At 44.0% G+C, this 71,617-nt stretch overlaps 3 protein-coding genes across 3 annotated transcripts in view; 2 read left to right on the top strand and 1 right to left on the bottom strand.

Moving 5' to 3' along the window:
- RSPH1 (radial spoke head component 1) overlaps positions 1-7,274 on the top strand; it is a gene marked incomplete at its 5' end in the record, with an annotated part of 7,406 nt that extends 132 nt beyond the window's left edge. Inside the window, 8 exons of the mRNA XM_084262028.1 lie at positions 479-592; positions 715-820; positions 2,093-2,183; positions 2,417-2,552; positions 2,852-2,923; positions 4,649-4,847; positions 5,181-5,321; positions 7,159-7,274. Of these exons, the coding sequence (XP_084118154.1) occupies positions 479-592; positions 715-820; positions 2,093-2,183; positions 2,417-2,552; positions 2,852-2,923; positions 4,649-4,847; positions 5,181-5,321; positions 7,159-7,208 (909 nt within the window). The 3' untranslated portion in view covers positions 7,209-7,274. The remainder of the gene's footprint in view (positions 1-478; positions 593-714; positions 821-2,092; positions 2,184-2,416; positions 2,553-2,851; positions 2,924-4,648; positions 4,848-5,180; positions 5,322-7,158) is intronic.
- An 11,800-nt stretch (positions 7,275-19,074) lies between these two features.
- UBASH3A (ubiquitin associated and SH3 domain containing A) lies at positions 19,075-39,556 on the bottom strand (the record flags this gene model as incomplete). The annotated part of the gene is made up of 14 exons (XM_084277598.1): positions 19,075-19,212; positions 20,093-20,199; positions 20,399-20,505; positions 24,267-24,411; positions 25,477-25,569; positions 26,371-26,493; positions 27,874-27,982; positions 29,917-30,031; positions 30,882-31,090; positions 31,904-32,073; positions 32,786-32,984; positions 34,929-35,115; positions 36,440-36,493; positions 39,444-39,556. 14 exons carry the CDS (start codon positions 39,554-39,556, stop codon positions 19,075-19,077), a joined length of 1,869 nt encoding a protein of 622 aa, XP_084133724.1.
- A 2,826-nt stretch (positions 39,557-42,382) lies between these two features.
- TMPRSS3 (transmembrane serine protease 3) lies at positions 42,383-61,640 on the top strand (the record flags this gene model as incomplete). The annotated part of the gene is made up of 13 exons (XM_084279374.1): positions 42,383-42,400; positions 43,783-43,927; positions 45,872-45,982; positions 46,872-46,988; positions 48,750-48,873; positions 49,916-50,041; positions 50,769-50,812; positions 51,569-51,734; positions 53,039-53,208; positions 54,829-54,924; positions 56,935-57,077; positions 58,549-58,701; positions 61,620-61,640. The coding sequence occupies 13 exons, from the start codon at positions 42,383-42,385 to the stop codon at positions 61,638-61,640; spliced, it is 1,434 nt and encodes a 477-aa protein (XP_084135500.1).
- Between the last annotated feature and the right edge of the window lie 9,977 nt (positions 61,641-71,617).

Here is a 71,617-nt window from a genome sequence, read left to right as displayed (position 1 = left end):
CGAGGGCGCTGGGGGTGGGAGCGTGGGGGGCCCGGGGGGAGCGCGGTGGGAAGCGGCTCACGGCCACGGGCGCCTCGGGCGGGGGGAGCGCCAGCGGCGAAGGGGTGAGCGAACGGCACCGTCTGCCGGCCGTGCCGGCTTGGGAGAGCTGCCGAGGCGCTTCGCCAGCGGGCGCGGGAGTTTCGGGGTACCGTTCCAGTTGAGACCTGCCCACCTTTCTCCACTGGGTGAAAACAAGCCGGGAAGTATGCCAGCAGTGTGCCAGGGAGGGAGGAACGCCCCTGGGTGCCAGGGTCTGCTGGAAGTACCCGCATGAGCGGCACATCTCTGTGTGGGCCAGGTGCTCCCGCAGCCTCCCGTTCAGGCGGAGTCGGGGCAGCTTTGGGTGAACACCGGTTTTCCTCTGTCTAATGAGGTTAGACTCAGTCAGGTCTAGCCCTCTGCCCTCTTACACAACTCACTTTTCCCGTTTCACCAGGAGTATGATGGCGAACGCAATTCGGAAGGTGAGCGACATGGACGAGGGAAAGCACAGCTACCCAATGGCGATACGTACGATGGAGAATATGAACGTGGTTTCAGAAGTGGGCGGGTAAGATGGAGGCAGAAGACAGCACTTAGGGCTTACATTTCAGCAGCTCTCTTAGTTGGGGCAGGGTATCAAACCAAGACTAAGAACTGACGAGTATTTTATCTATACTACGTATGTTTCAGGGAACTTACAGATTTAGAAATGGTGCTTGCTACATTGGAGAATATCTTCAAAACAAAAAGCATGGCCGGGGTATTTTCTTTTATCCGGATGGATCGAAATATGAAGGTAAAACACTGAGCGCAGTTGCGAGGGTTTCTGTAGCTGGAAGGGTGCATTCTCCCCTCACCCCTGGAATGCAAGGAGACAGTGAATAGGAGGATGTATTCCTTTTGGAAGATAAATTTGCTATGAAATTCACAGAATCACAACTGTAGGGGTTGGAAGGGACCTTGAGAGATCATCAGGTCCAACCCCCCTGCCAAAGCAGGTTCCCTAGGACAGGTCGCACAGGTAGGTGTCCAGACGGGTCTTGAATATCTCCAGAGAAGGAGACTCCACACCCCCCTGGGCAGCCTGTCCCAGGGCTCTGTCACCCTCACTGTGAAAAAGTTCTTCCGCATGTTGGTGCGGAACTTCCTGTGCCCCAACTTGCAGCCATTGCCCCTTGTCCTGTCTCCACAGACCATTGAAAAGAGGCTGGCCATTTCCCTTTGTCTCCCACAAATGTCTTCCTTTTGTTTCTTTTTTACTACAGGCTCTGAGAAGTGTGGGTTTTATTAATAAGGACTAATGCTGATTGTTGTGAGAAGTGTTGTATTCAGTAGCAGTTTACTCTTGCAATGTCGTCCTTGCAAGTGGGCTGTTCCAAGTCCTGAGAAATACTGACTTTTACAAATCAGTGCGATATTGGTAGAAGAAAGTATAGCTATTTCTGAATGATGATTTGAACCGCAGATGTATTTCATATAAAGTATTTTAGGACTTTATTATGTCCACCCTTAAAAAACAGGCTACTAATTAGAGCACTTATTCAGGGACTGGGGTACCTCTGTGATGTTGGGTTTTTTTAAGTTTCTTTTAAATTTGAATAGAAGAGTAATTAAGACACAAAATCTGGCAACCATTTGAGTATATTTGTCTTTTGACTGACAGGACAATTTTAGCAAATGAGTCAAACTAAAGTAGTCCCTCTTTTTCTTTGTAGATATCACATTACAGTAATGGAACTAATACATTAGCAAACTTAATGACAGGAGCAGCATATTACAGGGCTTCTTGTGTTCACAGTGATAATGGAGAATCATAATGGAAACAGGCTGTGATGGACAAAATGAAAGAGAAGTCAGGCAGCTGCGTAAATGTGTCTGGAGAGGGACAGGCAGAAGAAAAAAGAGCAAGGGATTAGAGCAAGGAGTGCCATAAGGAACCACAATGGTGTCATAGCTTTCTTTTCCTTCTCTAATAACTCATGTCTGATAACTTTACAAACTGACTGCTGTGCCACACTCTGAAATAAAATCATGTCTTGCTGTTGTTTGTATCGTATTCTCATTGAAGGAGATTGGGTGGACGACCAGAGACATGGCTATGGAGAGTATACATACGCAAATGGAGACACCTATGCTGGAGAGTGGCTTAACAATAACAGGTTTGTTTCATTTGTACAGTGATGCTTCAAGTCACCCAGTGGCATTAAACCAGAAATGTTATTTTCTAAGCGTGGCTGCAACAAATCCAGTGCTATTGGATGACCGTGGCAATTTAGTCCAACTTGAGTGATTTTAGCTACTTAAATAATACAGTTTTAACACCTTAAGTATAACAACATCCTAAAACCTTAATATTCAGTAATATAAAGCAAAATTGTTATTTTCTCCATAGGCACGGGCAAGGTACATATGTCTATAAAGACACAGGATCTAAGTATGTTGGTGGTTGGGTAAATGGAAACCAAGAAGGAGAAGCTGAACTTATCCACGTAAACCATAGATTTCAGGGCAAGTTTTTGAATGGAAATGTAAGTGTGCTGGAAAACTCTCTATTCATCTGAACAGTTAGCACAGAATTGCCTTAATATGATCTGTTTCCACTTAAAATAAGAAGCTAGGGTCCTGATCTTTTGTAGTTTTTCTTGTATAACTTGGAAAACTGAGTTAATCTGCAGGACAGTATGCAAAGTTTCTCTGCAACTTAGCTTTCAAACCAGATTGTTATTGACTATTGTATGATTTTTTTTTTAGTAAAGAATATTTTATATTTAAATATTTAGAGTATATTAACTTTATAGTTCTCCTGACATTTTGTATTTTTGTGCAGCCTGTGGGTCGTGGCAAATATGTTTTTGATATTGGATGTGAACAGCATGGTGAATACATGCAATCAGAACAGGTAATGGAAATGGTGTAAATTATACTGAATATCAGAGACCTCAGTCAGTCAAATCTGTTGTTGAGTAATCTATAAAATGCCTTATGGACACTGAGTTAAAGTGGCTCTAACCAGTCACAAAACACAAACACTCATGCATTCTTAAGCAGAAAATGAGGTTTCAATTTGCTTTTTTCTTTAGCTTCTCTACTGCGTGAACTTTGACAAGTACAAGGTGTGATTTTTACACTACTTTGCATAAAGCTTAGAAAAATCAGGACCTTCCCAAAACTTTTGAAGTTTCCAACCAGAGAAGAATATACATGGATTTGTCTGTACATTTAGCCTACATTCAATTTTGCTCTGAGCACCACAAAACAATGAAAAAATGTCTCTTCTTAAATTTCTGACTTTCTTGATGTTATGCCTACTAATGGTAATTTTCAGTGGATTTGTGTAGTGGAAATCCATCCCATTGTTGTCCTGGTCCTGTTAAGAACTTAATTACCCACAGCTCCTAATAATTGTAGGGAACAGCTGTCATCAGGGCCTGGTTTTCCTTCTTCATGCAAATGTGTTTAAACAGTGATGATTAATATGGTGCAAAATAGCTATAGAAATAAGAAATATATCTTAATATTATTGTTTTTATTTCAAGAAAATATACCATATTTTAGTTTAGAGTTTGCTACCGCACGCTACTTCCTGTTACATATTCTTTGAAATGTCTCCAATGCAGCAGTTGTTTCTTAAGACAAGGACAAAAGAGTAAATAAAAAATGACTACTGCTAAAGATTTCCAAAATATGGACACTGTTTTGTTTGGGGTTTTTTTTTTTTGCTAGAAGTAAGAGATCCTCAAATTAAATATCAGATTCATGTGAGTAACTAAAGAGATGTGTATCTAGTATCCTCGGTTCAGTTGGGAATTGTTGGATGTGCTGATTTGGGAATATTAGGCCATTGATAAAAGAGTTTAAACTTGAATTTAAGAACCCAAGATTAAGCATGCAGCTTCTGAAAATTGTTGCTCTCAGGAACAATAATTTCTTCTCCTGTGAATGCTATAGTGAGTGTGTAAAGGAAGGGACAGTGCTGTCACTAAAGTATGATTAATTTTTTCCTTTGTGCTTAGTTGAAGTAAATGCAAAATAAGGCCCATTGAAAAAAAAAATCAGCTTGCAACAAAGTTAACGACTCCATTACTAAGACTCTTTCATATTTGGATAAAATAAAGCATGCTTTTTAAAAATAAAATTAACCTCAAATTTCAAAACCATAAGCTTTATTACAGTACTTTACTGCTTCCTAGGTCCATTCCAAGGTCTTCCCTAAGCAAAGAATGAAGCAGAAAGCTTTTTTGCCATTCTGGTGGACAGTGTTGCATCCACCAGACAGAGCATCAAGTCTTATTTGCCACAGTTACACTGTAAACAAGCACAGAAGGGGACACATAGTCTATAGACTACTCAGAGCCATTACATTCAAGGGAGAGAAGACAAAATTATACTTTAAAGAAAGCAAGCTGGCGAGCACTGATCATTAGTAATAATCTATTGACTCCATCACAGTTTGAAGTATAGTTGTCTTTGAAGGTTTACAGCTGCTGAAATTCCTCCACCTGTAAATACTTTAAAAAGCCATGTCATTGGCAAGTAAAGAGGTTTTAGTACACAAAGCCATCATCTTGATTTCTCCCTTAATACCTGTAAGATAGGATGTGACATTTCTTAAGTTGTCCTCTAGGATGGGGAAGAGGAGGAACTTGTTGCACTGAAATGGAAAGTGTCAGAAATTACCAAATTAACACGCTGGACGCCCCATGGGGAAAACCCACCTTCTCCCAGAAAAACCTCCACAGTGGTAGCAGCAGAAGCAGTGGAAGCAGCAGAAGAAAGAGCAGAGGCAGAAGTAATTGAAGTGGAGAAAATACCATCAATTACAGGTTTGTTCTGCTGGAAAGCTGGGAACTCCATGCTTTGACTCTCCCCTGAAACTGTTTTTCAAGTTTAATATCAGGTGGTGTGAGAGGTTTTTGGATTTGAGTTTAGTTTTCTTTTTCTGTAATTTACAACATACTGAATACTAGGAGATTCCAAGTCTGTTCATAAAATATCCTATCTATATACACATGTATATCTATATATAGGTGTGTGTGTTTAATCTCACATAGTATAACAAGATACAACTGTCCCGGGAAGCCTGTGAATCATTGAACACAATGGTGCAAATTTCTAAAATTAATTTTCTTTGCTATTTCTAATTTCTCATATTTCAGTCACTGATGAGTCTGCTGAGGGTAGGGATGATGACCCTTCTCTTCCTGAAGTATCCAGTGAAGTTTTTAGCACAGAAAGGGATGCAGGAGAGGAGGAAGGAAGCAGAGAGGGAGAAGAAAGCAAAGATCAGGAAGATCAAGGTGAGGAATAGCGTATGCATGCTTATTCTTCAATTACTAATCAGGGCGTTAAATGCTGAACATCTGCCATCTAAAGTTCATGCAGCTGCTGAGAGATCTATTATCAAGGTGAAGAGACCATGAGAATCTCTACCTTTCATAAGGGGGCCAGTTTTCTGTAGATGTAAACTAGTTTTGGTTAGTCAAGCTCATATACTGTAGCAGTCCAAATTAGAAATGACACTTCTGTGCACCCTTATCTATGCACGTACAGTTGACAGCACTTGCAGAGCTGAGCTTGTGAGTGATTGCATTTGCAGACTTTTATATGTTCAAAAATAAGAGAGATTTCAGACTTGGATAAAATCAGAGGGTTTTGAGGACTCCACTTTTCTCTCATGAGTGGAACTATGTATTCTTATTCTCTCAACTGAGGTTAAAAAGCCAGAAAAACAAATCCAAAGAAACAGTTTTTAGGTATTGTTATGCACTATGGTTTGAACAGTCTCTGATTGATTTGTTTATCCTACACACTAAAGGGATTTTGAATTCAGATACTCAGATTTTCTTCCAGGCAGTTCTTCCAGAAGCCTGTTTGAAATACAGAATTGCTAGGAAGCAAGCAAAGGATGCATCTATGTTTACTGATCTTTAGCCTGTAGGGCTCCACCCAATTGTGTTGTTTTTTTACTTATTAAGTTTACATACCTACAAGTCTACATATCTCATGTATGAAAACATTTGACAAATTTATGCATTTGTAATCAGTCCATTTTACAATAAATCAAAGCACTATCCATAGGGGTCAGACTATTAAACCACGTGAAAATACCTGCAGGTATGCGCTGGTTTAAGCCAGCTCTTGGAATTTTCATAGTTTATTTCCTCTCATTTTTCACCCATCACCTCTGAAGATGCTCTACTGCTTCAGGGCAGGCTATCCAGCTATCTAATCTGGTGTGTAGGACTGACATTTTACAGGATCCCTGCGCTTGGATCAGATCCAGCAGAAATCTCAGCAGTTTCTTGCATAGCTCTGCTTTGGATTTGGCAAAAGTTCACTGAGCCTGGCTTGTCTCATGGTCTCTTGGACTCAAATAACCATTTTGACTGAACTTGATTCTAATAAATTTTCTGGCCTGCCACAAGGAAGTAGTTCTGGTGTCCCCATTAGTTTGGGTGCTTTGGCTGGGGTTTGGTTTGTGTTTTTTTAATAAACAAATGGATTCAAGTGTCTGTTGGAGACAGCATAGATACAGATACCGATACACAAAGGCATAGGAATGCAATAGATATTCTCAAAGTCCCTTACAGCTCTTTATATCTAGAAGCAAAAAGTTGATTATTTTATACATTTTCAGCATAGATTTACATCCATAATTAATTAGACAACATATTGTTCCCCTTGTCTTTATGTTTAGCAAGAATAAGTTACAGTAAGATGAAACAATTTGAAGAAAATGTACATACTGTGAACAGCAGATGTAACAAAATGTGGTTTGTGGCAGCCTTATACTTTCTGCCCCATTACTATCGTTGTTTTTTTTTTTCTACATGGGAATTCCATCCTTCTTTCTCCATGTTTCTTATGATACTGTCTAAATAGGAGACATTCTTTGGCTATCCCAGAGTTACATATGGGCTGGCTGGCAGTCAGTATGTGTGTACTGAGTTTGTCTGGCAGCTGACAAACAATATATAACAGTTAAGTTAAAGTATTGGCAAGGAAAGGCAGTGGGGAAGGAGGACTGAGGTAGGCAGCATAGTCATAGAATTATGTTTTAGGTTACTAGGATTACTTTCCAGTATTGTATAATAAAATGCATCTCTGTGTCCTGTCTTTCCTTCCTCTCCACAGGAACTGCTAGTTTAGAGGATAAGGAAGATGAATCAAAAGAAGTAGAGTAATTGGATACAACAAAGAGCAACAAGAAAGGAAACTTTAGAGTAAACAATTTATTATGGTAAACTTGCAATATTTTTATTTGTAAAAGGGTGAGTTAAGATATTTTGAATAAACATTCCTCTCATTATCCTGTCTGGAATATAGATCTCTAGAACTTTTATGAAATCACAACAATATTCTTTATTCCACGGAGCAGGTAGGCAGCTGTTAAATTCAGCACTGGATTATTTTGGATTAGTGAAGCAGTGTCCTCACAAGTCTGCAAATGGTAGTCCTTCTCTTCCTTGAACCCTGCCTCTGGGCACAGAGACTTGGGGGTCTTGCTTGTGAAGACAAAAGCAGCATTGGGCTTCTTAGCCTCTGTATCCCCTATCACTAGACAGCCAGTTACAGGCCACTTTTTCCTTGTTTATTTTTTTTTTTATTGTTCATGTTGCTGTTGAAGCTCTTCTTGTTGCATTAAATCTCCCTCCCCTTGGCAGTTTTAACTTGAACTGGATTTTGCTTTCCTCACACTCTGGTGTGCGACAACCCCATGCAGCGCTACAGGCTTGGGGGAGACTGGCTGGGGAGCTGTCAGGCAGAGAAGCACCTGGGGGTGTTGGTTGACAGCCAACTGAATATGAGCCAGCAGTGTGCCCAGGTAGCCAAGAAGGCCAATGGCATCCTGGCTTGTATCAAAAATAGTGAGGCTGCACCTTGAGTACTGTGTCCAGTTCTGGGCTCCTCACTATAAGAAGGACATTGAGGTCCTCGAGCAAGTCCAGAGAAGGGCAACCAGGGTGGTGAAGGGGCTGGAGGACAAATCCTGTGAGGAGAGGCTGAGGGAGCTGGGGATGTTTAGCTTGGAGAAGAGGAGGCTGAGGGGAGACCTTATCACCACCTACAACTACCTGAAGAGAGGTTGTAGAGAGGTGGGCAATGGTCTCTTCAGCCAGGTGACAGGAGATAGGACAAGGGGAAATGGCACAAAGCTGTGCCAGGGCACGGTCAGATCAGATGTCAGGAAAAAAGTTTTTACCAAAAGAGTTGTCAGGGCCTGGAACAGGCTGCCCAGGGAGGAGGTTGAGTCACCATCCCTGGATGTGTTTAAAAAAAGGGTAGATGAGGTATTTAGGGATATGGTTTAGCATAGGACAGGAATGGTTGGACTTGATGATCTTAAAGGTCTTTTCCAACCTTGTGATTCTGTGGTGTTTTTAAATTCTCCTTTTATAGCCTGCTTTTGCTTCCACTTCCTATATACTACTTCTTTTTTTGTGTGTGTTGCAGCTCAGTCCCAAGTTTCTTGCTTAGTTATCAGCTTTCCTTAACCTGTTTAAAGGAGACTGTCAACTGATTAGGGTGAGGAAATGGATCTGTAACAAATTCCAAACACTATGCCACACGTAATACCCTCACTGATCCACAAGCTCTCAACCAGCATGTTGTGAAATATACACAAGATCTCCATGCATCCAAGCTGGCTCTTAAGATAGAGGAAAACTCTCCATTTTCTCTTTCTGTCTGTACTAATGAGCCTTTCATTCATTGAAGAGCTCCAGTTGTGCAAGTGGCTTCATAATGTCTCAGTTTTTCCAAGGATGTCACAGTTCCACATCTGCACAGAGAGCAGTTCCTAGTTCCTCCTTTTTGTTTCCCAGGCTGGATCCATTTATGTGTGTTTACTTAAGGTAGGATCCTTTTTGGCTTGTATTATCTTTCCTGAGAGGTATCTTGCTCCCATCACCCTGCCTCATTTACTTAGCACCATTGAACTCCGTTCCTTAGTCTAAGCAGTTGTCTCCATCCTCCAAGGTATTAAGTCTTTTCTCACCAGATTTGCAAACCTGTTAGCAAAGATACTCTTACCTCACTTTATTAGATCTCCTTGTTCCATGGCAATGAAAGCCAAAGCACTAACTATGGCAAAATCCATGTGACCAGTTGTTACATTTCAGGACTGTGCCTCCTCCTACCTGACCTCTTCCCATGGAGGATCAAGGGAACCTGTGGGTTTCCATGTCCTCTGCCACCCAGCATCCTGCAGTTACTCTTGTTTTGCTCCAGGTGTCCCGCAGCAGCTTCACGGATGGTCATACTAATGAGTGATAACAGGCACGGGGCCAGATGAGCCTTGGCCATCTCTCTACAACACCCCATAATCTGGGCATCTACCAAACAGCAAACCTCCCATAACAGCATGTTTATTCCCTACATAAGGAGATCTCCCAACTGCTACCGCTTTCTGGGGGTGCAAAAGATGAGCACATCAGGCTCTGAACCTAACCCTCGCAGCCTCTCTTCCCCTTCCATGGTTCTCATTGCTCAATACCAACTCTCTGCATTCAAGTTTGAGTAGGGAAGAGGAAGGTTTCTTCTGCTGGAAGGTCATGAACTTCAGAAACTTCCTCCAGGAGACATGCTCTATCCAGCACAGACCCTAGACAACTCTCTACCTCAGGGTCTCACCTCTGTGGAGACTCTGCTGATATTTCATCTACCCTCCTTAATAATGAACAGTCTTACACACCTCCTTCTGCAAGCCCTTGGAGACAAAACACCTGAACCACTACACACCTCCCCCAGGAGAGGAGCCTGTCAACTACATCCCTCTGAGACACCCACTTTCCCAAGCCCTGTCTACTTTGTCACCACTGACGTGCCAAGGGTACTTTACTCACTGGTGCTGGAGATCAGGCCCATCAACACTGGTGTTTTACAGTCAGTCCCACACTGTTTAGAGGGGAGAGTTCTGCCTCCAGTATCCCCACCAATTACCCAGAGCTCTGCTTGCTGTGTTCCCAGCTATGCAGCAGACAAAAAAACCCAGTCCAGCACCCCTAATCAGACAGCAGTTTGCTACTGAATGTGCAGCTTCTTTTAAATCAAGATCCTGTCAATCAGGGAGCAGACAACAGGATATAGCAGCACACAGCAGCTGCAGAAACCCCTTAGAAGTGACTGGAGTCAAATGGCACTATATAAATAGTATGTTAAAAGTACAGAGCAAGGCAGAGCTGCACACAGTATTGTGCAAGTGCTAAATGCTGCAGGCAAATCTTTCCTCCTCTTCTGCACGTGAGTAAAGCTTCTCCAAAACATACTTGGTTTTTTAAAATCCTGAAAATATGTAAGCAATACCTTAATCATTAACATATGTCTGAGGTTAATTGACTCTCTCATGCTGTGGGACTACTGGTATGAATGTTCAGGGCCTTGAAAGCTGAGGTAGAGAGTTGCCACAGAATCACAAGGTTGGAAAAGACCTTTAGGATCATTGAGTCCAACTGTTCCTGTTCTATGTTAAACCATATCCCTAAGTAATTCGTCTACCCTTTTTTTTAAATATACCCAGGGAAGGTGACTCAATCCCCTCCCTGGGCAGCCTGTTCCAGGCCCTGACAACTCTTCCAGCAAAACTTTTTTTCCTAACATCTAATCTGAACCTGCCCTGGTGCAGCTTTGTGCCATTGCCAGCCAGCAGCAGTTTACTTTGGAAGTAAAATAACCAGTTTTGGCCCAGCTGGACTAAGAGGTGCTGTACTGATATTGCTGAAACAGGACTTATGTTTTCTTATTCTTCACCTCAGAATAGGAAATCTATATGAAAATTTTAGTTTAGGGGAAAGAGGGAAAACATTTTAGCAAGTTCCTTTTCTCTGCAACTCACAATTTCAGCAAAGATATGTCCAGAAGTTTGAAAGTTAGTGATAAAAGTGGATAAACACGAAGTGGAGATAAGGAAATGAGTCATATGAAATAAATAGAGTTTATTACTTCTTCCTTGCAATTCTCTTATCAGTGAGAAAACTGCCATGCAATCATTCCCCTCCTATCTTACATGTGACGTTTGCAATTTCTTATCACACTGATGCGACTTCAGTGAGCATTTTTAGAGGTGACTCTTTTTGCTCTCTTCAACAAAGGGCTGTATTTCCATTATTACTGTAGCTAGATCAAAGCAAACTTGGCTTGCTAACGTTGATTTTTTTTTATTACCCCTCCCCCCCCAAACTCCATTAGTTTACTTGTTTATTTTAATATCTTCTACTGTAAATTTGAGAGATACCCACACAACACATTTCCCAACTCACTTCCATTTCAAGGTAATCTTCAAGTCAGGCTGAATTCATTCTTGGATAATGTAGATCACCTTTTGCCCCTGCACCACTGTTCTGTTTATCAGTACGTGAGTGACCTCCAGTGGTACACCTGGGAAAGAAAAAGCAGCATCCTGTCTGGAATGCAATCAGTGAAAACTACAAAACATCTGTACATCTCTAATGTGTTACAAAGTGTTCCCAAGAATATGGCTTGCCCCTTTTGGAGACCACCAGTGCTTTTATTGGGGGAGATATTTTATTTCACTGTATTTTCCAGAAACACCTTAAGGATAATTTGGACACTAGTTAATGTTAGTTCCTTCATTCCTGCATTGGAGAGGGAAGAACCCCTGCCAAAACCTGTTGCATGAAGGTGTGCGAAGGCCTCTCTCATCCTTCTGCCCCTTAACTCTTCAGTAATGAAGAAAGACCATTTTAAATAGCACTAGAGCAGCCATTTTCCAGACCTCTTCCTAAATAAGAATTTTAAAAAAATGTGCTGAATTAAAGGATATGATGTTGAACCTAGGGTTTTAAAGCTTTCCCTCCAGCTTTTCATCCTTAGATTATCACTCTGGTGTCCAAGTTATTTACTCCAAAGGTTGTAAAGCATTCCCTTAAAATTTTAGACCATGTTCAACTATGCATCTAATACTGGTTTAGGTATCCATCTTTTTGCCATTAAATCATAGAATGATTTGGGTTGAAAGGGACCTTTAAAGAGCATCTAGTTCTAACCACACTGCCATGGTTAGGGACATCTTTCACTAGATTGGGTTGCTCAAACTCCTGTCCAACCTGACCTTGTATATCAATGACATGTAAAACATTATGAGTAGGAGGCTAAGAGTCAGTAATTTTCTCGCACATATAAAGCTATGGATGAAAAGAAATGGTACCAAGAGTATCTATGCTCCACAAGTCTCAGATAAAATCAGGAAACCCTGACTTGTGACATGCAGAGCTGTTTCATCCCCTGAGATGAGAGTTTTTTCCACACTTGACATTGCAGCTAAATGAGGCACTTGAGTTCTCACACCAAGAAGGTCTTGGAGTGCATTGATTTCCACCTGAAAATGCAAAATGTAGGAAACATCCCTTACTATGATATCACTGTGCAAGCTGTAGGAAACACCCCTTCTGTCAAATTTTATGAGTCCTCACTTCCTGCATGTTTGAGGGGCTGCAGGAGGGAAATCTTGCAGTACTGGGGCCTTGTGTCTCCTAGAAAGACATGCAGGGAAACATGAGCGAACATCATTCTTCTTTTCTAGGAGGGTTGTGCTGGAAGAGTTCCAGTTGGATGCCTTTTCATCCCCCCGCCCCTGGACAATAAATTTGTTATAAAGTAGGGGGGATTGTTTTAAACTTTTCAATTGTGTTCAGCCTGTGGACTTTTACCAAATGAGAAATAATGTCACAAATCAAATGTTGAGGGAAGAAAACAGGTTAATGAGACATGAAACTGTTTATATAATTGATTCAACGACTGGCTTACACAAGTACCTGTTGTGGTGTAACCCCAGCAGGCAGATAAGCCAAACACAATAGGATGGGGGAAAGAATTGGGAGAGATCATCTTTCTTCCTTCTGCTTTTGTTGCTGAGCACAACATCATATGGGATGGTCACTTGGGGTCAACTGTCCCAGCTGTGTGCCCTCCCAACTTCTCACAGACCCCCAAGCCTCCTCAGTGGGGCAGTGTGAGAAGCAGAAAAGGCCTAGCTGCTGTGTGATCAGTGTTCAGAGATAGATAAAGCATCCCTGCATTATCAACAGTGTCTTGGTCACAAATGCAAAACACAGCCCCATACAAGACACCATGATGAAAATTAACTCCATCCCAGCCAAAACCAGTACCGTACCCCAACAGGTCACCTCTCTTGAAAGGATTTTTTTTGTTATCTGCCTGTAGGCCCGGCAAAGAGGTTACCTGCAATCTGCTCCTCAGATGGCAGACATAAGAAGACATGACTAGACTCTGAAGGTGCACAGCACCTGCATCCCTGTGCTATTGCTCACGTTCACTCAGCACTGCGCAGGGCTTCACAGGCTCAGGGTCCCAGAGTTGTAGCCACGTTGGCACAATGCTGTGGCTCAGCTAATAGATGCCATTAGTAATTAAGGTAGGAAACCATCAGCGTTGCTCTGTGCCAAGAGCATCTCTCCAGGCGTGACATGGACACGAACATCTCTGCACGAAGCACTGCCCCATGTGTGGGCAAGTGAAGCGAGAAACTACAGCACAGACACAGGTGTCTGAGGGTTTCAGTGCTGCAGAAGAGTGCAGAGGACAGCAGAGTCTGAAGGGTTTTTGTGTGTGCGTAAATTGGGAAACAAAAGCCTAAGAGAGATTTCCATGTACGTCCCTTATTCTTCTGCCCGGAATACACAGCTTGGCTTCATTCCCAGAGGCGAGCAATTGTTTGGGATTCATCTGCCAGCCCACACAGCCACAGGGGTTTTCACTGGCAGAGACCCCTCCACAGATGACTCCTTAGAATTTTTTTTAGATAGCACAGTTACTCTCGTGTGCTGGAGCAGTTTCTCAGCCATCCTCAAGTACAGTGATGTACCAGGGGATTTTATGCTGAATGCCACAGCGTGTAGTAAATTAACAACTTCCTGACACAAGTTCTGTAGGACTACAAAACTCCATTTCATAGATGCACCAGGTTTACTTTTTTTTTTTTTTTTTTTTTGTAAAGACTGATGCTTGGACAAGAGTCTTTTGAATAAATTGGTACTAGATAGTAGGTTATATTGCGCATCAGGATATTCTACTCTGGGAATTCAGCTTTCTAGCCTACAGGTAGCAAGAGAAAACTGTCAGAATGCCTGGGAAATGGTACCTTAGTATCAGACAAATTTAGGGACAAATGAGCTCTAAAACACAGACTTAAAGGCACTGTATTTTAAATGTGTTCTGTCCAAGTTGGATTAATGAAGATTCATAAATAGATTTACAACAGAAATTCCTGATGTGAATTAGCATATATGTAGTGGTAGCATCTGTGTATTTGCTTCTCATTCCCCGCCTCCGGCAGTATCCGAACATCAAAATGCTACAGATTTAGACACTGGTTTTCAAAACACTTAATTAAACAAATTAAGGAGGTGCCTTAGGGTGGATCAGCTTAAATGCTTTTCACAATATGGTTTGTTTTTATTCTTTGCAGCTGTGGAGGTAGGAGATGCTGCTGCATGGGTATCCTCATTGAGAACCCAGGAAGCTCAGGGAGGTCTCATGTGGAGGTTTTGCACGTTTTTTCTCCAAGTTTTTCTTCTATCAATGTGTTAGAATCAAGAGCCCTTAAGAGCTCTACAGTCCTTTTGTGATCTCCAAAGAAAAAAGGACTGCAAAATTGAATGATTCACTAACCCCTTCCTATTCCCCATAGTACAACCTTCCATTTGTTCAAAGCTTTTGTGCTGTTCTCAAGTTCAAAGACTCATGAACATTTTAATTTTTAATCACCCATTAAAAAAAGCACTAAAAGATGAAAGCCAGACCCATACATTCTTCTGAACCCACAACAAGCAGCTGCATACAGTTTGTGGGTTTTTTCCAAAAAATGTCCTTGCGTTTCAGAGCATTTTGATAACAAAAGTCTCAGCAGACCGTAAAAAAATCTACTCAACTGCTTTACCCCTGCCTGATGATTTAAAACTGTGCAAAGTGAACAGAAATTACTGTTCTGAGACAGCAGAACTGCACATTCGCATTGCACAAGTGTCAATGCTGGCACAAGGAAACAGTTTTGGAAGAATTAGGGACAAAACATTCATAGCATTTTATTTATCTTTCCAGAACTGGACTCAAGTGTCTCTCCAAGCAGTTCTGCCTAAAAGTGGTCCCAAACATTAGTCTAAATTTCTATGCTACTATCCTTTGAAAGTGCGTGGAACCAGCTTTCCTGTACGAAGAAGTGCTGCTCCTCCTCCTCATCCCTCAATCACACCAGACCTTATTTAGTCATGTAAATCTGAGATCGTGTTCTCCCACAAGGTGTCACCATAGATTAACTTCACTGTAGGTCTTTATCAACAGACTTTGTATTTTCAGGTTTTAAGATATAACACCCCTCCAACACTACCCCTCCCCTACCCCCCCCCCCCCCCCCCCCCGTTCAGATTATCTGGGTAGTACTAAAAGCTTCTATTAAAGTAACATAAGTTTGTAAGGAAATAGGTCCAATTAAAGAAAATTGCAATGGAATAAAGCAACATCTGGGTTTTGAAGTTCCTTAAGAAATCAAGGAACTGGAAAAGAATTTTGTTTTATTCCCTAGAAAAATAACTTCAAAGCCTGCAAGATAATTATCTTAATTTCATCCGTGTTTAGTGATTAGTTTCACATTAAGAATGCAGTACTTTAGGCATTCTGTCTCTTTCCAAATCACTAGATTTTACAACTAAGAACACCTATACAGTAAAGATATAATTTCATGTCCTTCAGAGGTGAACCTGTGCTCACATGTGGTCTCAGGAAGGCCTGCAGTGGGGTCCTTGTGAGTAGAAAAGCTTGTCCTTGACCTTTTGTTATTAAGACTGAGATACAGCTTGAGTGACTTGCTATTTCTGGTTCAATTGATTTGGGTGGTAGAAATAGGAAGTCTTTATAAGTATTTATTTGCTATGTTGTGCAGAGTGGCAGCAGCATAGGAAAGCTGTTCAAAGAGAGGAGATGCTGCTGCTCTTACAGGTTACTTTCCACAACAGACTCACCATTACAATACTTGCGATGCTGTTGGGTGAAAGGAGAGATGTTATTTGGTATTTTATGTTGGTGTTTTAAAAGAAGCCCCAGGTTTTTAACCAAAATTGGTATTTGCAGTGCAATCCAGGATTACTATGTAAGAGCATTATGGAAAAAAACCTCTCGTGTTATTTCTAAAAAGATAGAAGAATGTTTCTCATGCAAACACTTGAAATTTTATGTCACCAATTCTTTTAAAATGACCGGTCTTTTAAGTGGCCTTGAAGACTCCTTTTCATCAAGGAAGTTTCCTTCTTCTCTTTCTTGTCACTTAGAGCGAGCTCCATAACCTGCAGACAGGTATGCCGTAGCACGGGTCTCACCTGCCTCTCCTCATCTGCCTCTGGCTCCTTCCCCAGGTGGGCAGTGTGGCTTCGTGTCACAAGGTGTCATTTGAGCAGCAGGCACTTTACTTTCCTGCGTGAACCTGGAACACCACTGTTGCTCTCACCCACCCTTATTCTCATCTGGGCTCTTGTTTCACTTCAACCTACCTCTGTGCCTGGACCACTGAGACCAAGACCTCCCCTTAAGCAGTGTAGTTGCATAGACATGTGGCCCACTGGAGAAGGAAGGCACTGCCCGTGATTTGCCTGCATTTCTTTTCCCAGAGAGAGGAGGGATCAGTCCCAAGGCTGGAGTGATTCAAAAGGCTGAAATCTGGGACACAACCTGCAAAAGCTGTCTCAAAAGGCAGCTGGTCAGAGGTGAGGGACAGTGGTGGCACAGGCCAGGACAAATACAGCCACCACCATGTGTTAAAACGGAGCTGTGTCCCTCTCCAGACACTGTATCCCTAGCAAAACCCCGACCCAGAAACACACACCACGCACAACCCTGGTACCTCACGCCCCCACGCTCTGGTCAGAGCTGGGACCATTTCTCACATGTGGGTTTCAGTCTGAGTCTATGGGTTTCAGATGACACCTGTCCTACGGCTTGAAACGGCTTGACGAAATCAGAGCAAATCGCACCAAAAGCAACAGCTTTCATGGAGAGGAAAGCCCCATGGGAGCACTGCGAGGTGGGAGCTGACTCCTCCATGGGCATTGAGCTTGAACCTGCAGGGAGTGACCAGAGATGTGCCATGCCCAGGGACAGGTCCTTGCACAGTGCCACCCACACTGACCCACAGTTTCCATTTCCCCCTCCTTTCCCACTTGGACAGTTTCCTTGGTGAGGAAACAGGGATCCCAAAGGGCCTGTTTTTCACTGGGCCAGCCTGCAGGAGCAGGTGATGTGGTGGGAGACAGTTACTGGTTGCTGTTAGCTTGGCTGAGCGCACAGCAGAGATTTCTTCCCTCCCTCATCACTTTGCTCTCCCCCAGTGTGCTGGTTTTCTCGCACAGCCCTTTCTCAGCAAGACTTCTGACTCACAGCCCTCCCTGAAGACCACAGAGGAGCCTTACCACTGATGTCAGGGCTCAGTGCACAATCATACCTCACCACATCTGCCCCTCCCAGAAGAGAGCAAGTGCAAGGCAAGGTGAGTTGTGAAGTAACCAAGCCAGGTCTTCTCAGAGCTGCAGTCGCATCCTGCTCCCCCGGAGCAAGAAGAGGCGGTGACGGCATTTGGGTTTTTCACCTTTTTCCGGTGCTGCACCCGTAGCCATCGATCTCATGCGCTTGATCTGCAACTACAAATTCTGTCCCCATTCCCTTCCACACACCATTTGATGGCTGAAGAGCTCCTGGTCCTGGGACATTTGATTGCCACTTCAAAATTACAGCGGTGCTGAAAAAGCAAGAGCTCAAGCAACTTCGCCAGAGCTGGAAAGTCAAAATTAATCATTTCAGGTGCAAGACTGAAATGTGAAATTTCCACACCCACGGACTAAGATGCTTGTCAGACACCTCTCGCCCTCAAAGCCTGAATGTTGAATGGGCTCCACCACATGCTCTGATGGCTAGCAGCATGCATGCAGAGGTATGTCAAGAAGGAGCAGGGAGATGAAGAGTGAAAAATGTACACATTTTCAGTCGTGCTAAGAGAGAAAGAGAAACCTCAATTTTTTTCCTTTCATTGAAAGAAACATGTGTGCTTCCACAGAGGTAGTTATCGGAGAGGATAACTATAAAGGGAAGTTAGAAAGGAAAACAGGCTGTGGGAAGGCATGTTCCTGTTCGTGTATAAAAGTTAGGGCTGCATTACCGTAATTAAACAAATTACCAACAGAAGAGCCACGGAGACCTTTTGGGTGACCCATCCAGTAGGCATGTCACCATTTATACAATTTGGCATGGAACAAAGCATAGCTGTTGTCCTGTGAGTGCCATCTCAGGCAATGTTCAGCAGTTAGAGTTGCTCATGTCACGGTTTTGTCACCAGAACAGCAACGCAGGGTGTTTTTCTGTCCCAGCAACAATAAAGCAATCAGTTCAGTTTTCATCAAAGAGGAATCAATTAGTCCCATTTGCAATAATGATCACTTGGGAATTGCTGGATGGGGAGCTGTTGTGACAGAAAATGGACCACCTTTGTAGAAAAGGTAAATAGTCAATGTGGTATATATTTGGTCTTGCAGAACTGACGGAGTGAACAGGAAACTCAGCGGCTTTAGTTAGAGCTGGTCTCCTCTTCGGGTAGGAGATGGCTTTTCCTCAGTTCTTAGTTTCTCTGTTTGTCTGAAAATACCCAAGTGCATGGAAAAAAGCACAGTTCTTCCTGGATGCATTTTGGCCTTGGAGAGTGCAACATTGTCTATTTTAGTGCCTTTGGCAGTGGAATTTATAATCAGGTAGTTTTGTATCTATTGAATGTTGGTACTCTCAGAAAAGGTTTAAAGGTACATTCCTCGCCCCCAGAAGGGTTATTTCTCACTTGCACACCAATTCCTAGGTTCCTTTCTTGCCAGCCACTGAAATAAAACCAAAATTCAGGCACCAAACTTGGAAGTGTTTTTCTGTGCTTTGCCAACTCAGAGTGAGTATTTTCCGCCCTCTGTAAGTCTCCTGGATGAATCGCTGGACTGTGCTGAACTGTCGTTGGCTCGTGGTCACAACTGCTAAGTCAGAGCCGACCACCTAATCTTCCATGATACCATTTCTCCAGTTAAATGCTGCATTTGCTCCATGAGTTAACGTCTTCACTGGTGGGTTGACCATCTTCCACTTATTCTCCTCTTTCAGCTCTTCACAGTAACACATGCCCAGCGAAGGGATCTAGGAAAGACGTTACCACCAGGGTCATTGCTTTGACATGAAAAGAGGGGGCTTTGCTACAGCAGAGGGAAGACCCTGAGACTGTTGTGGGAGGAGAGAATGAGATATTTTGGCACTTCTGAAATGAACTGAGAACAGACTGGAGGCCTCTGGGGTGAAAGCTTGAAAGCTGAACTTGTGCCATCACCCCACATTCATACTTGTATTTGATGATCAAAATATATTCACTACTTCTTATGCATTGAGAGAGGTAGTAAAAATGTATCTAAAGACTGAATTTGCTGGTTGGTCATACCAAGGTATATGGTAAGGAAAACTGGGGTGAAGAATTCTGCCACTGGTGATAATGCAAAAATAAACAAAAGACCTTGGTGACCAAGTCTCAAGCGCAGGCCCCACTTGTGAAGTCAGCAAGAAAACCCTTCTCCATTCTGTAGCTGAGCACCGAAGTTGTGAACTTACAGTGACTTGAAAAACACACAACTTCTTAAATAGTAATTTGCTGTAGTGGCAGAGTATGCTGACACCACCATAGGAAGGAGAGAGAAGGCTCCTAGCCCTGTTTTTAAAGGAAGAAGGCAAGCTCCAGATGGAGAGGTTTCCAAACATGCCTCTTGTCTGCAGGTGTTACCTGACATGGACTTTCCAGGAGAGCTAGATGAAAATCTTCTCCAAAGACTTAGCTGCTAGTCACATACCATTCATCAGCAGAAAAACCTTCTCTTGGCTTCCAGTGATTTGCTAAAACTACATGGGATTCCCTTTGTAATGAGAAAGCTGATGTCATTGGTATTGGCATGCAGTTACATGCCTGTCTCACCATCCAAGTATAATGAAACATAAATAAAGCTTCTTGCTGAGAAAAAAAAAATCTTCTTACCTTTCGTACCACCTGGGCAAAGTCACTGCTGTCTCTGGCAGGGAGCCCTATCAGAGGTCGGGTGAGAGAAGCCAAGGAAGATCCATGTCCTACAATAAGGATGACACCTGATGCACCAGAAAAAGCAAAGAATCGTAGTAAGGGAGCTGCAGAGCTGTCAGGATGCCCAGGATAAGGACTAAGAGTCTACCTTAATCTCTGTGAAATAGCAACAACTCACATTAAATGTGTTTCTGTTGGTGAATCTCTGCCAGTTCCTGTTACTGGAAGCTTCTGACAGAATATACAAAGATTGGAAACCTTTACCTTTGCTGGGGCAGGCAGTGATGATCTGTTTTACAACCGCAGAGCTTCTGCTAACAAATTCTTCATAACTTTCTGATGGCACCAGAGAAGAGAGTGGGAAGTTACCCCTGACAATAAAATCACAAATATATGTTAAACTAGACGAATACTGAGACACTCTTAGCACTATTGAATGACTACACCACATAAAAGGAACTTGGTGGAAAGGATATAAGAAGTTTATCTTCTGACTTGGCTGACATACTGCTACCTCATCTTGCATGGAGCATCAGCTTCCTCCACAGTAATTTCCATTAAATCTGATGGCTAAATCTCATAGCTCATAAAGCGCCAGATGCAGGGAAGACCATGCTTTAATAAAACTTCTAGTTTACAGTGGAGATTATTTGAAATAGGATTCACGCCTAAGAAAAGCTTAAGCTTTGAGCGGCTCTGTGGCCAGGGCCACTGCCCAGCTGTGAACTGCAGATCTACAGAGCCACCCAGCTCCAGCAATCTTGACCACGTTCAAACCAAGGCAAGACACTGATCATGTGTATGTTTTCAAGAGCTGGCACCTCAGGGTTAGTCTCCTTAATAAACAACGCAAATCAAAATCAACAACAAATGAGGCATGTCTGCATTAGCTGGGCAAATGGATAGTAAAGACTTTAAAGACTCCTAGAGCTAAAAAGAAAGTGCTTACAGGGACATTTATCATAATGCACCACTCCTAAGTATGTCAGCACTTCTGCTACTGAGACCAGGCATTCTTCCCTTTTACATACCAGGGCTTTTCAGGCACTGGATAAATGTTTTCCCGAAAAAACACCAGAGGCAGAACTTCCACCTGCTGTGAATCAAGGCAGCCTCACGGGACCGGTAGGGCTTGGGTTGATGGACACCACTCATCCTGAACAGACCCATTCCAAGTCTCTCCACCAGCTCTGTCCAGCCCCAGAGGAGAGCTGGGTGCTGGTGGCAGTGAGGAAGAGCCTGTGGGGCCCTGATGCACAGTGGCCAGTGGTGCTGAGGGTGGGCATCTGAGAACGCCAAATTCCGGATGATGGGAGAGAGGCCCTGACAGCATTCCCAGAGCTGTGGGACAGGCAAAATGGGCATCAGGACCACAGTCTTCTCCTGCCTCTCAATAGGCAATAGTCTTTGATATCTACCCACTTAGCTGATGCTTGAATCAGGGCTCCTGGGCAGCAGAATGAAACCTCCCCAGACTCACTTTCTAATTTTTCTGTCATCCTCTTGCCCTGTCTTCTCTGAGAATGGGAATCATTCCCTGCTGCAGCTGGCAAATAGTTAGCCACGTGTTGTGATACAATAGAGGGTGTTCTTTTCTTTTTTTTTTTTTCTACAAACAACTGCCCACCTGGCCCTGATTTGTTTGTCTCCTTATTCAGTGAAAAGGTGGGAGTGAGATTAGATTGATATATTGTGGTAAGGTATGGTATCACAGTGTACTTTCACAGGTGAGCACTGGGTACACTGTGTCAGCAGAAGTAGGTTGTAAAAACATGTGAAATGCTGATGCTGGATTGTTAATCACAGCTAACATTAATCCTGGCTAGGTGGGACCAGTCTAGGTTGGGGTATTCAAAACCAGTCTGCTTTTCGGCAGAGCCCCAATTGGTTTTTTGAGCGTGCTGTCCTGTTGGCACCTCCGTCCCTTCAGTATTAACCCTGTTGCTGACAAGCCATTCTGCAGCAGAACAGAGCCTCCCCAGCACTGGCCAAGGTGCTTTCCTGGCTAAACAACAACAGGAGTGCTCAGCCCAGGCTAAGGGCTCCGTGGGAATGCTGTGTCCCACTGTGAGTGCTACAGGGTAAGTGATGTGAGGACCGACAAGCAAAACCCCAGTGAGGAGCAATGAACAGGGATCCAGAAAGCCCAGCCTATGAGGGAGGATGGGACTAGTTCAGCTCAGAGAAAAGGCTGAAGAAGGTTGCAACAGCAGTCTGCAAAAGGCTGTTGTGAAGAGGAAAAGAAGAGTCTGTCCTCCATGCAGAGGAAGAAGAGGAAAGACATAAGAGGCTTACATTGTGACTGGCAGTCTTTGACAGCAGGAACAGCAAGATTTATCCTGCTTTGGGACAGGGAGCGCCTACCAACCCTCTGCTTCTTTGGGGGTGTGAGAGGAGAGAGAAGCAGAGTTAATGTCACCCAACCTTAGTTGCCTACAACTCAAATGTCTGGCTAGGCCAATGGAGACCAGTAAGCCCCCTCAGAGGGCAATTCATGGTATCTTATGTGTCTGACACAGGCTACCTAAGATAGAAAATCACTGTCTTGGGAGCCCCTTTCTTTCCAGCAACAAGAAGGCTCTTTGCTAACCATCATGGCCTAGACACCCAGCTCCTTGCTGTCTGCAACTAGGTGCCGAGAACCTCAAGGTGATTTCATCTCAGCACACAAAGCATAGGCAGCAAATATTTCAGCACTGCACATGGCACCTCTTAGGTACCTCTTACATCTTACCATGGGAAACAGGAGAATTTGGGTGAGGTCCACTGCTGACAGGGAACAATCAGGGACTTAACCTAATTGTCATTTGCAGTGGGTGAATGCAGTAAAACCAGCCCCTGGGACCTGAGGATTTTGAATCGCCCGTGTGAGAGGAAGAAACTGTCATTTCGTGCACAAGTTTATAGCTGGTCCACCCTATTTTGGCCTGGAGTGAGGCACGAGGGGTTCTGAACCCTGTGATTTGTGTTGTTTCAGAGCTTCCCCCCAAACTTCCCGCCTCTCTGCATTTGCACACTTTCTTTTGAGGCAAGTCATTTTGTATGGAAAAAAATAGCAAAGCCAGTCTGTTGGTGGTAAAAACACACCAGAAAGCGCTATGAGCCAAGAAAATGGATCCAAGAAAGTGGGGGATTTTATTTCTTTATGGAATTTCAAATGAAGATGGTTGCTTGGCTGTAACAAATACATTAAGACATGAGAAGTTTCCTTTCCCCTTTTCTTGTGCATGTGGGAAACCCCAGAGACACGTTTATTAGCTGAGTAATTTCCTGGATCAGGCTGTGCACTGGCAACACAGAGCAGCCTGGTTTGTGAGCAAGATGAGGAGCTAGATAGAATTGGAGGCTTATCATTTCCTGCCCTGCTGTGGTTTGCAAGCACTCAGAGAAAGGCATCACACACATATACACACACCCCCACCTCCCCAAGTTGTAAAAGCCCTAAAAAGTCCTTGCTGAGCACAGTATTAATCTTTGAGCAACTCAAACTAAAACAAGCCTCCTCCCCAACTAAATTTGGCACAAACATCAATTACAGCGAAACGCTGTAATCCTGCCTGCCCCCAAAACCAGAAGGGCAGCTGGCTGGTGTTGGGTTCACCGCTCTGTCCCCAGGCCCTGCATGGCTCTGCCGTGGGCTACGCGAGGGTGGCCCCTCACTTTCCCTTCCTCTTGTAGCTGTTGCTTGAGTGACACAAACCTGTGGAGTTTCAGGCGTGGAACTTTGCTTTGTCACCAAGACTCGGGGGTACCTGACGCCAATGCCTATGCTACAGCTACGCTTGTGCATGTCCAACTGTGGGCCTGAGCCGCAGCTGGGAAGGTGATTGGTGCTGCAGGGCTGGCCCCACACTCAAGCGTGCGTGTGCAGGTGCACCCAAGTGCTACGTACACACACATCCTCACATGTGCATGTGTGTCTGTGTCAGAGCAGCACAGTTGGGCCTTGTCACAAGGCAGCTGTCAGTATATCGTATTTTGGGCACAAATCATGCAGGGTTGAATTTTGATCAGAAGCACACAGGTTTTGCAATGTTCTGTAAGGGTTTATGACATATAAAAAGATGAGAAGATACCTGAGGGAGTAAAAAAAACCAAACCCAACTCTAACAGCTAGATATGGAGCAATTACCTGTAACTTGTGTCTATTTTGTAAGAGGCCTCTGACAGTTCTGTCACAGTCATGAAGTTAGGAATCGTTCTGCTTGCTTCCCACTTGGTCCACTCAAACAGCCCTGGTTCCACCCTGATTTTGACTCTGTGATCTAATTTAAGCCCTGTAAGAACAAGAAATATTTCTCAAGAGAAAGGTACACTTGAAGTGTTTACATTCAGGCTACACATGCTTCCTCGTTTACAGTAACACTTTAAGTAATGAAAATGAATTATTTATTGTCAAAAAAATAGCTCGTGTTGATTAAATAAAGCTACCATTATGCTCTTGTCTGACTAATGTTAAGGCATTACCAATTACTACTACTTTTTTTTTTTTTTAATCATCATCATTATTATTCCTGGAAGTCTCTTGTAATGAGCTTCAAGGTGCAGGAGAGAACAGTATTTCTCAGTAATGTTGCAACCTCAATAAACTTTAGAGAGGAAATGTTTCTAACATTTTATACAGCATTTTGCTTAGTGGTCCTCAGTGGGCCAATAAATTGTCCGACAGTGTTAGAAATGGAATTCTTTGGTCAAAAGACACATTATTTTGTTGGTTATTCTCAAAAGAGGTTACTAAGGGGCATAAGTTCCCAGAAGAAATGCACTCCCATTGTAATTCTGATGTAAAGATGATAATGAACCATGAATATCTGACAGACCTGTCAGAGAGGACCAGAGAGGAAAAAAGGAGAGAGGGAGAGGGAGGGGGAGAAAGAGAAGGAACGAGATTCTGCAATAGGGAGGAATTAAAATAGTTTGGCTCGCAAATGCTTTCAGGAGGAAGCTATCTTCCTTCATTCACATACACATCCTTCAGAGCACGGGAGACATTTGCTTTTTGGCTCAGCATGTTATCTGGAACAGGAGGTAGTGGTGATTTGGTGATTAGGTCCTAGTGTTAAATCCACCTGATATGAGTTGCCCGTGTTTCATGTAACATCAGGTTCTAGTTTAACTGGTGAGGGCCAGAGTTAACAGGGTCATGCTCTGCAGGCTGTACACATGGCACTGGGGTTATTACTGCCTGTATTACCGGAGAGACAAAACCACCTTGTCTTCCCTGCTTAAATAAACAACAATATAACCACAAAGTCATACATCATCTCAACAGAGACTTCAGAGAAGTTTGAGGAAGACATTGTTACTGTGGCAAAAGCACCTGGCCGGTTTTGCTGCCTTACCCTGCAGTATGTGTTGGGCTGTCTGTACGCAGCGGAGTGCGGGTGATGAGTACACATAGCTGACTGTCACCTCCTGGTCCAGCAGAGCTTCCCCTGGGCGGGAACAACAAAACGAGTTACTCTTTCATAAAGTCACGACAGATGAGAAACTACTACAAAACTCTTTCTGCAAAAGAAACATCTCCGAGCTTTTCAATTTCATTGGCATGGGACACATTGGCAGCCCCTTTCTATTAATCTTTTCACACTGTCAGCTGGCTGAGCTCACTGGAAAGCCCATTCTGGTTCCAACAGGAAATTTAAAATGAGCGTTGGAAAGATAATTACAGAAGATTCACTCAAAATCTGCAAAGAGCTTTTAGGTATTTGTCTGTCTCTGTGTACCAGACTCCCTGGAGAGAAGTGTGTGCCCCAGACTTGCACTGTCACCATCAGGCGTGCTTGCTCAGGGGCAGAAACTGCTTCCTCCGGTGACTGAACTGAGTCAAACCAACCCACACCCCCCAGCTGTAGGTACCTGTGGTGTGAGCAGACCGCGCTGTGCTGACCATGAAGCCACTTCCCCCTGCCAGACCCTTCACCCCTCACTGCCCGTTCAGTGACTGCTGCCCAAGTCCCTTGCAGACATGCAGCAGGGCACAGGTAGTGTTGCAGCTTCTTTCTTTTGAATTTCTTTGCCAGAAACCAGCAGAATGGGTCCGCAAGATGAGCGGTTGGCCCCCCTCTCCATTTTGCTCTTCAACAAGATCTTGCAGCGGTGGCTCGTAGAGAAGTGTTACCACAATGAGCGCTGCTAGGAAGTTTTTCTACTACAAAGCCGCTGTGAGCTTTTGCAGATGATGAAAGGCTGCTTTGCAGAGCCTTACATCTGCAGTAGGATGCTGTATGTCTTACCTATAAGCCTCGACTGGAAAACACCACAGCAAGATAAAGGAGGATCGTACTCAAAATGCTTCGTGCTGTCTTTCCGCTTCGGCAGGGTGGGAGGGAAGTTCAGATCAGCTCTGTAGTATTTTCCTGAAACGAGGTGGGGTGTTTTGCTGCGTGGTAGGAGGTGGGCAGCAAGCAGCTAACACACAACTGCTGTTCACTGTAATGGCTTTGCTCCTTCTGAGTGGTTGGGTGGCTGTTTCTGAAAACCCGGCTCAGAGTGACATCTTGACCCGCAAATGAAAGAGGTCAGGGCCATTCTCTAGTCATGAGGGCAAGTGAGGAAGCAGGGCGTCTGCCCAAAAGCTAGTCTCTCTTCCCTCCACCTCAGACATCCATGCTGTCAGTCCCCTGGGGACCGACCCTGGTCTATGCTCTCCCCAGACTTTGCCTGGATACTTCTAGAATTAAGAGGAGCTGCCATCAGCCAAAACCCCACCAGTGAGACAGCTAGGATCTAAGCAGTCTGGGGCATCACTAGGCTCTGCCTGAACTCAAATACTCTGTGTTTGTGCTACAGAGATAGTCAATGTCTCGCTGGTGAAAAAAACCCCAGTGACTACTATTACCTTAAGGAGATCACATTTTAAGGTCACAACAGTGGCTTGGGAAATCACCTATTCTAACAAAACAGCACCTCTTTTGCAAGCTCTGAGGGAGCAAATGGGGGGGAAGGGAAGAGAGAACAGGAAATTGTGAGAATTCAGCTTGGGCTCAAATGAAACAAAAATTCATTCCATATTGATATTCTTTGGCCATTGTCAAAATGACAAACCCCAACATTTCCACTGAAAATGAAACCAATAAATAGATTATGCAGTCAGAAAGTACCACCCTCATAATCTAGTGTGAATTTCACACACATAGTATAGGACATCTCCAACATAGCAAAGGAGAGTTTTCAGCATAAAACTCTCCCTTCTGAACTCCCACCTTCTTCCTGCTGGCATGTATTTCCCTGCTCTGGACCATGGGTTTTTTCACCCCAAATATACTTTAATTAAGAGGAAGGAACAAGAAATTCAGCTTTTAATTTGTGTCAGTACTGACATCTCATTCCCACCATGTTTTGCTCTTACTCTTCTTCCCCAGGTTTGACTAGTGACGTGCTGCACCTCTAATCAACAGGACCATGATTCGGACTCAAGAGTGGAAAGGTGGAGGGGTCTGACAACCACTACCTTGTGTAACAAGCAGTAGGTACATCTGTCAACAAGACACACATCCATCATGATCACAAGAGCTTTTCTTGTTCTGCACAATTTATCCAACATAAACATGAAGGACATTATGAAATGCTTTTTGACATGCAAGTCAAAGCAGTGATGCACTTGGCTTGCAACGTTACTTCACTCTTCCATGTCAGTGTTTATATCTGCACATAGGAGACTGAACCTCTTGTACCCATTACTGGGGTTAATTGGTTTTGCTTCTGATTTGCTAAGATCCTCCCAATATCTTACTCACCGTCTGAAGTCAAGCACTGTTGAAGCCAAGGTTTACCAAAGACCTGATCAACTCCTTCCCCGTGGCGCATCACCAGCACGCCTCTTCGCAGGGCGGCGTTCTGAGGCGGCTGTGTGAAAAAGGGGTTTTCATGATGACATTGCATACAGCCTGCATTAAAAGTCTGCCCTCCTGGGTACTGCTCGATGGAGGAAGGAACAGCAGACCTGTCCTGGGAAGTCTATAGGAAGCGCAGAGCAGAAAAGGGCGCTGCTGTAATTGATGCCTATCTTTAGCACAATGATAAAGCTGTCTGGCTCTCCGTTGAAGGCAAATGAAAGAAAAACCCTGACCTTCATGAGCTACAGATTTGGTTTTAACTCTATGTTTATACCATTGAGAGATAGTGCTGATAACAGAACTTTTATTTCCAGTGTGGGGAGGAATTATAATTTTTATGTGTTTCATATGGTTGGTATAAACCAAAGAAGGAAGCTACCTAAGATTTAAATAGTCGTGCTCTTTCCTACACTAGGGCTAACACCGAGCTTATCCTTCTTTCCCTAGTTAAAGCACTACTTTCACACTTTTCATAACTGTGTGGCTGGGTCAACAGTGAATCCAGATCGCCTCTGGGACCACTTTTTACTCGGACTGCATGAAATTACAGGTAAGTTCTAAGTAGTTTGAAGTTAGTATACAATGCACATGAAATACAGAGGAGAAGATAAGGCTTTAGAACTTTTTCAGCAGTAACCCATCGCCGTGTTACAGCTGCAGCACTGAGGTTAGTGATGTGTATCTTCAGCGGCAGAGAAGGGACTTCGTAAGAAGTGGTATGAGATTTATACTCATGTATTCTGCTAAACACTATTGCATATCTGCCATGAAACACTAATCAACCGCCACAAGACCGGAGTTTAAAGTTTTGTGGTCTTGCTCTTGTGCTTAGGAGGAACCCAGGGGATGGGGAAACTCTTAGAGTAGATCTAAGTAGAGTAGCACATCTGCAAAACATGTTCCTCGGGCCAAGCAGCGGCTTAACCCCAGATCTGAGTTAGATAAGAGAGCCCAAGAACAATCACGAGCCAGTGGAAGGATGTGTCACTCCTACAGAAGTTTCTGTCTTACAATCATACACACAGTGTCCTGGGAGGCTCTAGGATGGAAGCTCCTCCAAGGTGCTCTCAGGTTTCTCTAATGTTAACAGAAGTGAACCCAGGGTTATCCCCCAGCACAGCGAGAAGAGAGGCCATGGGGCCAGCAAGCCCAAAGGGGTTCCTGCTGTATGTTGGTGTGTCGTAAAGGACTGTCTTGGCATCCCTGATGGTCAGGGCAATGCAGGAGAGAATGTGCCATAGATAAAAACCCAGTCCTTATTCATTTTGCTCTTCCTACCAGAAGACCAGTGGAAAATCTGGATAAAATTTTATATGGATTGATTTTGAAAGTGGGACAAAAATATAATCCCATAAGTGTTGCTAACCCTTCCAACTAGCTGTTTCCTTGCTGCAGCTCTATGCAGTGATTTGTATCAGCTATGTATCCAGAAATACAAAAGATGAAATATTTAAGATCTGGAGTCATGTAAACCTCCAAGGTGACATCCATAAAACCTGGACGTAAAAATAACAACGAACAATGAGCCTAATTCTGCTTTAGTTATTCTGCTAAGAATCCATATGAAAGTCAGGGGAAGCTGTGGCTGGGTTTCACTTGTCAGACTTGTCTCCGTACCTCTGCCCAGCTTGCTCGGTAAGGCTGTGCACAGAGAAACCTGAGCAGAGAACTCCTATGCTGTGCTATTATGACAGGAATGAAGAGAGGTTTATGAAAGAAGGCAAGAGTATCCTACCATATATGTAACAAAATAGCTATGAGATATTATACCATACCACACAGTATGAGGGTATGAGTGTGTGTACATATATGTTCATTATAAAATAATGTGAAAATGTGAGGGAGAAATAGGAAGATACTATTAAATTTACAAAATGCTTTCAATTAACAGTGTGTCTGCACAAGTACATGGCAAAGATAAGAAACTGAAAAAAACTCAATTACCTGAAGAGAAAGCACATTGGTTACACTCCTCGACACACTAGTGTTACGGACTTCTCCATTCAGCTCATTTTCAGTTTGGGTGAAGGATCTCAAAGCTGTTGCAAAATTATATTCTCTGTAGAAAAAGAAGCAACACACACACACGAACATATGGGTGCACACACAAATGGAATGGATTGTTAAGTCACGATTCTGCCTACAGGCTCCTGTAAGTCAGGATTTATGTTCCATTCAGTATTTTTTGCACACTTGCCATCCACTTCATCGCTTTGTTCATGATCTAGAATCTTCCCAGTAAAAATGAGGCTAAAATAATATGAAGTGATGGCATATGTTTGGTGTAACCCTCCTAAAGTGACTACCTGATTGCCTCCTCTCTGTCTCTGAGGACTCAGAAAAGAAGTACACCTACACCTCCCTGATTAGAAAAATCAGCTCTAATCTACAAGTAGCACCAGCCACGCTGTCAGCTGCAGAGCAGAGCGGAGGAAGCCAGACAGATGCCAGCTGATACAAGGTAAATCAACAAGATGAGGATGAGCTCAAGGTGGTGGAGTAACCTTTGCGTGGTTTTCTTTCAAGTTATCTTGGTAAGCTCTTGAAATGAGAAGAAAAGAAGAAGGGAGAAAGCAGCGAGTGAGCCAGGCGTAAGGCTCAGCCTGCCTGGCACAATGTGGTCTTTCAAAATTCATTAGGATGTTCGGGTTGTTCAAGACAAAGCAGGGGTCAACCCTCGAGCAGCTGAACTAATGAACTCTAGGCGTCTGTGGGAGTGTCGTATGTCTTTTCTTCCAGAAGTATCAGCATCCCACTCAGACTCCCAGGACTCCCTCTCCCCCTTTTGCCCACGTCACCTCCAGCTCCCACCTGACTGCCCACAGCTCACAGCGAGGAGGAACGCCATCATGGCTCCCCAGCAGAAAAAGCAGCTGACATCAAGCAACGCCCATGAACCCCCAACTTACCTGTGCTTAACCCACGTGTCTGACTCATTGGCCCTCTCAGTGTAGTTTTCAGGAAGAAAACCCCTGCAGCCGGTCCGATGTGAGGTCCCAATCACCCAGCCTTCGCTCGCATCAGACTGCTGCGTTGGGTCAACGTAGACAAAGTCCCCGGCATTGATCATAAGTTCATCAATGTTCTGGGGCTTGTACTGGAAGAGGGCCTTCAGTGTCTAGGGGAAACGTGCAGAGGGTCAGGCCGCTGCCCGGAGCCTGCTGCTGCATGTGTCACAGCGGCGCAGGGGAAGGTGGTTCAACTCTGCTGGACACAGTGACCAGTACTATTTTCCACTTTGCAATGTGCTCTGCTTCAGCAGAGAAAAAGGAAGACAGCACCGTATTTCTATGTTTAAAAATAGGTGCTTGGTTTTCATAAAAATACTTCTTTCCTGTAACCAGTACAGACTTACTTGAAAGCAGACATAGCGTATCAGCGATTTTTGTGTTAGCTTGCAGATCTCCTCTGTGTGCCAAAAATCCAACACGAGACCTGTGACAAGGTGATTTCCTGATCTGACTAAAAAATGTTTAAAAATCATTCCATAATTTAAATTTGGAAATGAAAATTGGGAAAATGTCAACTGGTTTTGACCAGGAGTCTGTTAAGCAGCAAATCATCAGTGTGACCTGTGTCCTGTTGCTGATACATAACCCATGTCATTTTCGTCATGGCTAGAACAATCAAGACAACTAATTTTGCTAAATGGAACTTTACTGTGAAGCTGTGAGCTGACAAATCCTAGCAAATCTGCAAAAGTCATCATTTCTGGCCTCTCTTATTTTCTCATGGCATGGTAAGGTTAGTTTTTTTCTGCCAGAGTTTGGAATTAGACCTTGCTGACACACAGGTCAAGCAGGCTACCATAAAGGTATCTTCCACTGATTCAGGAGTACAGGTTTTCAACCCAAGGAGGTACTTGAAACAACCATGCAGCAAGAGGACTGTAGCAAAGAGTCTGAGCGTGGGCTTGGGGAGTTGACAGTACCTGATAATGCACAAAACGCATGTCCCGTGAGTAGAGAGCAGCTACCCACTGGCAGGTCTCCCCTGGGTTAATGCATTTGGCCAATTGCTCCAAAGTCTTCTGATGGTGAGGATAAAACTTGTGAGCCAAGGTAAGGTGGAGTTGCTTTAGGCAGGGCTTCACATGGCAATCTAGGAATAGAACAGTCACATCAGGACATGGAAATGAAGGTCATTTAAAGGTCTTCTTGTTTTGTCCCTATATGCTTTGCACGATACAGGATATATCATAGTAATTAGTAGCAGAGTAGATTGTAGCTTTGCTGAATAACTGTTTTGCAGATCATCATGGCTTTAATCATGTCAAAATTATTCACAGGTCTGGACTGGATTTGCTCCCTGGCTTCAGGTGGGATTAGAAAAAAAAGAACAGGGTTTTAATTCCTCTTCCAGTCTGAGATGTATTGAACTCCTTTTCCCCAGATGAAGCTATTCTGGGGCTGTGTCACTTCAGTCTCCATTGGTGATGCAGTTTCCCTCGGATGTCACTGGAGTGGAGCTTAGGATCTATTTCTCAGGGGTGCAGCTGGGCTATCAGGCTGGGCCATAGCACCGTGGGGATAGATGTCTGGGGATGGGGGGTGGATTATATCACTGCCCATCTTGGATAACCCTATCAAAGTTACACAGCTAACCATTTCAGCTTCTAGACAAAATCACCATGTCTTCAAAGTCTAAAACATGCTCCCCTAACAATTTTATTTTAGAATCTCTAGGAGGAAAGGGTGTTTTCTGGCATAAATCATCAGTTAAGCTTGCCCAGAAAGACAGGAGATGCTTTCAGTATATTGCCTAATGTATTTGTGTTATGACCCACTCATTTTCCCTCTGATGTTGGTCCTACCTGTCAGGGTTGATGCCTCTGATGAGAATGCCAGAGAAAACTCTCTGAGGATATTTGCATGGCTGTCACCAATGAAGAAACCAAGGTAACTGGAAGATGAATGTAGTGATAGGGAAATGGATGGTGGAAAGGTTGGTGAAAAGCTGTCACCGACTCGCTTTAAGGTGTCATACAACAATTCCACTTTCTGGTCTTCACACTGAAAGAAAACAGAGGAGGACCAGACTTCACCCACCAGCTCAACAGTCACTATTGTCGCCTGCGTCACACAACAATGTGAGAAAACACGGAGGGCATTAGACTTCCTGAGAAAGACAACACACCTATGAACTTGCCTGAAATTCCTGGTATTAAAATCAGTAATACTGGGCAGTTTGATCAGCACCATATCCTGGTGCTATAATAGGAGATGAAGCTTTCTACCAGGAGGTGTGCCTAGCCTGGGTAGGAAAGAGACGAAAGATTTTGCTGTCTGACAGGTATGCAGTAACCTGTCTGGAGTGGGGCTGGGATCATGACTGCCCTCTTCAATTCTAAGTAGGAATTTGTATTGTTGTTATCTGGCAGCTGAAATCACTCCCACTAAAACTTCCACATCTCAGATGCTGATCACCATACCTAGCAAAATTTGTGAGGCATCTTTGTCATTATGATGCTTAACGTTGTAATCACAGCAGATGAAGCACTGGGCTGTGGGGGGAGAAGGGCAGGTAGCTACAAGTCCAGGAGCTGCAAAAGATGTGGGGGGTCAGGGAGCAGTAGAGGGTTGGGTCCAGAGGAGTTGGTGGGAGGCAGTTCAGTGAGTCTCGCTTTCTGTCTGTGAGTCACCCAGGTCAGCTCCAGCTGACAGCTGAGTAGCAGAGAACAGCACTGGAGGGTGCATTTATCCCTAGAAATATGTTACCTGAAACAGGGCTGAAGTGCGTGAGGTGAGGGTTGCAATTCAGTCATCTGTTCCAGAGGCAGGCCTTTAAACTTGACACCTTGCAACAGCATGGCATTCATTAATAATTGATGGGGTTTGTTCTGTATAATTGTGATTAATGGCTAGAGGGTACCCTGCTATTCAGTATTTTGCAACAAAGTATCCTTATTTTCACTGATTATACTTAGTGGCATCGTTTAGCATGAAAGTGTGATTGATGAACACCATAATTTTGTCCAGCTGCTTTAGCTCACATCTGTTTTAGCATATCTCAGCTGCAGATGGTGTTCATTTGCAGCACCATCAGCATGCAAAAACTGGATACCGGTTGGCTCCAGAGTTTTTCCAGACCTTTGCTGTTCTATGCTGATACTGACACATTCACCCATGCAGGGAAAGCAGCTCTGCTGGGAAGTTCTCTGGAGGGCTACCCACCATTCAGAAGGCCAGTTAGGAGAACAGTGGCAGCTCCACAACCAGAAAACAGCCCACCAGGAGTCCAGCTCAGGAGCCTAACTTCCTTGATAAATTATTGACTAAGTGATTCAATTTCATTGCTGGATTCCAGTCCAGCTCCCTTTGTTCCTTCCATCCTTGTGCATTCTGCTTCTCCCTTTTTCACAACATTCAGGTTTCAGAGGAAAATGTAAGGTCTGGGACATGCCACTGTAGCAATGACCTGAATGGGGATCTCTCAGGGAGGCAGAGGTTTCCCTGAGATTGCCATTGGCATAATAGCAAATAATTGCATAATAGCATCCCATGGTAATGCTGTCACTGCTGGACAGTTGGCTGAAGGCATCCACTGCTGCCCTGGTTTAACATCCTAGATCGATGCAGCAACAATCGTGGTTTCTCCAGCCCGCCGTCAGCTGCGCGTGGGGAGCAGTGCTTCCTGCTGGCAGGTCCACAAGCAGCCTAGACTGCATGGGGCTGCTCTAGGTGGATGCTAGACATGTGTCACTTGACCTGAAGCATCCCACTGGTCCCAGCATCCGATTTTTAGGCATGCTGAGGCCTAAGGTAGGTAGCTAAAGCAGGTGGTGGGAAGAAAGCCCCTGGTGCCTATGCAGGGGCTGAACACTCAAATATTAAGCAAACATGCCTGGACCTAGGTCATGTTAGTTTGGTCACCAAGGATAAATTCTGATGTAAAACAACTGCAGGTGGCCCACTTTCACCTAGGCATTCGACCCTTGCAAGCCTTTTGTGCCTTACTGTGAAGAAGTCGCAGAGAGTGATGTGTGGAAAAACCTCATGGGCCCTGTTTTTCCCGCACTGGCGCTTGCTCTCCTTCCAAAACTCTTGCAGGTTGGTATGCAAACGGCCGGTGGGACACAAGTAAAGAGCATACTCCTGAGGGATTGGGTCTTCCAAAGAGGGATCATTGCAGTGGGAGTGCAACCTGAAATCAAGAGCATATCACAGAGAGTACTAAGTGTGCGCACCGCTTATTATTGTTTCCTGTGGTTGAAGGCATCCATAGTAGAGACTCAAAAAAGGAAATACAAGGTTGTTATGTGCTTACTAATTTTGTCTCTGAAATACTAACTAATGGAGAATGGGGGTTTTGTGTTATTTTTTGAGTACTTTACATTTTATTATGAGCCTTGACTTCTTTCCATGTCTAAAAATGAAATACAACAAAAGAGATTTTCTTTGGTTTTTTGGGGGGTTGTTTTCCCCTTTTTCATGACTGGAAGCAGAGGGCTAGAGGAGGAAAAAGAAACAATGTTGAAAATGTTGAAAAATGACAAAATGAAAAATAACCGAAGATTAAAATATACGCAAAAAGCTAGCATTTTATTCAGCTCCAGTAAAAGAAAGCAAGACAACCCAGAAAATGTGCAAGCAAGGATCAAAATGTCTCTCTTCTGAGGAAAGGCAGGGAGAGCTGTGTCTGTTTAGCCTGGAGAAGAGAACACTGAGAGGGGATTTTATCAACACTTACAAAAATCTAAAGGGTGGGTGTTAAGAGGATGGAGCCAGACTCTTCTCAGGGGTAACCGGCACAAACTGGAACATGGGAAGTTCCATCTCAACATGAGGAGGAACTTCTTCACTGTGAGGGTGGCAGAGCACTGGCACAGGCTGCCCAGAGGGGCTGTGGAGCCTCCTTCTCTGGAGACGTTCAGAACCTGCCTGGACATGACTGTGCAGGCTGCTCTAGGTGATCCTGCTCTGGCAGGGGGTTTGGACTAGATGATCTCCAGATCATCTTCCAACCCTTACTGCTCTGTGATTCTGTGTTTCTGTGCCCACAATCCTGGCTTGGAGCTCGGGAACCCCTTCCAGAAGCAGTGAGCAAACCTCAGTGGCAATGGCCATAAATAAGTAGGAGGTGTAAAACTGAGAAGCAGAGTTTGCCCAGAGCAGCCGGTCCCACGAAATAACTAATGTCACTGCAGGAAAAGCAGATGCTTCTGCCCACAAGTGCCCTTTCATCCCCAGCTTTTCAGATTTTCCCCAGACCTTCTGCAAATAACCTCACTTCTCAGAATAAGCACAAATACAATTATTCCTTTCTCCGCATGATCTAAACCACCCCAAAACAACAAAAAACCCACCCCAAACAAAAACCAACAAACCCAAAAAAGCCAACCAAAAACTCAGATGCAGGGTGCTTTATGTCCGTTAACTTCAAATTCAGTGAAAGAATCCGAACATGAACAATGGATTTTTAGCCAGTTTTAATGAAAAAGCAATTCTTAGAAATCACAAGTACTTACCATTTTGTAGCGTCCTCTACTGTCTTTTGCCCAGTAGCAGCCAAGGCTTTATGCCTAGGACAAAAGCACAAAATGGCTTCATCAAAAGAACAGAAAGAAAACGCCTAGAAAGTAAAGAATGGACATTCTGTGGTGGTCACCAAGTCTATTTTCCAGACGGGACCTTTAACAAATAGGTTATTCCTGGCAAGTATTAATGTTCTTGAAGCCCTCCAGACAGCTTTTTTCCACTGCAAGCCTTAAGTAAAGATTGGTAACTATCCTCTCCCAGAGACGGTCTCCTTTGTGTTCTGGAGGTGTTTCCTTAGCAGCCTAACTGTATAGATGTTTTTTCTTAGGTTTGGGTAAACCATCCATCCACATACTGTAAGAGCGGGGTTTACTTGGTTCATAAAATGATGTTCTGGTTCCAGATGCCAGGTCCAAACCCATGCATATAACCAAAGCATAATGTTACAGTTTGAAAATCTGGATTGAGGATCTCCTATAGGCCAGCAGAGAGCCAGATCTGCACCACCAGTTTAGGACAATATCTCACGTTTCCCCCCATTAATGTAATTGTCATTCTCTGGGGTCGGATTTGGTTCAATTTCCTTTTCTCACTAAAGCTTTCAAAATGTCAGCTCTGTGCTTCATATGGACAAGTCTTTGTGACTAAATGCTAGGTGAAGAATTCCAGTGTTTAAATAGCACCTGTACCCATGGAAACAATTTGCAGCCCTGTAACCCACCTTCAAACTACTTAGAAGAAACCTCTATGGAGGTAGAGACCATTGACATGCTAAATTATTTGGCATCTGCTCATCTTTTTCCTTCTCTCTTGAGGTAATCTGTTCTGGCCACTGGGTCCTTGAAGGCATTGTTTCATTTAGTGTCTTCACATTTTTATGCTCCATCCATTCCCATGACACGTGAGCATGCACCAGCAGTGCAATGAGTGCATTAAGCATTAGGACTCGGGGACGTCCTGGGTGCTTGCTCCTAGCTTTCTGTCTTCTCTCTAGTGCAAAAACTACATATGAGTTTGTTAAAAGTATTGACGTTTACTTATGTGTATGTGCAACTATTCCTGGCTCTTTAGTGAGGTCTCAACATGGATGAGGGCCAATGTGAATCCACACAAGTTTTACCTTCTTCTTTCCTTCTTCTTCACAAAGTAAATCAACTACCATGACCAAATCAAGGCAAGACCATGAGCTAGCTGGTGTAAAACTGCCTGTTCTGTGACTGAATACTCCTACACATTTTCCTTCCACCCTTCTGCTGGCTACCCCTTCTCTGTCACATCAGTCATGAACAGCCTGTGATTTTGTCGTTCTCCCCATGCAGCCCCTCCTGCCCTATCCTCTTGAAATGTCAGCGCTCGGTCAGTGATGCCAGCCAGACTTTATCAACTGCTTTTGACACCTCAAAGTGAGTGTTTTACCTCTCCATGCCCTGCTGCTCCTCCCACTTTGAAAGAACTTCTGTGCAAACAGCCTTGAAGCCAAATGGAGCTTGAATTCGGCTTTACTTTGCCATAGGGCCTGTGCAGTCATAAATCCAACAAGCAAGTGAGACTTGAGTCTGTGAGCAGTCATGCTGCTCAGTGCTATCTCTTTGCTCTCTTGTGCTCCTCCCGGTGCCCATTCCCACCTTCTGCCTCATCATATAAGCTGGCTAGGGGGTGCTTCCCATCAGGGCTTGTAGAACCCTTATCATCAGGAGAACATTAGGCTGTGACTAGACATCATATGCATCTAAGAAGAGCAGTGAAGATTCAAAGATAATACATAGAATAAATTTCCTCTAATGTATATATCAAATTCTCTCAGATAGAGTAGAAATAAACTATTGAAAATTTGTATTAAAGATCGTGTCTTTACAGCAAGAATGAACGATCTCTTCCCTAAAACAGAGAAGTGGTGATACAATTCAGTTCCAGGAACCAGGAGAGGCCCATTTTATTAATCTGATGCTAGGACTGATCCTCACATATTTGGGTTCTGTTCTTTGGAGAAATGTTGCTTTGGCCTGCTGGCTCTACATTACAGAAGATTTCTTAACATTTCCACCCAGCCTTGTTTTTCTCAGGCCAGGACATCTCAACCCTCACCCCCCACAACTTTTTAGTACTTTCATTTATGGCTCAACCCAGGAACTACGGGCACAGCTAAAAGGTTTTATTTAAAACATTCTGAAGGTCTTAAAGTCAATGAAACAAAATAGATTTTTAAAAAATTAAGTGTTTCTGAACACTTTGTCATTTTATGTCAACTCACATAGTATTTTTGCCACTGCTTCTTGATTTTGACCTGGGAAGGTCAAAGTCATCTCAGTAACAGCAAAAAGCGTTTCAAAAGGAATTTGAAGAGCAGCACGTATAAGATAAAATATTCAAAGACTAGCCATTACTTTGGGGTGACCCAACTTACAGTATTACTGGAAAAGTGATGAGCCACGTTTTCAGTTGCACGTCATGTGCATAATTGGAAACAAGGGACCCGCAGGTTCCTCGTAAACTATGCTCATCGTGTCTAAAGTTGTTCCAATGAGCACAGGTGTTCCTAGAAACGCAACACAGCCTTTACGTGTGGGGCCTTTTCAACTTCCTTAATTTTCAATGAAGAGGTAAAATGGAGATCTTTTCTAGGCCTAAAGAAAACTTCAGATAGAGGTTACCTCCACACCTAATTCCCTTATGATAACAGTGATAAACAGAAAAAAAGGAAAAAGGCATGTCCCAAGATCCAACTGTAGGCATCAACGTCTTAACTTGTTGAGAAGCCTCTCAGTCTGAAGACATTGAGAGATGTATGCCTTCAGACATACATAGTATTTATAAATACGGATACAGGGCAGCTTGGTTTTGCAATATGAGCAACACACACTGCTCTCCTGTATAGGGACATCACCCCTGAGGCAGCACGCTCTCTTGATGAAAAAAGCTTTCAGGATCTTTTGAGAAATACCTTGCATCTTAAATACCTCGTCCTGTGCAAAGGCAGCTGAAGACATTACTCACGCGATATGAGCTGGGAATCCTTTGGCAAGGAGAGACTCAAGGAGTGCAGCGGTGCTTTTGCTCCTGTGCTTGTTGGACACCTTCGCATACAGCTGCGTCTCAGCCACCGCCATCTCCTCTGCTCGTGCCCTGACTGTGTGCAGAGTGCTGACAGGAATTGGGAGGTGGGAGGAGGGTGCAAGGGAGGGAGGGAGGGAGTAAGAAAATGAGAGAAAGAAAGAGGCAGCTAAAATTAAAAAAAAAAAAAGTAAAACCTCAAACCTCTTGCGATCTTTTCTGACAAAAGCTGACATCCTGTTTTCGTAGCATCTGCATCTCCGAATTTTTGTCGCAGGGTGGCTAAAAAAGAAAAACCAACTGCAGGCTTTTCCCATCCGCCCCAGCAGAACAAGACTAGTAGTCCAAAGGTAAACACCACAATCAGGGTGGACCTACTGAAGGATCTAAGATGGGATCTCTTTAGACCTTTGTTTTAAATTGTCTTCTGAAAGCAAAAAAGCCATCTGAGCTGCTAGTACAGCATGAGGGAGGTGAGCTGCAGAGATGTTCTGCAGCATGTAAGAAGTCTGCCTGTAGGCTGAATTCTTTCCTTTCGGGTTCAACATTCATGTCCTACACTCCCTATCATTCATGGCTCCTGCTTTGGTCTTCTCAGCCAAAAGCAATGAGTTGGCCAACTGTGCAAGGTCAAACCCAATGTCCCATCCACCCTGAGGATGGGCCTGGAGCAGCTCAGGGTGGCAGCAGGGAGAAGCCTGTCCTTCTGTTGGTGTCAGTCCTACCATGGGAGCCTTTGCAGAGCTGCGCTGGCTGTTCTCCAGGATTTCCAGCATGGCCATAGTATCTGAAATGTTTGGAGACAACTTTCCTTGGCCTGAGATGTCCTCACTGCACATAACACTGTTCCCTGGGGTTGACAGGATATGTCACTGTTGATTGAAAGGTTCACCTGAGCTACTGGTGTCATGAAATGAAACCTCACTTACTCCCCTTTGGCTGAAGTTCTCCATGGGGCATCTTGCCAGTGTGGGCTGCTTCTCCTACTGCTTTTCTCTGGAGCCTGATGCAGAAAGCATCAGAACACTGTGAGAAACTCAAGAAGTGTGGTTTTCTTTATACCTCTTAGCCTGCTTTTTTTTTTTTTTCTTTTTTTTTTCCCCATGTCCCCCTGTGCTTCCCATTTCCAAGGAAGGCTGCTAAAAGAGCAGTGTAAGAGGTGATGGATAACCCTTGATGTTGTGGCCTAGATGTGACCAGTTAATAGGATCATGACATGGCGACCTCTCCTTTTGAAGTACCAGTTTCTGTTGTGCACAGTAAAGGGACTGAACAGCTTCTCCTCATCACAGCCATGTTCCACGGATATGGATTTTGTTATGGAAACCCTTAATTTCTTCCCTGGCTTCTCAGGAGTCTTGTTTCACTGACATTGCCATGGATTTTTGCTTCATCTCTTGAAGCTTCAAAAATCCAGAATCAAAACTCCACAGCCTCGGTGACTGTTGAGCAGGTATTCTGTATTGCAGCGCTGGGCACACAGCGGGTCGGTTGCTCCTCCTAATGTGTGCACCGTTTAAAGCAAGATTTCTCATATTTATACAGATTGACTATACATATTCATTATAATTTCTAAGAAAAGGCAGGATTATGCAAATTATTTCCAGTAAATAATTTACATTAACTCCTCACAGATAGAGCATGCTCAACGACACTCAGGGGGTGTTCTGGTGGTCCTCAGGGATGAAGGCTGGAAGTCTTCCTCTCAGTGAACTCTTGCTCTTTACGGTTTTCTTCACAGTCTCAAAAACACGTTCCTGTGCTCAGAGACATTACTGCACAAACTTGTTAGGAACCTCTTTTAGCTGAAAACAAGATATACTCTGTCTCTTCATCGGTTGTTGGTCTCATTATGTATTACCCCCCTATCTTCACGTTCTTTATCTTCAAGACGGTCCCACTGTTACGATTAAATTTTGTAGCTGCTCTCACGAAACAGCTCAAACAGCTACAGCCATACTCCACCAACATCCAAAACATGCAGATACTTCTATTCTCAAAACATGCAAATTCTCATTATGTTAAAGCTGTATTAATTGTGTCTTAAGCTACATCTGTATCCATCTACCCAGCACTATCATGTATCATTCAATCACTCTCCTCCTTCTTCCCTCTGCCTTCCCCCCATCATCAACCTCTTTTCTTAGAAGAGCAAAAAACCCAAACCAGCCAAATCATTACCACTCTTTGTGCATTTTATGAAGCCGAGCACACATTTTCATTTTCTAAATCCCAGAGTAAAAATGAGTTGATTCTTCAGAAGTGTGAAATACTGCTTGCAATGTACTTTGAAAATATTGTGCAATATTTAATTATAAGCATTATCCCTAACTAAAGCGTTTAAAAAAACCCCCTGAAAACCCCAAACCAAACCCCTTCTTAAGTGCACTCTTCGCTGCAAGCGTGCAGCAAAGGTGAGACCAAGAGAAGGAAGAGCAAGGTGAACCTGTGGGCCTCGTGTGCACCTGGGGCCTCAGCCTGCTGCCACCCACAGCTATCACCAGACTCCTCAGCTGCACAAGCCTCAACAGAAGACAAGGAAGTGCGAGCCGGTGCAGCCTGCAGTGCCCCTTGCTTTGCTAAGGGGTTGCAGAAAGGTTTGCAAATGCACCGATATTACCTGACGCTCTTAGGCTAATTAAAGAGCGTGCTGAATTTGTATCTTCCCCTTTCCACAGCCGCGCCACCCAGGGCTACCCGATACCCCTCCCCAGGTTGAATTACACGGGCTGCTGCCATAATGCCGGACGCAACAGATGACTGAACGGGCAGCCGCGGGCCGCTCGGTGAAAACCTTTCCAGAGCAGACTGGCTTAGCAACCTCGGAATTTCCTTTTGCTTTCTTTTGATAATGAAGAAAGGAAACAGTTTTGCTTTTAGCTATGACTTCTCAGGAAGAGGTGAGTGAAGCTTTGGGAGCGTGCGATATCCTCTAAGTAAACGACACATCTCTGTTTAGCTTTCATGTAGTTTAGTTCAGTGCTGGTTTGTTTCCTGATGGACTACTTACACATCGGTTAGAAGGCTCTTCTTTTTTTAATATTTAAAAATCATGCATGGCAAGGTGTCTTTTTCTCTGCCTCAAAGCTAGCAGATTCTATGTAAAATTCCAGGTAGGTTCGTTGAAATGTACACGAAAGTTTATCAAATGAAAGAGTAGAAACATCATTGAGGTTGTTTGCTGAAAGGTGAACAGATATTCCAGGTGACTTTAAGATGCAGTGCCCGAGACAAAATATGTAGTCTCCACCTCAGATGTGTCATTGTAAGCATTTTTAGGGCCGACTCTGCAAGCACGTTGCTTTTACAGCTTACCAGCTCCACTGTCTTTAACAAACATCGACCCATTTCTCACCACTATGCATTCAAAAATCTGATTCCTTTTGCCAGTGACAATGTGCAGAACCGGAGTCAGAAATTAGCATTCCAAATCTCTTTACCCTGAATTCTAGTATAGCCTGTCTAAATTTTTTTATGACTGTGTAGAAAGTGATAAAAGTTCTTCTGGAGTAAAATTCAATGGGCCCCTGCATGAGACCCCTGCCAGGTGCTGTGCAGTTGTCATACACATTTCAGTCTTTCTCTTGTTTCCTACTGCAATTAAAGAGCAGGGGACGGATTCACACCCCCAGTGTGAGTTATTAAAGGTAGTTATGGTGCTTAGACAAATTTGAAGAAAAATTACCTCAAATATTTTACTGGTAAATAAATTATGAGATCTCTTCTTGTGAACATTAAGTACATAACTTAGTGTACTTCACCCAGTTCTGGACTCCAACACAGGAAAGACATGGAGCTGTTCCAGCAGGTCCAGAGGAGGTCCACAAAGATAAGCAGAGGGCTGGAGCACCTCTCCTATGACAGGCTGAGACAGTTGGGAGAAAAGAAGGCCCTGGGGAGTCCTTATAGCAATCCTTAATTATAAGAAAGGTAGAGACCGACTTAAAACAGATATTGCCTGTTGCAAAAGGATAAATAGGAATGATTTTAAACCAAAGAAGGGTAGATTTAGACTAGATAAAAGGAGGAAAATTTTTACAATGAGGGTGGTGGGACACTGGCACAGATTTCCCAGAGAGGTGGTAGATACCCCGTCCCTGGAGACATTCAAGGTCAGGCTGGATGGGGCTCTGAGCAACCTGACCTAGTTGAAGATGTCCATGTTCATTGCAGGAGGTTTGGACTAGATAACCTTTAAAGGTCCCTTCCAACCCAAACTATTACATGATAACATTTTACAAGGTGATTATATTTTTTTTTCCTTTTTGTCTTGTTGAGTCAGGTACAAGAGACAAATCCCACTACTGGAAGTCTTGAAATGATCTCCATTACTGAAGATGGACCACCAGTACCAGAAGTTCAGTTTTCCTTCAAAAGATTTTTCTTCATACCACAAGCAAGAGTGGACCCCAGCGCAGATGGATCTGGTAGGGATGCTGCGTAGCTTTTTGACCTTTGTAATTTAAATGGCTAATGTCGTCCTTCAGCCTTGCAAAACTGTGCTTGCCCACTCAGTCAGAGAAAACAGTCATTCAGAGGAGGAAGAAACTTAACCTCACTCCCCCAGCCATGAGGTTCGCTAGCGAGTTAACAGGTGATGACATCTTGTGTCAGCTTGCATATGCAAGCTTTTTTCATAGCCAGGTTATTCATGCAATTCAGCCACATAGCAAATATTTGCCCACACTTTCCAGACACATTTCTGAATGGCTTATTTGAAATTTTACCTGCCTGGAAATTGGTCCATTAAAAAACTGAATATACAATAGAGCAGCCTTGGGAGAATTGCATGCATGTTTGCTACTTCCCATAGGTTTCATGGCAAAAATAACCCAAAATAACTTCAGCAAAGGCAAGCAGAGTGTCAAGGATGAAGATAATGCAATTTAATTTTCTAGTCCATTAGCTACTACAGCTGTCTAAGATTTTTGGCATACCAGACACCAACTCCACTGCCAAAACCAGTTAGCTGCTGCTGAGATAGTCTGTGTAGGCTGGGATTTACTTGTGAGTCTCGGACTCCTGGGAGACACTCCTCATCCTTGACTGATTTCAAGTGTCTGCCAATCTCAAATTCAAAGCTTGAGGAATGAGGGAGGGGAATTAAATTTGGAGACAAGATTCTGCTAGTTGCTGTGTGTACCCTTGACCCAGCTGTATATGCTATTTTCCCATAGTTTGCTCTCTGTATATCAGAATACATTTTAAACAAGTGAACCATTCATTATTTTCAGTGGAATTTGTTGCTGACTTCCAGATTGACAATACAACTAAGTTGAGGTCAGCTGTGGAGGTGGTTGGTGAGCAGGCCTGGTCCAGCTCATGAAATACATTCAGAAATTATTACTGATGTATATTTTAACTTTAGATTAATCTTTATTTTCCTTGAAACTCAAAACTCAGCCTTGAGCCATTGCTTTGTTCTCCCCATGTCTTTATAGCAAAACTTTGAACAGATGGCCTTTTCCCACGTTTTTCAAGGCTAGTTTGGGGTCCTGTTTTTTGAAAATTTAGCTTCCTGTTATTTTCAGTTAACCTTGCTTCCAAGTCCAAAAGGACCAGTGACTTTCCTCGTTCTTGCCTTGAACACCTGCTTACTAGCTACCTCTGTCTTCTTCCAATATCCTTTCTCCTGTTAGACCCTTTAGGCTCCTCTTACTTGTTTCTGTGCCTCTGTTACCCCAGAGGAATGCATTGTGCATGGGACTTAGCTCCCTGATGCACAAGGGAGAGCTCTATGGCCTCCAACCTCATCTCAGGAGTTTTGTTGTCCCAGGCAGAGTGCTCAGAGCAGCATCCAGCTGGGGCTATGGCCGGAGGGAGTGCAGGGACTGCAGGGTTGGTAGCAGTAAGCGTCGGGAGGCATCACAGATGGGAACGGTCATAAGGAGGAGACTCACACTGGGTTTTACTTTTCTACTTCCACTGAAAGGATTTATTAGTCCACTTGAGCCTTTTGATCTGTACCCTGCATGCAGGTTTGATTACACAAATGAACCAGGTCCAAATTTCATTTACTCTGGGACTCATGTTTTCAGAAAAGGTGATCATGTACTTCCAAAACTTGCAGTGTGATGTAACCCACAAAAATAAAACATTTAGAGCTCATGTTCTTGATTGTCAGGTTCTCTGTAAGGGCACACTTCAGATGCTTCATGAGGCAAATGCTGAGAGCACCAGGTGGCCCCAAAGTACTCGGAGCCTTCTCAGCCCCTAAGTTGGGGGATCTGAACACCTCCAGGTCCAGTCGGGTCACTAAGTGTATGCAGGATTTGGTACTGCCATCTAGTTTAATGTTAGATAAATCTTTTTTCATTGCAAAATGAAGCTGGTTTACTTCACATAAGCCATTCTCTCTGTTTGGTTTCTAGGAGATATCGAACCACCTTCAATGTGCCATGTTTTTATCTCCCTAAAATACTTTCCATATATCTGTGGTTTATTCCTTGCAGTAATCCTAGCAGTTGCCATTGGCCTGGGTGGTGAGTACAATTAGTTATTCATTAAGTTCTCGCTTAACCATTCAAACGCTTAATTTTTCATGAACCTTTTACCTGGAACGGAATTGAACTGCTACTGCAGCTTGTTTGCTGAAGTAAAAAATCTTGTTGATGTGATGGCTTTAAATTTTATTTACATGTAGGGATAAAATAGATCTGGCACTCATGAGAGGATTGGTGTAATATTTACAGTACTGGGGAACCTGCAGCTCCAGGAAACCTTTCTCTAATAAAACTTCACTGATTCCTCTCAAGTGGTGAGATAAGAGTTCAGAACCTGGGGGAGGCTTCAGGTAGCCCATACCATATTTTTGTCCTGTAATTCACCTCTCTGAGATTGTTTTCAAAGGATTAAAGTAATTGCCCCCATCAGAAACAACTTCTCCAAAGGTAAACAGAGAATGAGCCTAGTTGCAACTGGGAAGTGTGACCTGCCCAAGTCTAGGTGCCAAATATGTTGATGTTAGACCAGTGCCTTCACACCTGTGGCAGGGATAAGCTTGCAAGGGGTTGAGGTATCGCCTTGGAAAGAGAGTGCACAGGCCATGTTTTTCAAGGGTCTCCTTGATTTGCTACTGAGGTGCTGAGCCCCAGGCAGAAACTTGTCCTGGAGTGAAACATAAACTGGGTAGAGGGATCTGGGAACAAGTCAGCACAGACAGCAAGGCTGACTCATCCTACGAGTCATAACTAATGGATGAGTTTAGCAGCACCATGTAGCAACCTCCAGGTTGTATTTCAAAAGTTCCTGGAGTACAGGAGCTGCCTTTTCCTTAGCAAGACAGAAATCTGGCCAGATATGGGAATTCAGAAGTGTGAAATTCATTTCCAAGTGTGTTTTCATCATGCTGTTTCCTTTTGTCCTTGCTAGTCCAATACAACTGCATTGGGAAGTTTCGCTGCCGATCATCCTTTAAGTGTATCCAGAAATCAGCCAGGTGCAACGGTGTCTTCAACTGTAAAGAAGGGGAGGATGAGTACGGATGTGGTAATTTAAATTTGGTTTTAAATCCCTCCTACCTCCTCCTGTAGCATCTGGCACACTATCAAGAAATGCATGTTGTAAAGAGTTTGTGTGAGGCAAGAAAGGGACTGACGGATTATCTAAATCACCACTTCAGAAGAACAATCTCTCTGAGGTATTGATTTACAGTTCTTGAGAAATCAAACTTGCACTTAAGATAAATGTGATGATTGCTGAATATTGCTACTGCCCTATCGGACATGTTTCGCCATTAGAAGTCTAGGTGCCTTTTGACTGCTAGCATTTCCTCTGCCTGCAAGGTATGCTGCGTTACAGTGTGTATGCACAGCATGCTCTGCATTCACCAGCACATAGTTGCACCATGTCCCTTTTGAAAGCTGCAAAAGCCCCTTATTATCTTAAGGGACATGGGAGCAGGAGAGATCAGCACTGCTTTTTGCACAGTGGGTACTGCAGAGTTTGCTGTTTCATGTGTGAAATGCATGCCCACCATGTCTGAGTTTCTTGCTGTAATGGTGTCAGGCATCAGAGGGCCATGTTAAGTGGTCCTTCCCTCTCCTGTGGTGTTTGCAACCATTGGAGGGAAAGGATTCTAGCATTAGTAAACAGTGCACTTGTAATTCTGACTCCTGTAAGGAGGCAGCACAGCTTTCTGCCTGTGCAGTATGAGGAATAACAAGAACCATGAGGTTCTTGTCCCCAGCTAACCCAAACAATGCTTTCAACCTTTGGCATGTTTTCCCCAGGGAGGCTTCAGGCCCCTGTGAAGCCTGTGGGCAATACACCTGCCTTTCTTGTCTGCCTTTCCAATGCCATAGCACTGACCCACGGGTACCTGTAGGAAACCGCTGCCCAGCAGTGACCGTGTCATGGCCTCCCTTTCCCCTGGGAAGACCATGTAGATGTGCCTTTTCCCAGGTCCAGCTGTCTCCTGCTCATCTGGGGCTCGGTGCCCCAGCAGCAGCTGTGGTGTGGAAGACATGGCTACATGAAGGAGGCAGAGACTGTGGTTGATGGATCTGTACCTGGACTTCCTGCAGTATTTCCCCATCGGTCTCTTGGCTGGAGGCGGCACAGCTTGCAGCGTGCTGGCTCCATGGGGGCAGGCTGGCATGAAGAGCTGTCTGTAGGGAAGGACTAGGTTGAGCAGATCCAGGCTGGCTCAAGGATGGAGTCCTTGGGAGCCAAGCTCCCAGCCTGTATGCCTCTCCTCACTCCAGCTTTTACACACGCAGCAGCCCAGATATGCCAGCGCCACTTCAGCAGAGGGAAGCAGGTAGGAACCTCTGCGGGAGCCCAGGGGCAGCTGGGTGCAAGTTCATCCACTTCTCTGACTGCTGTGCAGAGCAGGAGGTGCCAACCACCTTTCATCTCTTATCTTGATCATAGGTTTCCTCAGTGCCAAGCATCTGCAACTCTAACTCCCTGCAATCAGCAAGACTTGGCTAGGCTCACTGCAAGGCAAAGCAGCCTGCTCCATCTGTATTAGAGCTACCATCCCCTATCCATTTCCGTGAGCACGGAGGGGGTTTCTTTTCTCCTGGCTGCTCTAGCTCAGCATACTTTTCTTCCCTTCCTTAGAGGAGGGGAAAAAAAGCACAGAAAAATTTAGTCAAAGGATTCAAGTGATGAAAATGACACTAAAAACTTGGTGAGCTGAGAAATGCGTATGCCACAGTGGTGTAGTAACACTGTGGCGTACCTGTTGTGTACCCGGTGGTCCTTCTTCACAACTCACTCGGGTTTTTCTCCTGAAACCCAAAGTCAGGTTGAGTGGCAAGAAAGCAGTACTGCAAGTGTTCACCTCTGGATCCTGGAGAACCGTCTGCTCTGACGACTGGAAAGCAGAATATGGAAATACTACCTGCAAGCACCTGGGTTTCTCAAGGTATGGACACAAAATGAAAGAAACTGTATTTGGCATTTTGAACAAACTCTGAGGTTTTTGATCTTTGTAATGAAACCTCATATTAGCCTTTGACTTACAAGAAAAAAGGACTTATCCACCTTTGTGAATGATACGGTTTAAGGAGATTTGGGATGTTGTGGGAAATAGTTCTGAATACTCGTGCGCTGCAAATACTGCTTGTTACTGCTATAAATCCGGGATGATGGCTACATACAATGGTTTGGTTAAATCTTCCCTATGGGGTACAGGTGCCTGAATCCTCCTGGTCTCTAGTAGCTTACAGCCTGTCAGAGAGTCACTAAAAGGCATATGAGCATTTTCTTTTACTTCCTCTGTAGGAAAACTGTATATATAATTCATGTCATGACATCTGTTAGGAATTAAGGTCCACCTCACAATTAGAGAAGAACCTGGCGAGGCAGTTCTTACCAGATTGATCCCATTCCTGAAAAAGAACCCGTTTCTTTCACAAGCTTTCACACAATTGGAAAGAGTTTGAAGTTGTGACTTGCAACGATGCTTTGTTATTTCTTACAACAGCATCATTCTGATTTCTGCACATTACAGTTAGCAGCATAAAGCTTCTTTGAGTAAAATTTTTGTTGCCTTTAGGATAAAATACATGTCAATTGTTCAACAAAAAAGGCAAGAAAAAATACAAATTATTCATCCTCTCCGATGCAAAACATAACTCTGGATAAATGAAACAATGAGCTTGTTAGTGCTTTGGGAAGCATGCCAACCAGTTATGATAAAATCTTGATTGAGATACTAGAATTAAGATTTACTTTCTCTCCCAGTTATCTGCCTCTCAGCATGTGTGACTTCCACATACGATCACGGCAAAAATACATGCACGTTATAGGAAACGTCTCTTGGGGAGGATAGGATTACTTTGTCAAGTGTCAGAATGCAATTATTGTGGTGGCTACACTGGCTTTTCATTAGCAGAACTGCTGAATTATTTAAAGAGATTACTGAAATGCTGTCTGAGGAAGCTGTGTTTATGGTTTATTTGCAGTTATGTGAGCTCAGGTTACCTGCCCGTGGCTGCAGTCGAGAAACAGTTTCAGAGACATTTCGTATCGCTCAGCCACTGGTTATCAGCTGACCAAGTGACATCCCTGCACAATGCAACAAACCTCCGGTATGCCTCAGCTTCTTCGTCCTGACAGAAAGAGAGTAATGAATAGGAGGAGAATTACTCATATTTTGAGCTGGTGGCCTACTTTTGCAGGCATGTAGTACTTCGTAAGTTGTTAGTGTTGCTATGCATCATAGACCAAGCTTCAGTAGCAGTCTTGCTGCAATACGAGTTAAGAGTCTGATTCAAAGCTCATTAAAATCAACAATGGCTTTAAAATGAGCTGTTTGAAAGGCCTATTTGTCCCATGATCCCTTTTTTGCAAATGGATAGACATCAGGCACTTATCTTTCTCCATTATGAAACAGTTTGTTTCAGTTTACAGATCCCTAGATATTTCCCCAAAGGGTTTATGGACCCTTTATGGTCCATTTCTTCCTCTTGACAATTGCTTGTGGGGATATTTTAGTTACCTTTTGCTGAGAAACAAGCTAAGGATTCAAGGAGACTATATCTCACATGTGGAAAATTGCTGATGAGCCTCCCCTTCCAGAGGAGTGAACCACTCTTCAGCAGAGCAGCATATGGTCTGATGGTGTTTAAGCTCCTAGCTGTAGTATTTCAGCTAATTGCACTAAGTAGGTTGGACAAGTACATGATTTTGTGCCTCTTTCAATATATGAATTACTTATCTTTATGTGCTCATAGCTGTACAGGAAGATTGAAATATTGAGAAAAACCACCAGTATTTGTGATTTCGAAATAATACTGCACTCTGTTTTCATCTTAGAGAGGAATGCACTTCTGGCAGTGTGATCATCTTAAAATGCTTGGGTAAGAATCAGGAAAAGTGAACAAAAAAATCAGAAACTGTAATTCTTCTATCCACTGTGTGGCAAGAGTTTGGAGGAGTTGTGTACTTGGGGCATACTATGCCATCAGTTTATCACACCAAAGGAAAAACTTATTTCTTAGGTAAAATTTAAAAGAATTTCAGAAAGTGAGAATAAGCTGGAAGGGCTGATCGGGAGCATCTGGTAGCAGGAATGTTCTGGTGAAAATCACAGTGAGACATAGGATTGTGAGCTGGCTCCATGGACTGATCCTGTAATTCCAACTCTGCCACCTCAGCAGGGAAAGGGAAATTCTGTCTTACTATTAAGTTTTCATCCCACACCTCTCCACATCAGCTAGCTTTCAGATCGGGGTATGACAAGTCAAAAACCAACAGCAAAATAATCATCAGGGGAGAGAAGAACCTTCAGCCTACCTATAAGGGCCCCTATGTACTTAAGGAGGGCAGAACAGTGGGTTTTACAGCTCAGCTGAGTGCTGCATCTGCAGGGAAGAAGATGTGAGCCCCACAGCCCCCAAACTGCCTGCCAGGAGTGATGCTGCAGGGATGGGAGGGAGAAAGAGAAACCTCTGGGGCCAGCTACGGTGTGAGATGTGAGATGTGGGCCATGGGGATAGGGACAGTCCTGCTGCAGAGACCTCCCAGACTCAGCAAGGCCGGGTGTAGAGGGGCTGAAGCTGACTAAAACCATGCCTGTGTTTCCTCCACGGACTTTGACCTTTACTTTCTGGCAGCGTGCGGGACACGGGCCAGCTACGGGCCACGGATCGTGGGGGGCAACGCATCCTCCCCCCGGCAATGGCCCTGGCAAGTCAGTCTGCAGTTCCACGGACATCACCTCTGTGGAGGGTCTGTCATCACCCCGCGCTGGATCATCACAGCTGCCCACTGTGTCTATGAGTAAGTCCCTGAGTCATCTTGCTCGGAGTGCCCCAATGACCCTGCTTGCAGCGGGTCCGTGTGTGTGGCCACTGCAGAGAAGGGCTGATGCACCTTGATTTTTCTTAAAAATAAACTGCAGGAGAGATAAGATTTCTTTATCCTTGGTTTATGGACTTGTGCTGTAGCATTTAAGCGCTCTCTTTTCTTGCACTAGAGTAAGTCTCTACTGAATAAAAGTCTACTGAAGAAGTGGCCCAAATGAGGAGGCTCCATTTCCAGATATTCTGTGCACACCCAGCTTCCTGGGAAATCAGCTTAAAGAAGATACTAAGTGCTAGATTTTAGGTATCCTGACCTGCAATTTATGTATGTGGTGTAAGAAATAACAGCTCAGGATGAATTTGTACTTGGCTGCTCTGGTACTGTGGAGCTCCAAAATAAATCACATGAACCTTTTCAAGTTGACAGGATCAGTCAGTGGCAGTTAGTGAGTTGCACTGTGCTTGCTGCCCTTTGCCACATACTGACTGCTCCTTTTTATGCTGTTCAAAGTGGTCTTAGAGTTGTACACAGACGCTAAACAGTTACTTAGACTCCTTTATGTAATTATAAACATAGCCCTGTCTCTTATTTGTGAGGAGTTGTCTGTTTTTGCAGCCTGGTTTGTTGCTATTAGTGCAAGACAGCTCTTTTCCCTCCAGAAAACTCCAGGCTGAGGACATTCAGACAGCTAAAATGGGGTCGTCTGACCACTTTTAGTCACCCACAAGATGGATGCCTGCTTCTGAGCGAGTACTGTAGGATGCTTTTACACCCAGTAGAGAGAAGAGATGGGACACACAAGTCCCACTCCTAGATCCTATTTAGAGCCCTGTGTTGCCATAAAAATAATTACATAGGAGGTAAGCATTTTAGGACTTTTGTCCTTAGCTCTGTCCCCCACAACACAGTTGGCTGTGGCATGTTCTAAGGCTGAGGGGGGTGGGAACTGGCAACACAACCCACATCCCCAGCGTCTTTTTCCCAGCACAGCTGCTAACCCACTGCTAGCCCAGTGGGGTGAAGCCAAAACAGGAGGCACTGCTCATGTGTTGGAGGCTGAAAGATGTGGCTGCTCATGAACTGGGGGGCAGAAGGAAAGCCTCTCCCTTGAAAACCTATGTACATACATACTTGCCAAAAGTGCTGCTGAGCTAGCTGGATTTGCCTGTAGAGTAGCTGTTTGCCTGTAGTTTTATGTGGCTTGTAAGTTCAGCAGACAATTAGAAATCCTCAAGGTTTTCTTGAAGATTTTTTCACTCTCTCCTACCTCTTTGTTTCAGCCTGTACTTGCCGAGCTCATGGAGTGTACAGGTTGGTTTTGTTACTCAGCAGGACACTCAGGTTCACCCATACTCAGTGGAGAAAATTATATACCATCGAAATTATAAGCCCAAGACAATGGGAAACGATATTGCACTGATGAAACTGTCAGCACCGCTTGCTCTCAATGGTAATTCTTTCAGTGAGCTTTCACTTGACTTTCTCACCTGCCTAGCTAAAAGCGAGAAGGGTCTTTGCTAGGACAGACAGGGAAATTTCTGTTGGCACTTTACACCTGACCCTGGACAGTCGAATGGATCCCCCCACCATCTATAAAAGCAAAGAGAGATGTGCAGTGTAGGCATAGCCAGACTGCTGCTGGGATGGCAAGGCTGCAATCCCTGCTCATGCTACACTGGCAGAAACCCCCTAGCCCCTGTATCAGGAAGTCCTCTGTACTTGATTTCCCGGACCAGAGAGCAAAATGTTCCCAGTCCACTCTAGTATTGGCTTACTGAAGGCATTTAATAATAGGCAAACATTAACTTTATTCTTTCTAAATATTTTTCCTATCTAAAATAAATGCCCCACCTCCTTTTACTTGGAGGTCACAGAGATTTTTATCGTGTCCTTTCTGTGAGTGTAGGGAGCTCCAGCAGTGTCCAAAGCTGAAAAATCAAGCTTGAATTCCAAATAGAAGAAAAGGCAATTCAAATATAATGATGCTTTTAAATTAAAACCACTTTTATTTTCTCAGCAGGATGCTACATGTGGCTGACACAGTTAGTGAATTGAAATAATGTATAATAATATTGTATGAATTTCAATGTTCACTGAACAATACCTCCTAATCACTCTGAGTTCTCTGTAAAGGAGAGCTGGCTCTTTCTGACACATCTAGATTGTCAGTTCCTAAATCAATTATCTTGAAATATTTTAAACTTCTACTCTGAATGAAAATCAAGTTTGATTTTGTTGTGCTCAAAACCTCAGCTAGTGCTGTTCTTTTTTGCATGGGAATAAGTTTGGGAGGCTGTCAAGAGCAGCAGTGGCTCCACACCTGAGCAGCATACATCAGTGCCCTGAGTGCTTGGAGGCTTGGAGGCTCTGTGCTGGGGGTTTGGTGCTTTGAGCCAGGATCATTGCACTGTGGAGAACTGAACAACTAGGAGTTGCCCAGTAATAGATTGCTTTGTCCCTTTCTTTGCCCAGTGCCAACTCATCTTGACATGTCACAGTTTGTCCCCACATGGATGAAACACTGATTATATTGCATGGCATTTAGTGCCCTAGAGCAGAGAGGTCCTGATCCTCTGTGAGCTGATGGGTGGGAAGCAAAGATCACCCCAGACATCTAGTTGCCCTTTCAGAAGAGCACAGGGATGTGCACGGCTCTTTGCACGTGCAATTGTCCCATTGTCCCTGTTAGGGGGTGCCATGCAATTGTCCCATTGTCAGCCAAGGCCATTTCTCTGCCCAAGTAAGCATGCTATGGGGTCTCTGATCTGTCTGTCAGCTGCATACCTAGTGGATTCCTCGTTTGCTCATTCTTCAGTTGATTGACCTGCCAACACCTCCTTCTGCTGCTTCATTCTTGAAACTAATTACGCCTGGTGTAGGTATTGTTTCAAAACTATGGTATTGGCCATAAGACAAAAGGTCCACAAGCTACTTACGTGGTGAGGTGGTCTTGGTCATAACAAGATCACTGAAAGCTGAATTCTCAAGTTTTACTGAGACATGCAAGTTTTTCTAAATTTTAAATACAAATCTCACTTCTCTCTCTCTCTTTTTTTTTTTTTTTAAATAGGTCACATAGAACCAATTTGTCTGCCTAATTTTGGTGAACAGTTCCCAGAAGGGAAAATGTGTTGGGTATCAGGATGGGGAGCAACTGTGGAAGGAGGTATTTTAGATGGTCTGCTGTTGATTACACTACAGGAAAACATCTCACATTCAGTAAATACAGGATTTTGTTGGAGCATTGTTCAACTTTATATATATATATGTATGTATACATATATATCTGGGGGGAAAGAAGACATATTCCTAAATTTTATGCTCACTCTGAACTGCAAAAGTGCTGTACAAACCCTTATCATAGGGAATGGATGGCTACATTCTGTGAAAATGTTGAAAATTACACGTAGACAGCAACATTGACCGCAATGTTGTACTTGGACTAAGTCAAACAGGCTGTGCCCTTTATAACTTCAAGCATCAAATGTACAGCATGAATGCAAGAATCCACTGTTCACTTTTTTCAGAGAGTGCATCTATGCAATTTCAGGCACGTTGGATGATGCAGTAATTGGAACTGTGAATAATGTCACAAAAAAAAAGGGAATTTATTTCTTTTTTTACTATGGCTCATGGGTCATGTTAATTAGTAGTATATACTGAATCACTTTAATGTGAAAATGCCTCAGTTCTCAGGTCATTGGTTTTTATGATTCTTCATTTGTCTCATTTAACATGTTGTTCCCATTGTTCAGAGAACAAGAACAGTATGTTACCTGACCTACAGGTAATACCAAAAGATGGGAAAATATCAAACCAAGGTTTACCACATAAAAAATTCACTGTAAATTGGCATTAGGCAGTGTGCAAGTACTTCCATTTGTAGAAATTATTCGTTCAGACTCTGAATACCTTTATCAATGATTTTGACAAGGGTATTGATTGCACCCTCAGTAAGTTTGGAGATGAAACCTAGTTGGGCAGGACTGTTGATCTGCTTGAGGGTAGGAAGGCTCTACATAGGGGGTTGAACAGACTGGATTGAGGTTCAACAAGGCCCAGTGCCTATTCCTGCACTTGGGTCACAACAAACCCATGTAATGCTACAGGCTTGGGGAAGAGTGGCTGGAGATCTCCCTGGAGGAGAAGGACCTGGGGGTGTTGGTCAACAGCTGGCTGAATATGAGCCAGCAGTGTGCTCAGGTGGCCAAGAAGCATCCTGGCTTGTATCAGAAACAGTGTGGCCAGCAGGGTTAGGGAAGTGATTGTACTCCTGTACTTGGCACTGGTGAGGCTGCACCTTGAGTTCAGTTTTGGGCCCCTCACTACAAGAAAGACGTTGAGGTGTTGGACCATGTCCAAAGACGGGCAATGAAGTTGGTGAAAATTGTACAGCAAGTCTTATAAGGAGCAGCTGAGGGAACAGGCCTTGTTTAGCCTGGAGAAAAGGAGACTGAGGGGACACCTTATGGCTTTCTACAGCTACCTAAATGAGGTTATAGCAAGGTGGTAACAAGCAATGGGGAAAGAGGAAATGGCCTCAAGTTGTGCCAGGGGAGGTTTATATTGGTTGTTAGGAAATGCTTCTTCACCAAAAGGGTTGTCAATCACTGGAACAGGCTGCCTGGGAAAGTGGTTGGGTCACCATCCCTGGAGGCACTTAAAAGATGCGTAGATGTAGTGCTTTGGGACATATTTTAGTGGTAGACTTGGCATTGCCAGGGTAATGATTGGACTTGATGATCTTGGAGGTCTTTTCCAGCCAAAATGATTCAGTGATTCTGTGAATAAAAAAAATGTTTATAAAATACCAGACGTTTGCAGATGATCTGTTGACTAAGAGAACAGAGGATAAATTCAAAACAAATTTTGGTACTAGCATGCAAAACAGTGTCCAACTAACTTTTAAGTTCATTACTGTCATTGATTATCTAGTTTGAAGTAGAAACATATAATGCACAGGTTTATATATATGCTGTGATAATCCACCGCTCTCTAGTCACTTGTTACTGGATTCTCTAAGTGATGAGACACCTAGTTGCCTTACTTGTATCTTCTCATTTTAACCCTTGCTTTCCAATTCTTCATGTGCTAAACCATTTTCTGTTTGTAACTAAACATTAATTTTAAGGATAGAGGGGTTTTTTCTTTGGGATTTTTGTTTTTGTTTTAACAGGTGATACATCTGACACCATGAATTATGCTGGTGTTCCTCTGATTTCTAACGCAATTTGCAATCACAGGGATGTCTATGGTGGGATCATAACTCCTTCAATGCTTTGTGCTGGTTTCCTCAAGGGAGGGGTAGACACCTGCCAGGTATGGAAGTTTCCAAACTTCAACTGTGCTCATTAACAGCAGCAATGGAAAAACATGAGTGATAAGTTATCAGAAGGCACTCCCAGGCTTTTCTTGGGCAAACATTTGGGGTTGTGCCGTTTAGTCTGTTTACCGTGAATATCGCTCGCTCGCTGTGCACGCATTCATATGCCACAATTCCTTTCCTGTATTTCTTCTGCAGACCGTATCTGCTGCTTCTGAAGCCAAATTTACTTAAGAGATTTTTTTTAATGTCTTGCATGTGCTATGGCATGGTGCTTTCCTTTGGCCTGGCTGTAGCCTCTGCACTGCACGGCACCATGGTCAGCTCCAGAGGCCTGCAAGGTGTAGAAACTCCATCCTGAAAAGCAGTCAGACCATATGTCAAGAAGAGAAGCAGAAGAGTGTGATTTTGGAAAAAGTAGAGCGAGGCAGGGAGAAGGAAGAAAGGGAGAGCTGTTTGAGTAACTCAGAGTATTTGTAATGACTCTGAGGGAGATGGGTTCATAGCAGCCATGCATCAGAGGATCCTTCACATCACAGTTGGTGATGACTCAAAATCATTGTCAGAGTCATGGCAGCACCCACCTCATGCCAGATCTCATCCCCACACACACTAATGTGGACTCACCTCATCATGGATAAAGAGCAAGGGCTGGGGAGGAACTTCATGTTTCCAGAGCTGCTCAGCCCCAATTATATGTGGGACAAGACAAAGCAAAGCTATTAGATGCATAGACCTTCACCGAAGCACCTGTTTGCACCACCCCCCAGCAAGGTACCCGGCACCAGCACATCACTGTGCCTGGGAGAGCTGCCCAAAGGCAGCATGCTCTGTGTATGGCTCCAAGTGACAAAATGAGCCCTACTCACCAAAGGGAGAGGCTTGTTCCAAATTCCCTTGTTTCCTGTTTTTGTGCTGGCTTTGATGTTCATAGGGCAGGAAACAGCCCCAGCAAAATAAATTGAGAGCTTTCAGTACTTAGATGTGAGTCCTTTGAGTTGAATCTGCTTATCAAAATGCCTGGGAAAAGGAGCGTGTGAGGCTGCAGGCAGGATCAGGCAGGGAAAGAGGTGGGGTATGGGCTTGCTGCTCCAACCCTGGGCTCAGCTCAGCACAACAGCTATGAGATTTTTGAGAGAAGCAGCTGTGAGAGACCAAGTCCGTGTCACAGAGACTGCAGTTTAGCCATGTCCTGCCTGCTGCACAGTCCCCATCACCTAAATGTTAACAGCAAGCTTCAGTGTTGCTTCTGGTGCATGGTACTGCTAACTGGGGAAAAAAAAATACAACTGATACACATCTTTAAGAAGTGTCCAACTTTTGCAGTAGCATATGCTTTTCCTAGGACTCCGAGCAGAACAGAAATAGAAGAGACTGACTGGCCTGTGCCTCTTTCCCTACCCCCCAATTATAAATTCCTCTCCTTTTCTGGTGCACTGATACTTATTTTAATCCTTTGTCCTCCAGGGAGATAGTGGGGGCCCTTTAGCATGTGAAGACATGAGTGTCTGGAAGTTGGTGGGGACTACCAGCTTTGGCGTGGGCTGTGCAGAAAAGAACAAACCAGGTGTCTACAGCCGAACCACCTCCTTCCTGGACTGGATACACGAACAGATGGAGGTCAGATTTTGCCCAGTGTCTCTGTCTCGTTGTCACTTTGCTCTGCCTGTGCCACACAAGGTTTACCACATATCTGTCACAGCCGAGTTGTGTCTCACAGAGACGTGCTGGCCCAAGGGCACATATTGGTGATGAGAGCAGGTCCATGTGCAGAGGGGGCAGAGCAGAGTGCAGGGGGTCTTACTGAGATGTGGGGAGCACTGGGTCATGGGTAGAGAGGGGAGAGAAGTGGGGGAGGGACTTGGGAGTGCGTCTGGAGACACAGAGCAGGGAGGTGTGAAAGGGCTGAGTAAGGAGTTAGGAGGCGAGGGAGGATATGCTTGGGTTCTTTACCTGGAGCTGTGAGGCTGCTACAAAGGGAGTGGAAGTTGAGTAGGGACAAATAAATTGATGAGAGGAGGGAGAAAGTGTTAACTGGAAGTAGAGGAGAGCAGAGGCAAGGAAGCAGGGGGGACACTCCAGCCACCTTGACCTGTTCCAAGGGTGGCCCACTCTGGAGACCAGATCTTCTACTGTCAGCACCTCTCCAGTGCTGCCAGAGAGTTGCTGAGTTCAGTTGGCTGAGCAGGAACAGTTATTTTGCTTCAGGTGGACTCTCAGGCAGGGATTTGATGCCTAAGCAAAGGCACCTAGAGCCATTTTAGAGACTCCAGTCTTTCCTGAATGGCTCATGGGTGTCCCTGCAGAAAGGCAAAGACCTGCAGTTAGCCCTGGATTGTATCTACCATACCACCAGGGATGCCTCAGGTGTTCTGCAACAGCTCAGGCAGGCATGATAGAGGATCTACAGGAGATCTGAGGCCTTTGGGACCAATTGGTGGAGGTCAAGGAAAGTGCACTAAGACACCTCAAGTGTCACTAGATAGTGCATGTGTGAGGCAAGTGAACCATCCCCCACTGCCCTGCCTAGGCACACAGCTCACAGATAGACACCTATGCACAGACTTATCTTCATGGCAAAGCCACCTTAAGCACCAAAATGTACATCCCATCCTGCCCTAGCCTGGTCCTCACAGGCAGTGGTGACGGTGCTGCTGTTCCAGCACCCGCTATCCTGTAACGAGCAAATGAACGAACGAATGCACAGATGAATGCATGAATGCCTTCCAGCACCAGTAACTGAGCTGTCAGCCCCAACAGCAGCCTGTGCCACTGTGAGGGCACATGCTGAAAACACTCCTGCCCCCATATCATTTGTGAAATCTGTGAGACTTCCTCCTCAAACCAAAGTGCCAATATCAGGCAGCTGCACACAAGGAAATGACCGAACTAAGGTTGTGTGTACGATTTCAGCTCAACCTCCCGCCTGTCCACTGTATGGCACACACTGTTTCCACAGCCTACAGTACATGAGAAGATTTATGCTATCACGTGCTTATCTGTCACTCAACAAAGCTAAAGAAGACAGAACAGCATTTCTGAATCTCCAGTATTTCTGACCTCTAGTATTACTTTTTACTTTCCCCCAAATATATACATCATTGTGATTCATTTGCAGACACAGAAGCCCAGGCATTTCAGATGAAGATTTTATATCCAATGGAAGGACAGAGCTCCATTATAAAGAAGTGGTCAAGGGGAAAAAAGTACAGATAAATCTTTGTTTAGCTAAATGCTAACATGTTATCATTTTTCACAGGGACATCCTTCAGATGTAAACATGAATTCATCAATTTATCCTCTTAGAAAGGATTTTCAATTGCAGTATGGAAGCATAGACACTGTTTAAGGGACTCTGAAATCAAACTAAAGTAGAGATAGCAAGCCTTTCAGAATGTGACCAAGGGCACCTGGTGGTTCTGCATTGCAGCTAATGGTCTTGATCTGCTCTTACCCGCTATTGCTCATTGAGAACTGAGGTTCATTTGGCCTCTCTGGAAGTTTCTGTGCTTTTCCCAACAAAATTAACTCTTGTAGTTAGAGTATAGGAAAGGAGTTAGGAAGGAGACCCATTTTGATCGGAGAGATACAAAATTGCAAGATAAGGAATTTGCCCTTGAATTAAAGGACATTAGACACACACCCTTAAAAACTTCCTTTCTGGAAATTAGCTTTGTAACAGCTGACCCATCAGGTCCAATCATCTGATGCAAGGTATGATCAAAGAGGAGGCATTTGTGTTTTCTGATCTTCCATTTCCAGATTTGAAACCTGGATAAAGCACCCCTGTCTTTCAGATTTTCAGGTCAATACAAACTTTTTGCTCATCCTCTTCCTGTGAGCCCAAAGAAAAGTTTTCTACTGCTTTCCACTAAGTGGTGAACATTATTTGATGTCACTTAGCGTGATGTTTCTCCAGCATTATGAACAGAACTTCTGCTGCCTCCATTTGGAACATCTCTCCCACTGGGGAGGAAGCAAAAAGTTTGTAGCACTGAGGGGAGTACTGACATACATTACTGTCTGAGGAGTACCATGCATCTACTATTTGATCTGAATAGACGTGAAAGGTTCCCACCCCAACAAAAAAGAAATATATCAAACCAGCCTTGGAACAACTAAAAGGAAATAAAACAAACCCCTTCAAAGCCTGCCTGGCTCCTTGTATGTAGGTGCATACAGTATCTACCACTATTAATCACATATCCATCCACTCCCTGTAATTCTTTATAACCCTTATGCTCCTGTCTCAGCTCATGCAAGGCTGGGAGCTAGCGAACTAGAGTGGTGAGAGAAGCTGAATGACATTTGCTCAGGTTCACAGTGCATGCAATGGGAATTAGACTGCACCTCTTTTCCTGAGGTGGGGCGTTTTTTGTGAAGAACTTCAGCTGGCAGAACTGGCTCCAGCAGCCCTGCTGTTCCTCTGCTGGTCCTAGTACAGAGTATGTGGTGTGGGGGAAAGTCATTCCCTTTCAGAGTTCAGTAGGCAGCAACGTGAGTATTTGAGTAGATGTGTAACTGTTTTTTCTTTCCAGAGAGAAGAACTGCAGACCTAAGGGAGAGTGATGGTGCACCTGGACTTCCAAGAACTCATGTCACTCACCAGCTCCACAGAAGGACCCACCACATTCTTCTGGACACCTGCTCTGAGCTTTGTACCCTCATGGACTATTTTTACCATTTCTTTTTGGTACTGGTAACTGTTCTTAATGAAAAATGTTGAGCATTCAGCCTCTTCAGGAGGGAAGAAGCAGTTGGAGGCTGGATGATGGGCGTGCACGTTTACTGTCAGTTACAAATTTGACATGTAGAAAAAATACTAAGACTGATAAGCCAGGATGCTATTACAATAATGTTTTGTAGGCATCATGAGTGAAAGACTAGAGCAACTTCAGATCAGGTTCCTAGCTAGTATTTTAGTACTTACCTCCCAAGAACTAGACAACAAAAATATTGTTTTCTGGAAAGTATGCGTGTGTAAGATCCATGCTCTGTTGCACAGGCAGCAGCAGCTTTCTTTGAAGTCATAAAGCAAGCAGGAAGCAGGCAGCTGGCAATTTTGGCAAGCATTGGCAAGTATGTTCAACTCCTGTTAGAAAAAGGTCTCTGGATTCAAATCTTCTATGTGTCATGGTGAACAGGTTCCTCAAATGTCTTTAAGTCCCTTAGGTGTTTTCTTGTGGTAAACAGTTCTGAACTGAACAACACACAGGTTACACCTTTACTAAAAAAACCCCATGAGATTAGCTAACAGCCTTAGAGGGAAGAGGAGCTTCTTTGCTGCCTTTTGATGGGTAAAACCATTGTTCTATAATGCACCATACAGTGCAATAGCCACTGATTACTCGCAAGCTCACATCATGTAGTACAGTTCTTCAAGGCACTCATGTTCAGTCACCATCCCTGTTTTCCCTCCCTTTCTCTGCAGACAGGACAATATAGATCCCGCACTCTTTGTACCTATTAGTGACATCAATGGTGCAGATGAACTGATGACAGCCAGGCAAGGGACAGAATGCCTGAAGTGCTGCTGTAGTTTCCTGATTTGTGAACCATTTTAATGTGATGCTGTTGGGTTGCAAAATGCCTGATTGTTTTGCAGTCACCCTTCTGAAAAATCCTGGAATGAGAGTCATCGATTTTAGACTTGGTTGCCAGGGTCTAGGTAGGCTGAATAATAAATAATATTGTCAGAGCCTTTCAATACCTGCCAAAACTGAACTTATCACCCGATCAGGTGATGATGATCTGCTTGCTATGTGGCTTTGGTTGCAATCTGAACACTTCTGAATCAGCATCTGCATCACCACTGTCATCCACCACTGCTGCAAGAGTTTGAACTGATGTCTCACTGCAACTCGTCAGGTGAAAATTGAGGGAGAACAGCAAACCTGCATGAACTGTCAAGCTCCACATTGTCCTGCGGATACAGACTTTGGTCTCAGAGGACACTGCACCAATACCTTTCACCCTGGCTAAAGAAACTGCAGTGCAATGGAAGCAGCACTTCCAGAAATGGCACATAGCTAAAAAGATGAAAACATTATTGTGAAACTGAGACAAAAGCTGGAATGAAATGGGAAATTTCATCTTGACGGAATCATGGCAGAATTAACACAGAGTATGTTGAATTCTTGTGTAACTAAGAAGTTTTCAGAAGAGTTTTAATGTTGTTATAACATTTTCACAGCCCCAACATGGCTTGTCTTTTAGTATGATCAGCAGTCTGGTGATGAGGGTGCTAGTCTCTGAGGTCACAGAGTTGCTATGTCATAATTCTGAAAACACTCTTTAAAATTCCTTTTGAACTCCTATTTCCATAAAAAGACTGTATGATAAGTATCCACTGTGGTCTGCCTTTGTATTAGAGAGAAATCCAAGTAAATCTATACAACTAGTGAAGTTTTTGAAGTGAGAAGCCATATCAAACCCCAGGTCAATGACAGTCACTTACAGGTATACCCAGCCCAGGTTCACAGAGCTTCAAATCTGTCTTCTGATTTCTGTTACCCCCCTTGCTGTGGTGTTTCAGGTATAGGCAGAACACAAAAGAGTCACTCTATAAAGCTGGATTTTCCTCCTCCAACTGATGCCAATAACACGCATGCAAGAGGCTCTTAAAAATAAACATGGTCACAATATTAGCACATTTCTTCACTCAGGGGAAGATATGAGGGGGATGGGGGGGTGTTAGGATGTGTGCTGGGGGAAGGGTTTTGTACATTTTATTCAAAGAGAGGGAGGACTGATGTCTATTCATAGTCAGTATTGCAGCTGGGATGAACCAGTAAAGTGGCTTTCCAAAGTGGCTATGACTGGTTACCCAGCCTTTCCTTTTCCTTGGATTTTTGTCTCTCTGTACTGCATGTGCCTGCCAAACCAGGTGGTGCTGAAGGCAGCTCTAGTTTAACTAATCCTGATTAGGAGTTTCACGGTAAACATCTTAGCAGTATTTAAGATCTTTATACTAGGGCAGTGTATATACGCTGCATTGCTACAGAGGCTAATGAAACAGTTTCTGGCTTGTGGACTCAGATCACTGGTTCAAATTGTTGCTCTAACATCGGATTACGTTACAGCCCTTAGAAACAGAACCTGCTTGTAAGCATAGCTTATGGAGCAAACTTGCATCAACATGTAATAGGCTCTCATAAAATGAATACAACATAAAGCTTCACAAGAAATTTCCAGCACACACACAAAAAATCCTTTTCCATTCATCACCCATTCCTGTCGTCATATTTAGGTCCAGAAACTGAAACAAAGCTAGTAAGTTTGGATGAATCATATGTGACTTTTGTACAATATGCAGTTTTAAAAAAAAAAACAACCCAAAACAACCCACCACGCACATAAACTCTCCTTTGGCCAATATGAAATTCTCTTTTTTTTCCCCCCACTTGAGATGTATAAATAAAAAGGTAATTTCTGAAAAGATACAGAGATAAGCATAAAAACGAATGCCTAGTTTTGGAGTCTGAGAAAGCCAAAGTGTTTCCTGAGAGGTGACATGTTTTTCATCCTGCACTAGGAAGCAATCGCAGCAGAGAGGCGAGGGTGCCACAGCTCTGCCCTTTGGGGCTGGCTCACTTACGTCAAGGTTCATTTAAGTCTATAAATGTGAATACAAAAACTGCACATTAAACTTAAAAAAAAAAAAAGTTAAGTTAAACTTAGGAAAAAAAAAAAGAAGATAGATCAGGCTCATCCAAATTTTTTAGTCTTAATTGTCCAAACAAAGCAAATCTTACATTCGAAATGCTTCACTGTAAATCTTGCTGTTGTGGTGACAAACCTGGTTTGATCCCTGAAAGGTACACACTCTCTAGTATCTCTGAGAGTGTAGGGACCATTTTAAGATTTGCAAATCGAATTTATTTTTGTCCACAAACAGCCCTGTGAGAAACAGTATCACACTTTGGGCAGGAATTTGAGATTACATAAAGCACAGTAAGGAAGGAGCTTGCTTTGGCTGTTTAGGGAAGCTACAAGGAAATGCTTCTTATTTGAACTGAAAGACCACTCTCAATCACTGCCTTTATTCTCTGGTTTTATGTATTTGATATGAGCAGAGGCTTCTGAGTTTGTTTTGTTGCTTTTGTCACACGTTTTCTGGCTGGTGGAGCTCCTGCTGCAGTGGAGGACAGCAGGTTATGTTCCCAGCATTGACATGTGTTAGATGGGTAGGATTTTGAATAGTTTGCTTCAAGTTTCAGTGGGGAGAGTTAAAAATGCAGACTTCTGGATGGCACAAAATGGCCAGACCAATTTTTCCAGATTAAAAGAAAACTGGCTCCATGACAGATTTGTTTTTCTGAAGACTACTTTGGTAGCTGCCTGTCCAAGCAATACAAATGTAAAATATAACAGGCAAGAGGGAAAAAAACAAAAAGAAACAATAATAAGAAGAATAATTAATGACTTCCCATCTCCTGATGCTGGAGCGTGTTTACACAAGGTAAATGCAGACACACAACTGGCAGCTGAGCAAGGTGCTGGGCCTTGCATTGTACACCCACGTTAGATATCTGCCCTGAGGTTGCCAGCACGCATCCATGTGTCCCCAGAGCCAGGCTGGGCATGGCTGTGTGGTGAAAACAAGCCTGGCAAAATGCTAGCTTAGGAGATGAGGCCAAAGCAACAGCTTTAATCCTTTAGCAGAGGATGATATAAATGGCAAATAGCTGCAGCAAGGGGAATGCTACCCTCTGCACCTGTTTTTCAAGGACTGCCCCCTGCTGAGGAGGGCAGGCTGGTGGGGCTCTGATGGATGGATTTGCTTATATGGGTGCTGGTGAATATAATTAAATAGGTTCTCAATGGAAATATTGAGAATGACGCCTTCTTCACTGAGGTGTGGTCTTAAAATAAATATGATGTCCCTCTGAAGCTTTCATGTGAGAGTGTGAGGGAGTGAAAAATGAAAAGGTAAGAGTAAAAACTAAGACTGTCTTGAAGCACCACAGCATAAAGCACTTGAGGGTAAAAACATTTGCACTTAAAAAAATTAAAACACCAGTGAACTGTTATCCCTTTCTACAGATTTCCCACTTTTTGAATTATGTTTTGCATAGAAGGACATATGGAAGAGAGTTTTAGATCCTTTTTTGACAACTAGTGAGACTGCTGCATATCATTTATTTGGGCACACTTACCCTCAGCAGCACTATCTCTATCAGAAATTAATATTAAACACTTATTACACTATTAAGCTCACAGCAGATGGCAGCATACATCAAATTTTGCCTACCTCCTCTGTTAAAAAAAAATAAGTAACTACACAAAGAGTTCATGCCTCAACTCCAAGAAGCAGGTAATGCGAACACAGTTTTACGGTTCCCATCACAGTCTTGACTATTTAAGGAGACAGTAGTAAGGAGATGCAGCTCCTCCAGCAGAGGATGGGACTCCCAGGCCCCTGGGTGTGTTGTCAGAGAATCCATAAGCCTGCCCAGGCCTCTGGTGGGTACTGGCCACCCAAACTGCATGCCTGCCCTGTGAGCTAGTGCTGCTGGCTCCTCACAGTACAGGATGACCTGGTTATCACAGCCTCAAGTCTTCTCATGCTTTGATTTATTTAAAAGAGATGTATTTGATGTATTAAAGAATTACAGTGAAATAGCAGTAAGATATCACTGCAGGGCTGGTTTCGATCCAGAGAGGTCTGTTGAGCAGTACATTATCCAAATCTCCAACAACCTGGCTAGGCTATTCCCATCTGAGACTGAAGCTATAATTGGACAATAACAGCAATAGAGAATCTTTTCCCTACAAATTAATTTGTATCACTCATCAATGGCAGGAAGAAAAAGTTTATTTAGAGATTTAGCCACCTTCTCTTTGCCTGTATTTTTACTAAGAAACAAATGACTTAATTGCACCTTGTCTGCATCAAGAGTGATGGGAAAGATGGTCACCTATTTAAGGTTTCCTTCACCTTCTGCTTCTCCTAGCAGGAGGCTGCAGTCAGGCTCTGTGTCTCTGCCCCTCTGTGGCTCTGCGTCCCCATATCCACCCACACCATGCTAATCCTGGCTTTTTATAGTGCCGCCTCTGCAATACCCCTAGATCCTCTCCACCTCTCAAGACCTCTTTCTTGCCTTACAAGCCCTTTGCTTTCTCATCCCTAAATACCCATCTTTCTTCCCCTAGTGCCACTGGGCGCCCTCACATCCCTGTCCCATAGGAAGTGGCTGGGCACAGACGAGCACCATCCAGCTGGTCAGCCCAATGGTCTCAACCTGATGATGCCAAACCAAAGCCTAACACCTCTCTCTGCTTTTTCTTCACTAGTGACAGTCATTCAGATCTCTTTTTTTCTCCCCACTGCAATTTTGCACGAAACTTGTCAGAAATTGGTATGACTGTTTCAATAGTTTCCCCTCCAGTTTCACCCTCAAATTTATTTTAAATGTCCAACAAGCTCAGGAACCCAGAAGCCAGGCAGGAGGAGGGCAGATTTTTTCCAGTCACAAAAAACAGGCAAACCCCACAGGTATCCCCAAGGCATGGGATAGCTCCAAGCCTTCACTCGCTCACAAATGTTGCAGCCTTTCCTCCTCAGTTCCTCACCCCCCTGGGGCAAAGCGTCTCCTGCTGACCCTGCAGTTGCCAGGCACAGCAGAGCCCTGTCCCCTGCTCCAGTCGTGATGTAGTGGCACCATGCACCCCTCCTTCCTAGGGAAACTGCAGCCCCGTTGGCCACCCTGTCTTTCAGCCTCAGGGATTTGAGCTTTCAGGTGTCTGTCTTCTTGGGTGAAGTGAAGAAAAGAATGAAGCCTCCAAAAGGCAGATAGGCTTGAAAAGAAACATCATCCAGCACACTGAGAGCAACAACATAAAAAAAAAAATCTGTCATGTAAAAGTTAAAAAACCTTTATGGTTGCAGTTAATTTCCAGTGTACCTCCAGGACCTTGCTGCTCCCCCTGCTTCACAGCCACCTTTGGCCCAGGAGCACCCCAAAAGGGTGTGTTTGCTGGAGGTTGGACTCTTCAGAGAAAAATCATCAGCCACAGAGGCAGAGCACACCTCATGCCTCAGGAGGCTGTGAGGACTCCCATAGTGGAGCCCCTGCCTCCATCAGAGGGATGAAGAACCATTGGTGTCCCTGCCAGCAGAAGGTGATCATCCCCCTGTGCTCAGCTCTGGTGAGGCTGCACCTCGAATACTGTGTTCAGCTTTGGGCCCCTCACTACCAGAAAGACATTGAGGCCCTGGAGCGTGTCCAGAGAAGGGCAACCAGGCTGGGGAAGGGTCTGTAGCACAAGTCTGATGAGGAGCAGCTGAGGGAACTGGGACTGTTTAGTCTGGAGAAGAGGAGGCTGAGGGGAGACCTTATGGCTCTCTACAACTACCTCAAAGGAGGTTGTTGTCAGCAGGGAGTCAACCTCTTCTCGTAGATAACTAGTGATGGGACAAGAGGGAATGGTTGCAAGTTGCCCCAGGGGAGGTTCAGGTTAGAAATTAGGGGAAATTTCTTCTCAGAAAGAGTTGTTGGGCATTGGAACGGGTCCCCCAGGGAGGTAGTGGCGTCACTGTTCCTCAGGGTGTTTAAGGAAAGGTTGGATGAGGTTCTTAGGGACATGGTTGAGTAAGTAATATAGGTGGTAGGGGGACTGTTGGACTAGATGATCTTGGAGGTCTTTTCCAACCTTCATGGTTCTGTGATTCTGTGATTTTAAAGGCCTTTCTTTAGGCCCTGATGAAGTTCCTGAGAAGCAACAGAAACCACAACATACACAGGAACCGGACTTCTTCCAGACTGTTTTGCTGATGATGTTTTTTCAGTACACAGGAGAGAAGTGCAGCTCCACCTGACCCATAGCCCTCATTTTCCCCAGTGCTACAGAAAACCTGTGTACGTTATCCAGCAAGGCCACAAGAGTCATTCCTCCCCAGGAAGTGGAGAAGCTGCATGACTGCTCCCCTGCCATTAACCTGTGAGCACATATCTACTAGACACTGTTAAAAAAAAAGGAGGGATATCAACAAGTCCCTCTGCAACTTCGTTAATGTGCAGCTCTTTACTTATGTGCCTTACTAAGAAAGAAATGCCATTTTTTGATATTTCTTTCCCAGTACTTGCAGCTCACATTATTTTGTCACTGGACTGAGCATTATTTGAAGGCTCTCCATCACCTGTGTAATTTAAGAAGTAAATAAAAAATATTGCTGCACACACACATAAAAGCATTGACTCGGTGATTCAACATATTGAAGAAAACTTACTTAGCAGCTGGCAGAACACACACCCAGTGATAAACATGAGCTGGGCTATTGCTGGTGAGAATGATCAGTCTGATGGTTGAACCTCCATACCACAGAGACCTGACAATGAATTGGGTGTCTTTGCTGGCCTTTGCCCAGACACCAAATGTGCCAACAACACTGTAATCCAGGGTGACCAAAAAACAACCCAAAACAGCTGAAAACCTCCTCCTCAGGCAAATGTAAATTGGAGAATTTAGACAAACACAACTGATAGAAGACAAAAGCCTCAGAAATATTTTTTTTTTCCTGTTTAAAGTCTGCAGACTGAGTAAAGCCATGGAGAAGATGTTGCTCTGGGTCCTCACCACCTTGGGGACTGTGGGGCTCTGCAGCGCCTGACATTAATCACCAGAGTTTGTCTGTCAGCGTCCAGAGGTTGTACCTGGTAAAATCAAGCTGTCTGAAATTAGCCTGTGCTATTGTCATGATTTAACCCAGCAGGCAGCTAAAACGACTGTGCAGCCATTCACTCACTGCCTTCTCTCCCAGTGGGGTGGAGGAGAGAATGGCAACTGGAGAAAAAAAAAAAACAAGCCCCCAAATCTTGTGGGTTGAGATAAATACAGTTTAATAGTAAAGAAAAGAAAGATGATGATGATGATAATAGAATATACAAGCCAAATGATGAACAGCACAGTTTCTTATCAACCTAGGTTGATGCTCCATAAGACACTAAGCTGACCTGCCTCCAAGCCCACCCCACAGTTATATATGGAGCATGATATCATATGGTATAGAACATCCCTTTGGCCAGTTTGGGTCAGCTGCCCTGGCTGTGTCCTCTCCCAGCTTCTCAGTTCCCCCTGCCTTCTCTTTAACAGGCCACTCAGAGAATCTGAAAAGCCCTTGACTGCTTGGCAACGACTAAGCATCAGTGTGTTATTAACACAATTCTCATCCTAAATCCAAACCATGGCACTACACCTACTGCTAGAAAGAAAACCAACTCTATCCTATAAGGGTGCTGCTAAAGAATATCTTTCATAGGGGGCTTGCTTCATTACCAAGAAACACTAAAATTAAGTGAATACTATGCTGATGGTTGTAAAGCTATGAGCAGAGGTAAAACATCGTTTGGTACAGGATCATGTAAGACATGACAGACACAGCAAATGAAGATTCTTCCCATGTTGCTCCTGTCAGAAGGAGGGGGAGGGGAGTTCAAGACATCAGTGATTTGTGTTTCTCTTGGCTGTGGAAGCAGAGTCACATGCAGATCCGCCTTCCCAGCAGCACTGCTTTTTGAGCAGCTCAAATAACATTTTTCTGAATCTGTTCAGGAATTACTTCAGCATGGGGTTTTTTTCTTTCTTGAGTTGGTGAAAAGCAGATTTTAGTTTGGATTTAAACCCTTCAGCAGCTCAAAGGGAACAGCTTCATACTACAGTCAGAGACACAGGGAGTAAAGCTATGTATCGGCTTTCAGATTGTGTATGGGTGCCCCTCACCCTGATATATATGTGACATCAGGAAAGATAAAGTGACATTGGGAACATCCCTAAAGGATTACTTTACAAAAGGCCTAATAAATTTTCATTCTCTGAGTTAAATGATCTCCAAAAATAAGCCAATATTCAGAAGTAAAGGAGATTTTCTAAATGTTTAGTTAATCTAGTGTTATTACTGCAAGTAACGTTTATTTAAGTAAGTTTTTATGGCATCATCCTGTATAATCCTGGTTGTGCAGAGCTCAGAAATGTTCTTTATGCAGGTGGCCTCATGTACTCTAGCAGAAGGATGAGAGAGCCACAGGGTAAGTCAGAGGGTCTCTCATGTGGTTGCAGTACAACATGTAAGGACAGTACTCTACAGAACATGAAGAAAGGATTCTTGTGGGGGAAAGGGAGGAGGTTAATGCCTAGGCACGGTGTGATAAGCTGTCAGGTTTCAAACACCTGGATGGCACAGGTAACTCTCCACTGCGGGTCCCTGGGACATCCACAGCGAGGTGACTGTAACAGAGAATTTCCAATGGATGGAGGGGAAAAGGCCTGGTTTTGCCTCGCAGGGGGCTGAAGGCAAGTACCCCACCGACCATGTCCATCATCACTGGTGTGCCTGAGCTGAGACTTTCTGCATGATCTTCCTTTGCTATTTACACAGCCTGTCCCTGGCACGTTGCCCTGATGGCATCACTCTCATGTTCCAGCTAAGTCATACCCTACTTCATGTTTACATCTAGCCAGCTTTCAATGTCTGATGTTTACAACTTTCCACAACAGTCAGCAGTCTGTTTCCATGGGGAAGGAGGACAGAGCAGTG

The sequence above is a fragment of the Gallinula chloropus genome, assembly GCF_964237585.1.
Source record: "Gallinula chloropus genome assembly, chromosome: 1".
NCBI lineage: Eukaryota > Metazoa > Chordata > Aves > Gruiformes > Rallidae > Gallinula > Gallinula chloropus.
The sequence above is the reverse complement of the archived record's forward strand: the minus strand, read 5'-3'. Positions and strand labels throughout refer to the sequence as shown.